Below are 72,089 nucleotides of genomic sequence, written 5' to 3' on the forward strand. Positions count from 1 at the left end.
CTATTTCTGTGTGTGTGTGTGGGTGGGTGGGTGGATGGGTGTAGTTGTAGGTGGGCAGGGGGTTGTTCTGGATGGAATTAACATTTAAATCAGTAAATCTAGTGGGGCGCCTGGGTGGCTCAGTGGGTTAAGCCTCTGCCTTCAGCTCAGATCATGATCTCAGGGTCCTGGGATCAAGCCCCACATCTGGCTCTCTGCTCAGTAGGGAGCCTGCTTCCCCCTCTCTCTCTGCCTGTCTCTCTTCCTACTTATGATCTCTGTGCCAAATAAATAAATAAAATCTTTAAAAAATAAAATAAAATACAAAATAAACCAGTAGACCCAGCAAAGCAGAGTACCTTCCCCAATGTGGATGAGCCATATCCAATCCATTGAAGGCCTGAGTAGAAAAAAAAGTGGAGTAAAAAAGAATTCTCTCTGCCTGACTGTTCTTGAGCTGGGACATGGATCTTCTCCTGCACTGGGACTCATACTTGGACTCATACTGAACTTACACTGTTAGCTCTCCAAGGGCTGGATTCTGAGCCTCCATAATCAAATTAGCCAATTCCTTAAAAAAGGAAAAAATTCACACACACACACACACACACACACGGTTCTGTTTCTGTGGAGAACGTGACAAATACAATCTATTTTAATTTCCAGTGAAATTTAATAAATTCCTCACTGACTTATAATCTTTTATAGTTCTGGTTTCATTTCGTAAACAACAACAACCCGAGGGGACTCTAAGTAACTCTGTTTGTACCAAAAGAAGAAAAGAGACTCCTTTGATTTTGTATTCTTCTTCCCCCTCAAAATAGCCCATCCAAAATAAATAGAGTGTTAGGGTTGCTTTTATACATTGCCTTAAACTCCCAGCTCACAACTTTATTTCTTTAAATAAATAAATACCTGGGGGACCTTTAGCAGGCAGATGTAGAATGTGTTCCTTCTTTTAATATTCTCATAGCACAACAGTTTTTTTTAAAGATCTTATTTATTTGAGAGAGAGAGGGAGAGAGAGAGAGAGAGAGCTAGAGAATGAATGAGGGGTAGGAGCAGAGGGTAGGAGAGAGGCAGACAGCCCACTAAGCAGGGAGCCTGATCCCAGGACGCTGGGATCATGACCTGAGCTGAAGGCAGAAGCTTAACTGACTGAGTGACCCAGGTGCCCCGCACAATAGTCTATTTAAAAGGCATGATAAAAAAATTTTTTTTTCAAACAAATAGTCTAAATTTTTAAAACTCATACTGTAAGTATGGATAGAATTAAAATTTGAAAAATTACTAAATAAAATACGGTTATTGGTTGAAACTATTAACAGACATCTAAATAAAAGTAGGGGTACTAATTCATGTATTCATAAAAATGAAATTCCTAGATGGCGATTAAAGTGAGTTGAAGGAGAATTACGGATGATCAATGTCTTCTTTGTCTAATTTCAATATTTGTATTATATATTTCAGAGTATTACAGAGAGGTATCATATGTTAGGACCAAAATTATAAATATATTCCTGGAAATTAAATATCAGTTTCTCTTAAACAACAAATGTCATATTTTAAAAGGATCTTCAAGACACATGTTAATGATGAAGATCACAATATTAGCTGCACCCAGTCAATAATTTTTCCTTTGAAAAACTGTCAGATATTTTAGAAAGTTTCATCATCAAAACAGTAAAAAAAATTCATCATCAAAATATAGCTAAAGGTAGAGCATGTTTTTAACAGTTTTTTTTTTTTTTAAGATTTTATTTACTTATTTGACAGACAAGGAGGCAGAGAGCAGGCAGAGACAGAGGAGAAAGCAGGCTCCCTGCTGAGCGGAGAGCCCGATGCAGGGCTCGATCCCAGGACCCTGGGATTGTGACCTGAGCTGAAGGCAGAGGCTTTAACCCACTGAGCCACCCAGGCGCCCCAGTAGAGCATGTTTTTAAGCTATCTTATCCTCCAACAGTTATGCAAAGTTTATAAACACTATAGAGTCTAGATTATTCTTATCTTACTATAAACTATGATAATTTTAATAATTTTAAGCATATAAACATGAGTGAAAAGATGGATTAAAAACCACTAAAATAGGGGTGCCTGCGTGGCTCAGTGGTTTAAAGCCTCTGCCTTCAGCTCAGGTCATGATCCCAGGATCCTGGGATCGAGCCCCACATCGGGCTCTCTGCTCAGCAGGGAGTCTGCTTCCCCTCTCTCTCTTCCTGCCTCTCTGCCTACTTGCGATCTATCTCTCTCTCTCTGTCAAATAAATAAATAAATAAATAAAAATTTTTTAAAAACCACTAAAATACTATTATCATGGATGGTGAGGCAAGTAGAATAACATCTCCACAAAGATGTCTATGGCCTAATTCCCCAAACCTGTGAATATGCTCTTTTACACGGCAAACAGACTTTTCAGATATGATTATGATTTCAGATATGATTAAGCAAAGGATCTTGAGATGAGTGAACTATTCTGATTATCTGACTGGCCACAATGTGATCACAAGGGTCGGTGCCTGGCTGGCTCAGTCAGTAGAACATGCCACTCTTCCGATGATCTCAGAATTGTGAGTTCAAGTCCCTTGTTGGGCATGGAGCCTACTGAAAAAAGAGAGAGAGAGATAGAAAGAAAGAGAGAAACAGAAGAGTCAGAGTTGAAGAGGAGGGTATGATGATGGGAGGAGAGACTGAAATGATACTGCCAAGACCTAGGAATGCAGGCAGGCTCCTGAAGCTGGGAGAGGCAAGGGAGAGGGTCTCCCCTAGGGTCTTTATAAGCAATAAGTCCTGCTGCCACCCTAATCTTAGCCCCATGAGACCCATTTTGACTTCTGACCTCCTGAGTAAAAGAATCAATTTTTTTAAAATTAACATATAATATTATTTGTTTCAGGGGTACAGGTCTGTGATTCATCAGTCTCACACAATTCACAGTGTTCACCATAGCACATACCCTCCCCAATGTCCATCCCCTAGGCACCTCATCCCTCCCACCCACTTCCACAATTTCTATTGTTTTAAGTAACAAAATACGTGATCCTTTGTTACAGCAGCAACATGAAACTAACACAGATGGATAAATTAGACCTCCTGTGTTATAGTAGTACTTTTGCATACTTCTACAGATATCTTGCTTAGCTTAATTCAGATGCTGTGCGGATATGAAATATATAATTGGTATAATTCTAAGTAGCAACACATGGTTCTAAGAAACAGAAACTCACTCAAACTAGTTCAAGTAAGTAGAGAATTTATTTTACTCTCTAGTAGGAGGAGAATCTGACAGGGCCCAGTATTCGGAAGTGTAGGTGAATCCTACAGAAACTAGAAAACCATCAGGCATATGGTCTCCCGATTTCAATCTTTCACTCTCTCTGGCTCTTGTTCTTGCTCTTATGCTCTCCTCACCCTCCCTCTCTCATTCACAGGGTGCCCTACATTTGTTTTTATTCTGCAAACCTACCCCAGCCTCCTTTCTGAATTTAATGTTCTCTGAAGATACTTAGGAGTTACTAACCCATAACTTTGATTTGTATAGAGCTTTAAACTTCTGGAGTGCCAAGTATAGCATTGATACATTAGGTATCAGGTCAGCTATCTGCAAATACAGCCTAACATGTCCTTACTCCAAATTTCCAAGAGAGGTGCTCTGACTGTCGAGTATCCACTCTTGATCCAGTCAGCCATAGCGCAGGGAATAAAATCATCTGCCCCAGTATGGCCGCCAGGCCCAAAGCAGAATCTCTTATAAAAGAGAATGAAAGTGGAGCCAATGGCAGAAATTTGGCCTATAGACATTTTATAAATATATTTACACGGCAACTATATTTTTATATGTCAGTGTGTTCTATGTTTTACTCAGTTACAGCTAATTCATTGAATCTTAATTATGTGAATTGATACTAAGTTCTTATGAAGAGCACCATGCACTGGACTGCCAAAAATAAAACAGCAGGGCTATAAATCTTTTACTACAGAAGCTAAACATGAAAACAATGGAGCAATTTTAATTGCTTATCACAATACAAGCCATTCTAATTAGATGATCTTGTCAAAATGTCTTCAATGGTAGGTAGTATGACATAAAGCTGTTTTCTGGGACAGAGTTAAAAGAATTATTTGATAGCTTATAGAAAGCAAATCTTTGTTTCTACCTGGAAGTAGAGACATCCCTGCTCTACAGATAGAGAGTAATTATAAAATGACTCAGTAATTTTCCTCAATGGAAAGGATCTCTGGTAATAATCACACCCAGAATTCACTACTTCACTGCCCATCACAGCTAGGAGCCAAATATTGGAATCATCTATAAAATCTCTTTTAAAATTCTCAACCATTCATCAAGATAGCTATTTTTAATCCTCATTTTATAGAGAAGGAAACAAAGGTTCAGAGATAGAACATTTGCTCAGAGTCAACTAAGGAAGAGGAAGAACCAGAGTTTGAACCAGATCTGTCTGATCCAATGCTAATATTCTATCCTCTATATTAAACTACACCACGTTTGTCACTGTAGTGATGACAGCACAATAGATTCTCCTTGTCAGTTATAAACAATATACACAGCTTAAAATGTATACAGTGTCACTCAATGCTACTATAAACATATTATAAAACGGATAAAAGAAAAGAGCAAGGTCAATATTTTTACAAGCTTTATTACAGTATATTTACATTCTTCACAAGTCACTTACTTGAATTGGAGACTTAACTACACCATTCTTCATTGCTTTCAGCCTAGGTCCATCTGTGTACCAGCAGTGTTGACAAAATAGCTATCTAATGAAAAAGCACAGTATGTCTCTGGATACATTGTCAGTTCTGTTGAAGAGGCTTCTGGTATGCAGCAGATGTTACACCAAAGGCAAGACGGTTCTTCGACTTGTGATATGAGGCACTTGTTCTGGAGTATGGGGGTCTTGAAGGTTACCTGATTTATACAGCCTCATTAAGAGAAGAGAATATTAAATTAAAATTTAAAAATTAAAGGGGTGCCTGGGTCGCTCAACCAGTTGAGCATCTGCCTCTTGATTTCAGCTCAGGTCATGATCTCAGAGTCCTGTGATGGAGCCCTGCTTCAGGATCCCTGCTGATGGGGGAGTCTGCTTGTCTTCCCTCTGCCCCTCCCTTTGCTCGTGAGCACACACACTCTCTCTCTAAAATAAATAAATAAGTAAATCTTTAAAAATAAGTAAGTAAATAAATAATAAAATTTAAAAATTAGGTTTGAAAAGGACTATTTATTGGGGGTTCTGGCTGGCTCAGTTAGTGGGACATGTGACTTTTGATCTCAGCCTCACAGTGGGCATAGAGCCTATTTTTTAAAAAAGATTAAATGAAAGAAAAGGACTATTTATTGAAAATGGGAAAAGAAATAACAACAAATTATAAATTTTGAAAGCTGATATATACTGTAAGCACCCAAAGCTGGCATATTTTTTTTTTTTTTTGGGAAATACAAAAAGTTTATTTGGCATTAATCAACTAATTAGCTTTAAAAACAAGGAAACAGATACTTTTCTTGGCAAAACATTCTATCCAGAGCACTTTCCTTACATGGATATTATGATGTGAACAAGTCCCATGTTCAGGAGCTGATCTGCATTATGTAGATGGCAAAATCACAGCCCAAGAACACATGTCATTCACACCACATACAAGTAAATTATGGCACTTTTAATTGCTAATTCTACGGCTACGTTATGGAGAAGATAATGCATTGAAAATGTTGAACATTGACTATAGTTTCTGAAAAGATTTCTTTTTTACTGTTTTCTTTTTCACTAATTAGGCATTTGGCATTCTGTGAAGTTTTTTTTTTTTTCCCTTTTTATTAATTTTTTCAGCGTAACAGTATTCATTCTTTTTGCACAACACCCAGTGCTCCATGCAAAACGTGCCCTCCCCATCACCCACCACCTGTTCCCCCAACCTCCCACCCCTGACCCTTCAAAACCCTCAGGTTGTTTTTCAGAGTCCATAGTCTCTTATGGTTCGCCTCCCCTCCCCAATGTCCATAGCCCGCTCCCCCTCTCCCAATCCCACCTCCCCCCAGCAACCCCCAGTTTGTTTTGTGAGATTAAGAGTCATTTATGGTTTGTCTCCCTCCCAATCCCATCTTGTTTCATTTATTCTTCTCCTATCCCCCTACCCCGCCATGTTGCTTCTCCATGTCCTCACATCAGGGAGATCATATGATAGTTGTCTTTCTCCGATTGACTTATTTCACTAAGCATGATACGCTCTAGTTCCATCCACGTCGTCGCAAATGGCAAGATTTCATTTCTTTTGATGGCTGCATAGTATTCCATTGTGTATATATACCACATCTTCTTTATCCATTCATCTGTTGATGGACATCTAGGTTCTTTCCATAGTCTGGCTATTGTAGACATTGCTGCTATAAACATTCGGGTACACGTACCCCTTCGGATCACTATGTTTGTATCTTTAGGGTAAATACCCAGTAGTGCAATTGCTGGGTCATAGGGTAGTTCTATTTTCAACATTTTGAGGAACCTCCATGCTGTTTTCCAGAGTGGTTGGACCAGCTTGCATTCCCACCAACAGTGGAGGAGGGTTCCCCTTTCTCCACATCCTCTCCAGCATCTGTCATTTCCTGACTTGTTAATTTTAGCCATTCTGACTGGTGTGAGGTGATATCTCATTGTGGTTTTGATTTGTATTTCCCTGATGCCGAGTGACGTGGAGCACTTTTTCATGTGTCTGTTGGCCATCTGGATGTCTTCTTTGCAGAAATGTCTGTTCATGTCCTCTGCCCATTTCTTGATTGGATTGTTTGTTCTTTGGATGTTGAGTTTGCTAAGTTCCTTATAGATTTTGGATACTAGCCCTTTATCTGATATGTCGTTTGCAAATATCTTCTCCCATTCTGTCAGTTTTCTTTTGGTTTTGTTAACTGTTTCCTTTGCTGTGCAAAAGCTTTTGATCTTGATGAAATCCCAATAGTTCATTTTTGCCCTTGCTTCCCTTGCCTTTGCCGTTGTTCCTAGGAAGATGTTGCTGCGGCTGAGGTCGAAGAGGTTGCTGCCTGCGTTCTCCTCAAGGATTTTGATGGATTCCTTTCTCACATTGAGGTCCTTCATCCATTTGGAGTCTATTTTCGTGTGTGGTGTAAGGAAGTGGTCCAATTTCATTTTTCTGCATGTGGCTGTCCAATTTTCCCAGCACCATTTATTGAAGAGGCTGTCTTTTTTCCATTGGACATTCTTTCCTGCAAAGCTGGCATATTGAAAGGTATTTTGAAATCTGGTATATACTGAAAGGTATATACTGTAAGCTCAAAAAAATCCAGGAAAAATATATAACTTAATTACTTGCTTGAGACATCTGTGAAACATTTTTATCCCTGATATTTCTTGTCTGTATACTTTTCTATTCCCTTTACATATTGCAACAATTTTATAGTACCATTTTCTATACATAATTCACTTTATGATGGACTAAGGGATGCCCAGATAGCTGGTGAAATACTATTTCTGGATGTGTCTGTAAAGGTATTTCCAGAAGATTAAAATTTGAATCGGTAAAATGAATGAAAGAAATCTCTTTCACCAGTCTGGGTGGCCATGATCCAATCCACTGAGGGCATGCAGAGAACTAAAAAGTGAAGAAAGAAATGGGCTCAGAAAGAAATGGGAGAAAGAAATGGTCAGTCAGTTAAGCATCTGACTTTTGATTTAAGCTCAGGTCATGATCTCAGGGTCATGATCTCAGGATTGTGAGCTCGAGCATGGTGTCAGGCTCTGTTCTGAGCATGAAGCCTGCTTAAGAGTCACTCCCCCCCATCCCCCCGCCAAAAGATTCTCTCTCCCTCTCCCTCTGCGCCACCTCCCCCCATTCTGCTCTCTTTCTTCTTTCTCTCTCTCTCTAAAAAAATTGAAAGAAAGAAAGAAAGAAAGAAAGAAAGAAAGAAAGAAAGGCAGGCAGAGGAAGAATGGATTTGCTCTGTACTTGAACTGGGATGTTTTTCTTTCCTGCTCTCCAGTATCAGTGTGCCTGGTTCTCTGGCCTTCCTCCAACTAGGGCTTACACCTTTGGCTCCTCTAGTTCTCAGGCATTTGGGTTTGGACTGAAACTCATCACCAGCTTTCCTGGGTCTCCATCCTGCAAATAGCAGGCCGTAGGATTTCTCAGCCTCCATAACTGCATGAGCCAATTCTTCATACTAAATTTCTTTCTACAGGCACCTGGGTGGCTCAGTTAAGTGTCTGCCTTTGGCTCAGATCATAATCCCAGAGTCCTGGGACTGAGCTCCACATTGGGCTCCCTGCTCAGCAGGGAGCCTACTTTTCCCTCTCCTTCTGCTGCTCCCCCTGCTTGTGCTCCCTGTCTCTCTGTCTCTCTCTCTGTCAAATAAATAAATAAAATCTTTTTTAAAAATAAAAATACATAAATTTCTTTCTATAAATCTACATATATCCTATTGATTTTGTTTCTCTAGAGAACCGTGACTAACACATCAAGTATGTTTCACAAGTGTCAAATGCAATTGTACTCATCTATTTGGATCCACTGCACTGTGATAGTGGATTTCTAAGCTTCCATATAAAGCCTCTAGTTTTACAGTTTCAGAATTGCTCAAGAATCTTCTCATCCTACTAATTCCAATAGGTTAGTTTAATTACTCACATATTAGGAAAGCAGTTGTGAAGGGTGGTTTGAACTTGAAATCGAGTTTCTAAAAAAATGCATGATGTATAAATAGCGTATGATAAACTCCTATATCTGAGATTCTTACATAAATGCCTTACATGAGAAAAGCTTGTCAAATCACCTTTTCATTTGAATATAAATAACCACTGACAACATACACAGATTCTTTCTGATTGGCCAAATAGGACACACACAGACACACAGACACACACATGCACATGCACACGTGCATGCATATACACAACGAATTTTATCTTCTCAATATAAATGCAAAATATATTCCAGTTATTCAAAATTCAGATATAAAGACTTTAAACAAAATGTCAAGAGTGGTTTTATCAGCCACTAGAGCCTTCTTCCTAAAGCAACCTGAATTTATATTCAGTAGAGCATCTACAGCCTGTCTTACACCGCCAGGAAGAACTATGTCTCTAACACATACTCAAGAATGCAAATTAATGTTGTGCCAATTAAATGTGGACTTAATGGCAAACGGTGTAGTTGCGAAAGCATCTTTTCCTCGGCCTGACAGGGTAGATACAGTTGTCAAATTTATGCTTTCCTTCAGTTGGTATACCTTCCTTGATAGTGTTCTTATATTTAATTGCACTCCTATTATTATATCACTGAATACATCCTTTAATATTTAGAAACAAGTTTGTTTTTGAAAGGTATTTCTTCCTCCACTCACTACTGACAGGATTTCTGCTGTTGTATGCCAGGTATTGGTCTGGAAGCCAGTGCTGCCTGGGTAGGTAAAGGACAGACCGTCTTATGTAAAAACAGAAAATACAGAATACATCATCACTCACTGTTTCACTAACATGAATGAATTTATCTCTAGCCAATCATCTGGGGCTACAATTAGAACATATCTTGGTGTATCTGGGTGGCTCAGATGGTTAAGCATCTGCCTTCAGCTCAGGTCATGATGTCAGAGTCCTGGGATCGAGCCCCACTTTGTGCTCCCAGCTCAGTGGATAATCTGCTTTTCCCTTTTCCTCTTCCTCTCCCCCTTCTTGTGCTCTCTCTGTCCCTCTCTTTCAAATGAATAAATAAAATCTTTTTAAAAAATGAACTTGATTTGAAAGATGGGAGCAGGAAGAAAAGGTCAAGCAGTCACCAACCCTGGAGGGTAACACCATGAAGGTGGCTGGAATTATCATGAAACATCAGAGCCACCTGGGGAAGTGGAGGCGGAAAAAGCAAAAGCTAAGAGGAGAGTCCAAAGGGCCATGACAAGACCCAAGCAAAACTACTCTCCTTTCTCGAAGTATCTCAAAGCCCTGATTTTGCAATTAATTCCTCTCCTCTAAAAGAGCAATGAAATGGTTTGTAACAACCATTTGAGAAACTGAAAAACCTGGGGCCAGGACACATGGGTGGCTCAGTCAGTTAAGTGTCTGCCTTTGGGTCAGGTGATCATCCCAGGGTCCGTTTTCAAGCCCCATGTCAGGCCCTCTGCTCAGCGGGGAACTTGCTTCTGCCTCTCCCCCTGCTGCTCCCCCTGCTTGTGCTCTCTCACTCTCTCTCTCTGTCAAATAAATAAATGAAATCTTGAAAAAAAAAGAGAAAGAAAAACCAGGGACACCTGATTGGTTTTTATGCTTCTACATCTATGCAGCAGACCACACTGGTGATTGGAACAGGACAACAAAATACAAATGCTATCTCAGACAAACTTTTACATTGTGCTTCCTGGCTTTCTCAGTGAGACAAACTAGGAGAAGGTGGAAGACAGATGGAGTCCAAAATCCACCATATACGCATATCATGTTAGAGAGTTTTCAAAAAAGGGATGTATAACCATCTGGCTATAACCATATGTATAACCATTAGGCATTTGCCTGCCAAACTAAGAAGAGAATAGTGAGAAGAAAGAGAAGACAGAAAAAGCAAAAGCTTACATTAGAGAATACCTTAGCATTTTCTGTGGTGCTATGGTCACAAAGAAACTTAGTTTTCTTTCTTTCTCTCTTCCTCCCTCCCTCCCTTCCTCTTTCTTTCTTTTATTCTAATGGTAGCACTAAGATTTTTTTTTTAAAGATTTTATTTATTCATTTGAGAGAGAGACAGAGAGAGCACAAACAGGGGGAGAGGCAGAGGGAGAGGGAGAAGCAGACTCCCCGCTGAGCTGGGAGCTCCACATGGTGCTGGATCCTAGGACCTGGAGGTCATGACCTTAGTCAAAGGTAGACGCCCAGGCATCTGAGCCACCCAGGCACCCCAGCACTACAATTTATTAAGCTGTGTCTTAGTACAGGCACTGGGGCTTGCCCCTGGTGCTCTTAATGTATAAAGCCCAGCCATTTTTCCAATTCTTCTTGAGAAATGACACCAGAAAATTGACAGCTAAGTGGATGTACACAAGCTCATCACCTATCATTTTATGTGGCCATTGGCCACTGCCAGACACAGCACCTTCTTCATCTAGAATTTGATCATGGACTTCATTTCATCCACTTTGGCCACTATGTTCTTATTGTGGGTCAGCAAGGAAGGGAAATTGCCAGCCTTATTCAGGCCTGAGCCTACGATTCATGGGATCTGCTTGATCAGAGATTCTGAAGCCAAAAAAGGCATCACAGCTTCTTGACTAATTTTTTATTCTTGGTGAGTTTCTTCAGCCGTTGATGTCCATGTGGGGACTATCCACAGCCTTGCCCTCATCACAGTGCTGCCGGTCCCCCAAAACACATATAGACAACTTGGGGCCAGGACTTAAGCCTGACAGTGCGTGAGAAGAGTTGGTCCTTCTGAGGGACCAACCTGCAGCTCCACTGTCTCCAAAAACTTCTGGCACTTGCACTGGTCCCAGTGTAGGACTTCCCAAACAGTCTAACACAGGGTGTCAGGGGACACTCAGCCCTTCTGGTTGCCATGCCGCAATACCCACAAAAGAGCATCACTAGGTTTCTTTCAACATTGAAGAGAGACAGTATGGCACAGAAATACAAAGTTTTTCCAAAATGTGAGGGTCAGAGATGGGTGGAGATGGGAGTTAGCATATTAAATAAGAGGGACAAATATTAATTGAGCCCCTGTTAGATAAGCACATTTCATTTATTCTTAGTTACTGCCCATACCTATCCCAAAAAGTTAAATATTATCTATCTTGCAAATAAGAAACCTGATATTCAGTGAGGTTAACTAAATAACTCAAGGTCACACAACTGGACAATAATATAATTGGGAACTGAGGTCACATTTATCCAATTGCATAGCATAATGGGGAGACCTAATATTTATTTAGTACCTCTGCATGTTCCGTGTTAGGAGCTTCACGCACTATCAACCACTGATGGCCCAACAGCCGATTATGTAGGGACTATTTATATTATCATTCCATGGGTGAGGAAATTGAGGATGGGAGGGGTAGAATAACCTGACCCAGATCTCAGAGACAAGAAGTGGTAGGTAGGAGATTCAGAGTCTGTTTTTCACATAACATGAGATTATAGAAATCAATCATATTTTGATGATGAGCTTTGATTTTTAAAAACCATTTTTGAGAAAATATTACATATTCTTATGATACAGAAAATAAACTAAAACTAGAGCTTATGTAAAATGATTCTTAGTTATTACAATATTGTTGGAAGCCCTGAAATACTTGCACATCATTTAAGTGACAAAAATTAAAGGATGGATTGCTCAGTATGTAACATTTAGTTTGGCTTATATTCAAGAAGGAAGAGAAATCTCCAAGATGCCTCATTAAAAAGAAAGAGAAGGGGGTGCCTGGGGGCTCAGACGGTTAAGCAGCAGACTTTTGATTTTGGCTCAGGTCATGACCTCAGGGTTCTGGAATTGAGCCCCGCATCTGGGTTATGCTCAGCTGGGAGTCTGCTTCAGGATTCTCTCCCCCCACCGCCTGTCCCTCCCCCCCATCCCCACTTCTCTCTCTCTTTCTCTCCAAAATAAGTAAATAAATCTTTAAAAAGAAAGGAAAGGATTTCTTCATTTATTAATATGTTAGAAAATAATATTTAAAATATATTTTATAGAAGTAAAAATGGAATAAGCTTGTTATAAAAGCTTTATGTTTTAAAAAAATGTTTTTCCCAGGGGCACCTAGATAGCTCAGTCAGTTGAGCTTCCAACTCTTGATTTTGGCTCAGGTCATGATTCCAAGGTGGTGGGATTGAGCCCTGCCTCTGTTTCCCTGCTCAGTGGTGAGTTTGCTTGTCCCTCTCCCTGTGCTTCTCCTCCCTCTCATGCTCTCTCTTGTTCTCTCTCTCTAAAATCAATAAACAAATGAAATCTTTTTAAAAAATGTTTTTCTCAGGTCAACTATTATGATTATAGGATATTGTCTTAAGAACAAGGATAATGCTAAAAATCAAGTGAAATACGTAACTTTGCTTTACCTTGAAATGTTTTCAAAGGGTTACTTTAACAAAGCATTGAAAACCAAATTGTTTGGCTTCCGAATATGTTCTTTTTTCAATAGTAGTTAAATAGGAAATTGTAAAGTATGAGGCATGCCATTTTGCCATTACGATGTGGTGGATAACATAAATATCCTTCCCAAAGTTAAATGAAAACACAAAATCAAATGGTAATACTTTTGTTTGGCATCACTTTTTAAAAATGTACAGGGCAAGTGGCGTTTCTCATTACACATAGTATTAGAAATCAAATTTTGAACTGAATTTGTCATTTTAAAGATGGCAACTGGTAATAAATATCTTTCTGGAAAGTATGTCATTTCAGAGAATGGCAGAATGTTGACTATAAAAACTATTTCTATCTTGCTTTAATGTAGGCCTAACATAAGAACAACTTTATTGTGCTCACATTAAACATTTTATTTAGACATTAAACAGAAGTTTTCTGATGTCAAGTCTTTACCAAAGCTGAATAAAAGCTTGTTTGCAATTGTTTGGATGAGGCTTTCTTGTGCCAATGTCATAATAGATCTCTTTCCAGTGTGCTAACTTCTGAATTGCAAATTTTTAGAAATGTGTTGTAGCTATAATTCACACTTGCGAGAACTAAATGAATACAATCACTTTTCAGCAAGTAAAAAACCACTTACAGCTCCTATTGAACAAAAATATAAGGTATTTGTTGATTATGTTAAAATTGATCATTGTTACTTATTTTCTGGAGCTACAAGCTTAACTGACTGTTACTATCAAAGGTCATGAGTAATGGGATTGAATGTCAGACTACTGTTATTAAGGATGTTCAGGGTAGGGGCCCCTGGGTGGCTCAGTTGGTTAAGTGTCTCCCTTCAACACAGGTCGTGATCCCAGAACCCTGGGATGGAGTCCCACATCGGGCTCCCTTCGGGGATAGTCTGCTTCTGCCTCAGCCCTTCCCCTCCCTTCACCTCCCCTCAGCTGGTGCTCTCTCTCTGACTCTCTCTCTCTCAAATAAATAAATAAAATCTTTTAAAAAAATGTTCAGGGTAGGGATTAAACTTACTAATATAACTGGAAATCACCTTAATTTGAGTGCTCAGGATCTAGCTTTTGTAATGTGGCATAAATAGAGTTAAAGCAGCTGGAATTGTGTCCATGTAGTGTCCTAGAACATTTAAAGAGTTACCACTGTAAGTAAATGCTGTACGAAAATATTCTCGTTGTTTAATGTTTGAAAATAATTTGGTCCATCAGCCAAGGTCAACATATTAAATTTTCAACAGCATAATTTTCCAAATAATCTATAGATTCAGTACAATCCCAATCAACTCAATCAAGTTATTTTGTGGGTATTGATGAACTGATTCCATTTTATGCAGAAAAGCGAAAGAGGGATGCCTGGCTGGCTCAGTGGGTAGAACATTCAACTCTTGATCCTGGGGTCATGAGTTCAAGTTCAAGTTGGGCCTAGAGTTTACTTAAAAAAGTAAAAAAAAAGTGAAAGATACAGAATAGCCAATACACTATTGAAGGAGTAGAACAAATTTGAAAGACTGATACTATCCAACTTCAAGACTTACTATCAAGCTATAGTAATTAAGACAGTGTGGCTTTGGTGAAAGAAAAGATAAATAGGTGGATCAGACAGAATGTAGAGCTCAGAAATAGACCCACATGAGTATCAACTGATCTCTGACAAAGGAGCAAAGGAAATATAATGCAGCAAAGATAGTCTTTTCCAAAAAAAAGTGTGGGAACAACTGGAAATCCACATGGGAAAAATGAATCTAGACACAGAACTTAACACTCTTCGCAAACATGAACTCAAAATGGATCACAAACCAAAATGTAAAACTCAAAACAACAGTGAGAGATCACTACACACATATTAGAATGGCCCAAATTTGAAACACTGACAACACCAAAATACTGACAAGGATATGGAGCATTGGGAGCTCTCATTCATAGCTGGTGGAACAGCAAAATGTTACAGTCACTTTGGAAGACACTTCGGCAAATTCTTTCTCTTTTTTTCCAGCTTTATGGAGACATCATTGACATATAACATCGTATAAGTTTGAGGTGCACAGCGTGATGATTTGATATATGTGTATATTGCAGAACAATCACCACAACAAGGTTAGTTAATACATCAGTCTCCTCCCATAATTATTATTATTTATTTTTGTGGTAAGAATCTTTGAGATTGGGCCCCTGGGTGGCTGAGTCAGTTAAGCGTCTGCCTTGGGCCCAGGTCATGATCCCAGGGTCCTGGGATTGAGTTCCTCATTGGGGTCCCCACTAAGTGGGAGTCTGCTTCTCTCTCTGCCCCTCTCCCTGCTTATGCTCTCTCCTTGTCTCTCAAATACATACAATCTTCAAAAGGAAAAATATCTTTGAGATTTACTCTCTAGTGACCTCCACATATGTCACACAGTATTGGTAACTGTAGTCGCCATATGCTCTGCATTCTGCCCCAGAACTTGTTCATCTTAGAACTGCTTACCTTATGCAACACTATACTATTACTTTGTCCTCTGTGTTTAGGGGTCTTCTTTCACAAATTCTCTACTCCTCCTCCATGTAGCATTCCCCCAAAGGTTTGTTTTACCTCTCTGCTCTTCTCTGATGGTGTACATCAGTATCTCACCGTACTCAGAACTCCATATAGCATCTTGTTACATATCATTCCCAACCTAGATCTCCAGCTCAATCTCCCACCTTCAGTTCAAAATGAACAAGTGTCCCTTGGACATTGCCTCAACCACTAAATCAAAGAAATAATGTCTTCCTCGGGCATATCTGAACTTCTCATTTCTTTGCTTTTGTTTGTATTGCAACAACTTTCCTATTTACCTCGCCAGGAAATATTATCAGTGAGAGCTTTGACACTTTATCCAAATTCCACATTAATCAAGTCCTGGTAATTCATCACACTGCCTCTTAATTCATTCTTCATTCTTAAGATCAGGACAGAGCCAGTGATAACTCATATTTCCTCCTTATGTTCACCCAACCCTGGCCTCTGTTGCAAGCCATCTTGTTTACCACTAAGGGAGTTTTAAGGATAAACCCCTGCTTGGATCACACTGGCATATTATAAGAAGAGTATTGGAGGCTGAAAAATGTCTGTGGATTCAAGTTTAAACTTCTTGTTCTAAAATTTACATTCCTTCACCTTCTAGCCTCATTTACGTCAAAGGAATGCCCTCAAGGGGAGGATTTCATTGAAATAGATGGTGCAGAGGGACCACTAGACTGACCTGTCAACACCAAATCCACCATAAGATGTGGCCCTGGCAGAAGGCAATACAACAGGGTCTGCCATTGCTTTCCAACCCAGCATTCACAGTCTGCACCCCTGAGATGCCCAGGTATAGGACTCAGAGGATCTGAAAGGAAAAAAATAACATTTATCTTTTCACTAACATCTCACTGAAATGTATCATTTTCTTCAAGTATGAATGTGGGCAACCTAACAAGGAAGAAGTATCTATGACTAGGTCACCAGTAAACATCCTGGGTATTCTGAAATCATGTAACAGTTACGTCACACATCTTGAAATGACAAAAATTATGGGACCACTCTCTATATCATGTTGTTCATTGTGTTAAGGCGGACATATACTACACCACAAATGCATTTCATTTTTATTTTGACAGCACTGTTTCCAAATTATTGCTTTCCTTTGCTATTTATACATTTGTGTTTATATACAAACAGTATTCTGAGTCTGTATTTTTTAGACTGCCAAAGGGATCTGTGTCCAAAAATAGGCTCAAAACAGCTACACTGTACACAGCAGGTTCCGGAAGTAGGGAACTGATAACACAGAAACGTGGTCCTGAAGGTGGCCCTATAAGTTTAAGCACTTACCTGCTTATTGTTATAAAACTTTTCCTTTCCAACATAGATTATTGCCCTGATACTCACAAGCTGAGGGCATCGAGCTGATAGGAGTAACATCCTCATAAGAAATTCAGAACTTTCATGCCAGAGACACACATCTCAGACTTATGATCTACATAGAATATTAAAGAATAACTGGAGAAAATTATCAGGAAAATGATGTACAGGTTATACCACATTGTACAACCTCTAACTGGTTATTTTTCATAATACTGCATTAGGAGTGAACTCTCTCTGTCTTATGAACATGCATCTTTTATAACCATCTTTAAATTACGTTTATGAATCATATTATGTCATTGCAATCAAAATAAATTTAAGGATTGCTGTTACCAAAGCACAAGTTAACCACTTAGGCCCAATCATATTCACTTAAATTTCTGTCTTGTGCAAAACAAACTTCTTCCTGACAAAAACGGAAATCTACTTGCATATTTCACTACTTCAAGTGAGTAACGGGCCATAGTACTACATTTTTACAGTTTGTTCTGTATCAATTATGTAATAATGGACAGGAAAATAAGCTTTTCAAATTATAATTCATATCCACACCAATGAGGTCACTTTATTGTTATTCAAAAGAGAATCTTAACTTTCATCCTGTCTTAAAGTGTGATATCATTACCATCATATCTGCCATGGCCTTAAGAAAAATGAACTTTACACAGTGTTTGCTTGCTTGCTTTGTTTTGCTTCTTTTTCTCTCATTGAGATAATGTGGTATTTGTGAAATTACTTTCATATTTTCATGTTGAGAACAACTTATTTAACATATTTTCATTTCCTGAAATGTGTTGGCAAAGAAAAAGTAATGTTGACCTTTGAATTTTATCCTCTGAATATTTTATTCAGAGGGGATTTAATCCTCTGAATTTTTTTTCCCTCTTTAAGTTAATGGTGTCACCTTCCTTAGGGTCTCTCAGCACCATTACTATATTTGCCTCTTTTTTCTCCCTCATCTTTCCCTATCCAATCATCATCAAATGTACCTGTCTGTGGTGGAAATTGTCAAGTAACAACCAGGGATTATTCCCCCAGCTGCTGGGGTTTTATGGGGTCCTTTTGGCTATAAACCTTCTCTCGGGTTTTCCTCAGCTGAAGAAAATGGCTTCTTCCAATATCATGCCTCCTTCCAAAGCAAACCAACTTCCAGTGACTGACCAACACAGGGCTATAAAGACCTGACCCATTTGCCCTGACTGGGAGCAATTCTGGAGGGTGACCTCGGCTGTAGTGTTCCCCATGAGACTGAATGAGGCCTTTGTTGGGATTGTATCACAGCTCAACATGTAACTTTCCCACTTTTCTTTCATACGCTGTTTGCACCCACACACACACACACACACACACTTGATGATACCAACAGCAGTTCCTAATAAGCATCTTGCATGATAAACCCCATCTTCAAAATTGCCTTCTCTGGAACCCAGCCTGTGACAGACCATTTTACCTTTTATTTCTTTTAAAACTGTCTTCCTGTTCCTCACAGACCTAGTCCCATCTACCATTAACTTTCATTTTGAGTGGCCATTCTACTTCTATTCTATACCAAGTCAGCTTTAAAATAAATGTTCCTCCCACAGACGTGTGGATCTTAATTTGAGGTCAGTGAAGGAACACATTTCACCTTCACCTTCTCTTAAAAAATGTTCCCTACTCTCCTATACGCTATGATACCCACTGAAGCACATAGTGTTCCTAGCCCACCTGCTCTCCACAACGGTTCCCATACATAATGTTTTCCTGCATCTCTCTGTTTGAAGACATTCTTTGTCATGGGAGCATACGTAGCCTGTTTATGGCAGAAATATCTAGGGGATAACATCTCAAGAGTGACCCTCAGATAATGAAGCATGAGATATAGTGAATACATATCCAGCTTCTTGACTCCACAGGGTGACAGTTCTGAGAGGTATTCTACATAGTCTCTGATAAAGCCCCTAGTGAGGTACTCCAGATTTCAGGAGTAATCTGTTTCTAATTCTACCTTTTATTGGCTTTCACTCTTCAGGGTCTTACTTGCCCACTTCAGAGTGTTTCCTAAGATCAGCTTCCAAATAAATTATATGTATTCAAATCCCTATCTCCGAGTTTGCTTTGTGGGAAACTGAAAATAAGGTACTTACATTATAACTGATGATCTAGAACAGGAGTCAACAGGCCTGTGTGCCAAAACTGACTTGCCACCTATTTTTGTAAATAAAGTTTTAGTGGAACACAGTCACTCACATTCATTTAGATATTGTCTCTGGCTGCTTTCACGCTATATAATAGGGGAGTTCAGCAGCTATAACAGAGACCAGAGGGGCGCCTGGGTGGCTCAGTGGGTTAAAGCCTCTGCCTTCAGCTCAGGTCATGGTCCCAGGGTCCTGGGATCGAGCCCCGCATCGGGCTCTCTGCTTGGCAGGGAGCCTGCTTCCTCCTCTCTCTCTGCGTGCCTCTCTGCCTAGTTGTGATTTCTCTCTGTCAAAGAAATAAAAAAAAAAATTAAAAAAAAAAAACAAACAAAAACAAACAAAAAAAAAAAACAGAGACCAGATGACCTGCAGGCCCAAAACATTCACTCTCTGGACCTTTACAGGAAAGATTTTTGTTCCATGATCTAAATCGATACCAAAAGCCTGTAGATGATCTCCCAGATTTAACTGCTCTATCTCTCCCTGACCATTTGTTTTACATATTACCTCCAGATTTCTAAATTTATTGACTCATGCCTCTTGACTTCTGAATCTTCAATGGCTCCCACTGCATTGAGAAGCTAAACAAAAACTCTGCCCTACAAATTCTGCCTGTATGTTATCCTACATTCCCTCCACACACCCTCCAAACATTCCTCTCTATTCATTATTTACAGAAATTGTCTCTTCTGTGTTTAAATTAAGGTTGTTTCACTGCTGGAATGCCCTCCTGCACCCATATTGGCTGATAAATCCCAGCTCATCCTTCAAGGTTTGAATAAAACCCTATATCTCCTAAGACCTCTCAGATCCACACCGCTGTGATTAATCTCTTTCCACCATGCTCCCCAGCACTTTGTTTAAATTTTCCACATATCAGAGTGTACCTTGTGCTGAGATGATTTATGGATATCTATTTCTACCACCAGATATGAATTTCTGGGAGGCAGGAGCCATATCATATCCATCTTTCTGCCCAGTAATAATATTGAATATAATTAAGAAGCATAGATAAGAATTTTTTTTTTACAAGATCTTATTTATCTATTTGAGAGAGAGCGCAAGAGAGAGCATGAGAGACAGAGAGCACAAACCGGGGGAGGGGTAGAGGGGAGAAGCAGACTCCCTACCCAGCAGGAAGCATGACACAGAGCTCGATCCCAGGACCCCAGGATCATGACCTGAGCCGAAAGTAGACACTTAACCAACTGAGCCACCCAGGCCCATAGATAAAAGTTCTTATCAATCTGAAAGGATGCCTGAGCAAGGTTCTGAGGCCCCCTAATGTACTAGGTATTAACTCCTTAGTTGTTAACAGATTGCTGGGGGATCCAGAGGGTTCTGTGGAAGGGCCTGTGGTGCTTAGAGTGGGAAGGGTTATGCTATAGCAAAAGCAACTATTACAATAATTTAACAAGCAGAGCTTGGTTGAAGGTCAGCTTTATTCAGAACTACTGTGCTTATCAAGGTTTTTGTAATTATAGAACCTCAGTAAATAACTGTTTTATACTTACGAACAATTGAAAATGACCACAACATTTTTTTTAAAGACTGTTGGTACGTGCAGACACATACACACACTCGTTAATGCACATCTTTGATGAGAATAGGGAGATTTTCGTGTATTTGTCAAAAATTTATTGTCTAGCTTTCTTATGTCATATTAGTTAACAGCTGTTCAAAAAACAATTATACTTAGTGTTTAAAAATGAGTACAAGTCTTCCAATGGTAATATCAATAAAAACAGAATTAGTCTTTCCTTGACTAGCTCAATTTTTCCAAAGCATAATGACAACATTAATTCAACTGTAAAGGAAAATTCTGGGCAAAGCTATCATAATCATGTTTTGCAAATATTTTTCAAAATAATGAGACAGGCAAAGCCTCTTCTGTAACCAGCAACATTTACGGTATTCCACCCTCACTCCCCACTACACCCTGACTTGCCTTTACTCCCCTAAATTCCTTCTGAAATTTTCTACACAAATATGTCAAAAGAGCTTTTATTTGATTATTAGCATGTCTTGAAATGTACAGCCTTACAAATGCTAATGAGATGAATACAAAAAAGGCTGTACAAAGGAAAAGCATATCAAGTGTAATTATTTAATTATTCTGTTCCTTTCAATAGCTACTGGCCCAGGAGCTTCTTTCAAGGTTGTCATAAACATTCTTAATCAACAATGCACAGTTCATGGTGCCTCTTGTATTCCTTCTCATAAGTAGCAGACTTTGCTGCCTTGTATACAGCAGGACACTGAGGTTCATTACGTTTTGTCTAAAAATAGTCATGCCAATTCTGAAGGACTTGGTGCTCTTCACAAAAAGAATAGTTCAATTGTAGAGCTGTCATTTGGTGATTAAAATTGAAATCCAGGGACTCCTGTGTAGTTCAGTCGTTAAGCATCTGCCTTCAGCCTGGGTCATGGTCCCAGGGTCCTGGGATTGAGCCCTGCGTTGGGTTCCCTGCTCAGCAGGAAGCCTGCTTCTCCCTCTCCCACTCCCCCTGCTTGTGTTCCCTCTCTTGCTATGTCTTTCTCTGTTAAATAAATAAATAATATCTTTTAAAAAAATAAAATTGAAATTCATTTAATAAAATTACATCCCAGATTACATGCAAAACGGTGACTGAAAGCTTTAGAATAGATTTATAATACTCTCTTGTGAATCCTCCCCCCTTAATGTTATAAAGTCAAAGAAAAGGAAAGCAATAGGTTACAAGTAGAACAAATAAGCCAGAATTCCAGATGAGGACACATTAAAGTGAGACTCAGGTAGTATTCATGAAACACTCCTGCCAGCCGCTGTTGTTACTTTACCTCATAGAAGCCATACACGAATTTTTGAGATGAATATTTTCTATTCTCTTTTAGGATATGGAAACTAGAAATGAAAAATTTAAACATCTTGTCCCCAGAATGGGTATGAAACCTTAACTCAGGTTTTCCAAGACAAAGGGTTTTGATGGAGGCCGGGGGGGGGGATTGTGGGAGGATTTTTTTCATGTAATTTTTTTAAAAGACTTTTTTATTTACTTGAGAGAGACAGCACGAGCAGGAGGGACAGAGGGAGAGGGAGAGAGAATCCAAGCAGACTCCGTGCCAAGAGCAGAGCCCACTACAGGGCTCGATGCCACATCCCTAAGATCATGACCTGAGCTGAAATCAAGAATTAGACGCTTCACCGATTATGCCACCAAGCACCCTTTTTTTTTTTTCCCATAAATTCTTAATGGACTGTGTAAAACAAAATTCTTAACAGTTATGGGAAGTTCAGAAGATGTTAATGACTACTGTGGTGGTGACATTTGATGGAAAGCACACCAGAAGCTGAGGAGTGAGCCAGTGGACATTATAGTGTGTTCTGTTACAGTGGCAAAGGGTGATGGAGTGAAGCAGAACTCCAACTTTATACCATGTTTAGACCTTTTTAAAATTTCCCTCCCGCTCACTCATAATATTTGAATTAAGTCTATTATCTTTGCACTTCCTTCTATGCTCTAGTTTTCTACACCTTCTGTGTTAGGTATGGACCTTCCCATCGAACAATCTTTTGTTCTACCATTCTTACCCAGGCTAGTTCTTAATTCTCTGATGTCTTCCTGCCCATCCTACCCACTCTACCCCTCACTGGTTTCAAATTCACCCATATCGTCCTACCTAAGCTTGAACTGCTATTTCCTTTAACATTTTCTCAGTCATCTCCAAAAAAATGATCTGTTGTCTAGTCCTCCAGACTCAGAAGAAGGCAAACAGGACATGGATAGAACATCAGAGATAATTTCAGAGCAGTATTCTTCTACTGTCATTCATCATAACTTCATAACCTGAACTTGTCTCTCTGTATCATCTATTTATTTCTCTATCATCATTTTTAAAATACAATATCCAATCCCAGAATCAAGGTTTTCTTTTACTTGTCTCTTGCCTTTATCCTTGGAAATTTAAGGTGATGTCTTAAAAATGTCTGACAGTCACCTTGGTGGTAATTAGGCTAGAGCTTATGGACGGTTATTCCCTTGACTCTCTTACTTATTTGACTTCCCAACCGTCAGAAGTTATATATCCTAGGTTAACCTTACCCCTACTATATATTTTTCATAATTCCAGCAAAAAGGTAAGGAAAGCACAAATATGGGTTAGCCCTAAAATTTTGTGTGCTCTCACTGTCTTTTTTACCCTTGCTTTGCTGTGCTTTCATCAGTTTCATGTTTTCCTAACATGGCAGTTTCCAAAGAACTCTTCAGATCTTTCCCTAAGTACTTTAATTCCCAAGCCTCATCTCTTCTCCTTATGCTGAGTAGATGGCCTCCTTTCCTAGTCTCTGTGGTAATCAAAGATACGCAAGATTTTATATGTGAATGTTTACCTGGCCCCAGCTCTGGACGATTAATTTAAAGAACAGAACATACATACATACACATTTCCACTGGCTACACCTGACCTCTAAGGTGATGGAATCCTGAGAAACTATGGAAACCTTGAGGAACTCTTTGCCTTCATATTTATATCCTCAATCCAGTCAATGCCATTTGGACTATTTAACTTATGTAACAGCAAAATGAACTGGGTTTGAGTAATCATTTTGAGAGTCTTCGTAATTGGAGTAGTAGTGTTTGTAGGCTGGCCTGGCATACAAGTCTTACCAAATACACTTTGATTTTTCTTTTGCCTCTGCCCCTATCTGTCCATATCCATTCTTATCACTCTAGTTCATAGCTTTGTCACTTAATGGCTAGACTATTGCAAATATCTACCAAATTGATTTCATAAACCTAAAATATTTTCTTTCATCTTAGACTGCCATAGTATTTTTCCAAAACTATCTTTATGTCATACTTTCACATAAAAATTTCCCACGACTCCCCACTATTCAGTGAATGATGCAAGAAATTACTGACATGAATAAACCTTTACAGCCTCAAGGCCCCAGATTTCCCAAAGGCTCAGTGTCCGAGTCAATTTGAAAATTCCCTATTCCGAGAATTTGCTCTTGTCATCCACTTTCCCTGGATTATAACCACCTCCAAGATTACTTATAAATGTACTAGTCATTCTCCAAGCCTCAGTTATAATGCTAGCTCCTATAGATTGCCTTTCCTTAATACCCTAGCTTAAAGGAATCCATCATTTTATGGATTCTTAACATTCATCAGTCTTATGGCACTTGCTTCCCTCTAGGGAGCAGCTTCCTGAGCTTGGAGAGAACAATGCTCCAAAGGACTTTGGCCATTTATACTGGTGCATAAAAACAGTATTTGGACTTTAACAGACATACAGGCAAGTGGGAATGAAGAGAAAGCACTCAGTGGGTCCCAGAATTGCTGCTAGTTGTATGCTTCTCACATGGCAAGTTTGACTCTATTAACTTTTACCAGCCTTCGATCCCTAAGGCTCTTTCTAGATTATATGTTTGTTTATTGCATTACTCAGTTCAGCTAACCAACATGCTTTCCTCTGAAGCCATCACTGGTTTAAATCCAAAGGACAGATGGACATTTTAAAATCTATATAAGCCTGGTGGAAAAATGGATTTGTGCAAAGACATTTTGGCACCATTGATGTCACACCATATAAGCAGATACCTACCTAAAACCAGCTGTACTGAGGTTGGTGGGAAGGAAAAAACTCAGTAAAGTTTGGCACTTGAACTTTCTGTTTAGAAATTTAGTGATATCTATTTACTGGAGCATTAACATCCCTGAGAGACTTGTTATATAGTTCTTCATTTAACATAGATAAAAATTTGCACCTACTATTGAAATAGTCTGAGTCAACTCAACTACTGAAGCCTGGGGGGAAAGCCAGCTATGAAACTGAGGCTAAGAGTGCTTAAGTAGATTGTTTCAAATTATATAATTAGTATTCAACTCCAGAGTCAGTTCTTTGTAGTTTTTGTGATGAGTCAAATACAGCGCAGCATGTAGGTTTTCCCTTTCTTTTCCTTCCTTCCTTCCTTCCTTCCTTCCTTCCTTCCTTCCTTCCTTCCCTTCCCTTCTCTTCCCTTCCTTTCCTTCCCTTCCTTCCTTCCCTTTCCTTCCTTCCTTCCCTTTTCTTCCTTCCTTCCTTTCCTTCTTTCTTTCTTTTAAAGATTTTTATTTTGGGGTGCCTGGGTGGCCCAGTCGTTTAAGCATCCAACTCTTGTTTTTTGCTCAGATCATGATCTCATGGTTCCTGAGATCCAGCCCTTGTTGGGCTCCATGCTCAGTGCAGAGTCGGCTTGAGTTTCCTCTCTTCCTCTGCCTCTGCTCCTGCCCTCCATGTTCTCTAAATAAATAAATAAATCCTTAAGAAAATTTTATTTTATTTTTATTTTTAAGTAATCTCTACACTCAATGTGGAGCTCAAACTCAGAAACCCGAGATCACGAGTTGTATGCTCCACTGACTAAGACAGCCAGGTGCCGCCCCACATCAGGCTCTCTGCTCAGCAGGGAGCCTGCTTCCTCCTCTCTCTCTGCCTGCCTCTCTGCCCACTTGTGATCTGTCTGTCAAATCAATAAATAAAATCTTAAAAAAAAAAAAAAGACAGCCAGGTGCCGCTGGGTCATTTCTTTTTACTCTGATGAATTAATAATACAGTAATAACATTTAATTAGCATCTATCATGTTCCAGATACTGGCTTAAGTGCATTAAATATATCATCATACATTCTTCATTGAACAATCTCTGTCCCAAAATGAGAAAACTGAGTTATAGAGTATTTTGGTGACTTGTCCCAGGGTTAGTAAGAGCAGGTCCTTGGGTCTGAAACTTTGCCTAGTTACACTGTACTATCTGTCAAGTAAAAGGACACTTCCTGCTCTTTGTTTTTATGAAGTTAATGTTCTCCTTGTTTGCTCTCTCATTACATTATAAGCTTGACCCAAATTTTAAATGAGAACAATTACATTACTAATATTGCAACTTTATTAGGTTTCACATATTAGGTTCAATTATCTTTGAAATAAATTACTTTGTTCTTTCATAAGGTCAAGATTAACGACCTGTTAATTTGAGAGTTATTATTTTCTCTGTTTTTTTTTTTATTGAGCAAAATGTTACACCTACTGGGGAATATTATTGTAAGTATGTCTTTTTTTGCATATAATTAATCTTAATTAAACAATTTACCTTTAACCAAAATTCATGAGTATATTTTCAGTATACTTGCCTGTATTCAATTTCATCCAACTAGAGAAATACAGGAAACACTGAATATGAGCACTATGCTCAAATTCTGCCTTAATATGTGCATTTTATTTTAAAGAATATATTTATGACATTATGAGATTCACCATGATATGATATTACTCTGTGTTTAAAAATAAGCATAAAATTAAATGTAGTCAAATAAGATTAAAAAAAAACAACATGTTTCAATAGAAGAGGAAAAAATAGAAAATATCATTAAGTAGGTACAATGCAAGGGATTTTTGAAAACCCCAAATGACATTTCCTTCCTCTCCAAATATGAGCTTTCTTCTTCATAGTCACACTCTTGACTTTCTCGGTATTCTTCTACCTAAATGCAGGAGGCCCATCTCTCACCTGGCCATCCTCAGTCTTCAGTTCCTCCTTTCCCTCAAGAGAATATCTCTTCTCAAACTACCAAGAATGATTTCCTATCCTTTACTGCTCCTGGATTAAGCTCAAAGTTACATAATTTAGTTTCTTGAAAATGCCTGAATTTTAATGTTTAATTTTTTTCAAGATTGATTGATTGATTGATTGATTTATGGGGGGTGGGGCAGAGGGAAAGGAAGAGAGAGGATCTCCAACAGGGTCCCTGCTGAGCACAGAGCTGAATTTGACAACCCTGAGATCATGACCTGAGCCAAAATCAACTTAATTAACTGAGCCATCCAGGTGCCCCATCTAATTTATTTTTTTTTTATCTCCCATGTACTGAAAATTAGTTATTTCCCTAACACAATTTCTGACTCCCATTATTAGTCTTCATTGTTCATTTTGTCACATCTACTGCCAAACACAGACTCTGGCACATATAAGGGCTCTCCAACATTAATTGAATGAATGAATAAGTACTTGATTTTCAGTATTTTAGCATGAAATTCAGAGATTTCTACCCTCTGGTCTGATCTTCATGATATAATTTTCTTTCTTTCTTTTTTTTTTTCATTATACAATTTTCTAATTTGGACTTTGGCCCCAGGGGATCCTTTAGCACCTATCAGGTAAAAGCTTCCTATTATGTCCTCGTAACTTCAGCACTGATTTCCCCTTTACTGTCCTGTTGTATCCTCACCATAATATCTTTTTGTTTTTAAATGTTTTTTGTTGTTCTTTTTTTTTTAAAGATTTTATTTATTTACTTGACAGACAGAGATCCCAAGTAGGCAGAGAGGCACGCAGGGGGACCGGGGGAAGTAGGCTCCCTGCTAAGCAGAGAGCCTGATGCAGGGCTCGATCCCAGGACTCTGGGATCATGACCTGAGCCAAAGGCAGAGGCTTTAACCCACTGAGCCACCCAGGCAGCCCCTCATCATAATATCTTAGGAGATTTTACTTTTTTTGCCTCGAGACCCCTTTTCTCCCTCTTAAATCTGTGCAAATTATTTTTTTGAGGCTGGCACATAAATAATTTAAGATGCTGGTTTATCCAACTGAGAGGAGGAGACAAGAACAATTTAATTTTTTTTTAATTATTAAAATGTGCTATTAATTGGGGGGCCCGGGTGGCTCAGTTGGTTAAGATTTCAACTCTTGATTTCAGCTCAGATCATGATATGAGGGTTGTGAGGTCAAACCCTATGTCAGGCTTCATGCTGGGCATGCAGCCTGCCTAAAATTCTCTTTCTCCCTCTTTTTCTGCCCCTCCCCCAGCTCTCAATCTCTAAAATAAATAAATAAAAATATGAAGCGTGCTCTTAATTTTTTAAAGGAGAAACTGTATCTTTAAATCTCATTTCTAGACCACGCACAGGATATCCACTTTTTGCAAGAAATAAGTATATGTATTCTCTCCTGCAAATATATTTAAACAAATGCATAACTTATATTTAGTATATATCCAGAGATACCCATATAAACTTATTTCTTCCTCAATAGTTTTTGTATTTTGTGTTATCTAACTCCACAATAAGTAAAGAAACTTTCCAAAAGTTTATAACAAGAAGCCAATTAGCTTCCTCCATTGGAGTAACTGTTATTTACCATCCTGAAGCACTGAGTAACATGCCTATTTGTTAAACTCAGCTAAGCTCCTGAGCTGAAATATGTAAAATATAAAATTCTCAAAAGAGAATGGAGCCTATAAATTTTGTCATAAAAAGTATCTTGCTCACTTTCCAGTTTTCTTGAAGTCTAGAATCTCTATTGTGGACTATCTGTCTGTCAGAGATTATTGAATAACAATCCCATTCCTTTAAACATGGGAGTTACTACAGGGAGCAGGGCATGTTGCTCAAGAAGAGTAGAAGGCACTGGGTACCTGGGTGGCTCAGTCTGCTAAGCATCCAACTCTAGATTTCACCTCAGGTCAGGATCTCAGAGTCAGAGTCGTGAGATCAAGCCCCTCATTGGGCTCACACAGAGCGTGGACTCTGCTTGGGATTCTCTCACTCTCTCCGCCTCTCCCCCAGCTTGTGTGGGCATGCTTTCTCTCTCAAAAAAAAAAAAAAGAAAAAAAAAAAAAAGGATGAGGGACAACAGCTAGATAACATAACCATAAAAAATTACCCTTGCTTTATTGAATACTTTTGTTACCTCGCTGTTTAGTCAGGGAAAGCTTTGCTATTTCTTCAAGGCCTCCCACTGGCTGGGCAGGCTATCCTTTGTTTCACTGATCTATACTGGTCTTCCTTTGGAGCAATGTCACTTTTTCTCAAAGGTTATCATTTTCATAATCCTAACGAGATCAGAGCATTGTTTTTTTTTTTTTTAAGATTTTATTTACTTATTTGACAGAGAGAGAGAGATCACAAGTAGGCAGAGAGGCCGCAGAGATAGAGGAAGGGAAGCAGGCTCCCTGCTGAGCAGAGAGCCCGATGCGGAGCTCGATCCCAGGTCCCTGAGATCATGACCGGAGCCAAAGGCAGAGGCCCAACCCACTGACCCACCCAGGCACCCCAGAGCATTGTTTTAAATATCTTTTCAACCCAAAGGTAGGATACAGTATAAAAAACAGTACAAATGTCTGAAATTGTTGAATCACTGGGATGCCTGGGTGGCTTAGTCAGTTGAGTGTCTGCCTTTGGCTTGGGTCATGATTTCAGGTTCCTGGGATCAAGTTCCACGTCAGAGAGCCTGCTTCTCCCTCTGCCTGCTTCTCCCTCTGCATGTGCTCTCTCTCTGACAAATAAATAAATCTTTAAAAAAAATGAAATTGTCGGATCGTTACATTGTACACCTGAAACTTTGGATGTCAACTGTACTTAAATAATAAATTAAAAATAATAATACAAATTTAACCATTTTACTCTTCTTTCCATTTATTGCCAATATATGTACATAATAAACAAAAAATTATTTAAAAAAAAGTGTCCTAAGGCCCAACTCCATATAAGGAAAATCTCTGGAAAACTAGAAAAATAGTCAAGCACACTGATCAGACAAGTATCCATGACAATGAGACTGACTGGCTAGAATTTTAATTCACTCAGAGAAACATTTAACACATAAAATATTAAAGATGGCAATTTCGTTTTCAAATACACTGAAATCTAATCTATGAAAATCATTTCCTCCTGCAGGAGTATTAGCTGCTTCAAATCCTTTGTAAAATAAATCGAGCTTTTGTATATGTTTATATTATGTGCATGTACTATATTTTAAATAAAAATTATATTATACATATTAATTGTATATTATATAGCATATATTATGTTATATGCTGCTATATGCATATACCATATTATAATTTAATATTACATATTAACACAAACTGGCAATGAACCACTGTTGGAATCTTTACTATGTCTAACCAAAGCCCCAGCATTCTCAGCTGGTCCATGGGGGAAACAAATAGTTACTCTCAAATGCTGTCAAATATTGCTATTTTTATTCCATCCTACTCAAGTACAAATATAATTTCAGAATATAATTTTCTCTTGGCAAAAAAGGACTCCAGGCACATTTTATCATCTTTGTTCATTGATTACTTTCATTCTGAGAGAAGTATTTGGGTTGTGGCAATCTCATTAGAGCAAATCAGGAGAATTATTTGATCAAAGTGTGTTGTTTTATTAACAGATATCCAGAAAAAACATGCCTGCTTTTGCTCGCACATAAACAGATTGAAGTGAAAATCTTTAGAATAGGAAATTTATGTAAAATGAAATGTTTAGAATAGAAAATTTAAACATCTCAATAGTAATTATTAATGTTATTGAAGATAAAGAATATCTAGCTATTTTATAGTCAACAAAAGTGGGAAGACACAAGTTAAAGTATAAAGCTTCTGTCCAAAGCTTTATGCTATACACCATTCACTTTTCCCTAAAACTATTTACCTCCTGATGATACTGAGTCTGAAAGTGAAAGCCAAGGACATTCTTTTTTTTTTTTTTTTAACGAGGTATGCCTCTAATTTATTTTTCAGATTCCTCTGCGGGATTAAAAAGTCTTTTTCTCATCGCATTGCCATGCTCCCTGCTCTTGGTCCTCTTTTCCATGTACTCATTCTTCAAGCATTTTCTCATCTCCCGATCGAGATCATTGCAATGACCAAAAAATTTCAGAATGCTGTGCGGACTCGCGGCCACAACAGGAGGGCTGAAGCGACAGTCACCAGCGAAGACCCCCCATTCAAGAGGCGGCAGTCAGGACGCCGGAGCTGAGCCACCTGAGGGTGGCGAAGGCTCTCATGCCCTACACAGCTGACCTCGCACGGCTTGACCAGCCCCTGCCTGCCAAGGACATTCTTAAGTGTACATTTTCCAATTCATGAAATGTTCATGAGTAAAGACCCTAAGGAATGCCCGGTGCCAGCCCCTCTCCTTTACCAGTCCCAAAAGGAATCCACCATAACAGTGGAATTCATGGTAAGATAGTTTTATTTTTGAAGATGTACTGGTAAAATAATATGTATCTTTTCTTAAACATCTCAAATCATTCCATCTGAGTAACAAACATAAATACTCCTATTATCATATATTATAGATAAGAAGCCACTTGTGGATTAAGAGATTCATCCGTCTGTATCCACATCCCTTCAGATGTAAAATAGCAGAGGCAGAAACCATTTTTATTTTTAGGAACTGGGAAATTTTACTGGCCACATTATGCCATCATACCATCATTCTCTTCTAGGGACATGTTTTCTTAGTCCTTTTCTATTCTATATAGGCGCAGATGCCATCCATGCCCTGCCAGTTCCCCTGGGCATTTAAATACTCCCTGTAGGTCAATGGCTTTGTTGGAAAACTTCTTTCTCCTTGAGGGATTTCTCATAGGAGAGTGCTCAGCCCTTGCAGGGATCAGGCCAGAAGTGGCAGTTAAAGCCTGCAGGAGCAGTTCTCAACTAATGATGGATGGGAATTAGTAAAGAAATCACCCGGCTTCCTTGCCTTTGGTTAGAATAATTCTGAGCTGAATTCTTCCAGAGGTCCTCAGCAGGATTAAGTCCCAATTGCCCACAGTGATACCCTGCTCTTTTAAAAAAATGTTTCTTTAAAAATTTTAAATTTTTTATTGAAGTATAGTTGACATATAATATTAGTTTCAGGTGTATAATATAGTGATTCAACGATTATACACTACACAATGCTTACCACGATAAGGGTATTACAGTATTTTTGACTGTATTCTCTATGCTGTACTTTTTAAACCTGATGACACACTTATTTCCTAACTGGACTTTTGCACTTCTTTGAAATCCCGTGAATTGGTCTCCTCTCTTCACTGTCTCCCACTCCCCTATCTATACTTTGTGAGATCACTTACTAAATAAACTATTTGTGGGGGTGCCTAGGTGGCTCAGTCAGTTAAGCAACTGACTTCAGCTCAAGTCATGATCTCGGGGTCCTGGGATCTAGGCCTGTAGCGGGCTTCCTACTCAACGGGGAGTCTGTTTGTCCTTCTGCCTCATCCTCTGCCCTCTCTTTCTCAAATAAATAAATAAAATCTTACTAAATAAATAAATAAACTATTTGTTCTCAATGCATAGTCTCAATATCTGCTTCTGAGGATATACAACCTAATACATCCTTTCAAAACAATCAGGTGAGATCCTCGTCCTAGGTCTCAGGATTGCCAGGGCCTCTGTCTACCCTTCTGTCTTTACCACTCCCCACAGGGCAAGAAGTCCAAGGATCCAATGGAACATGTCCTTTCCCACCCACATTTCAGGCACCTGTAATACAAAGATTCCTTACTAAATGGCCTGACCCTGCTTGCAGAACTTGCACAGGACTCCTCCTGATGGTAGACTCTTAGACCCAAGAGCAAATGAAGGGAGGCCTGCTAGAGGGAACATGAAACTGAGTTAGAGCATGCTGACTAAGATACCCATATAATTCAACATCAGGTCCCCCACAAAATGGGTTAGACTCCATAGTATCCCTCAGGTCTCTGAATGTCTCTTTTGTAGTTTTCACTTATGTCTTCTCATGCTGAATTCTGGATACTTTACTCAAATCTTTGTTACAATTCTCCATTTCTGTCACCATCTGCAAATATTTGCAACTTATTACATCCATTGAATACTTTAAAAAAAATCAGTGCCTATATTTTTCACTCAGAAATTTCCAATTCTTCCTGTTATTTTTTTTTAAAGACTTTATTTGTTTACTTGAGAGAGAGAGAGTGAGAGAGCATGAGAGGGGAGAGGGTCAGGGGGAGAAGCAGACTCCCTGCTGAGCAGGGACCCAGATGCGTGACTCGATCCAGGGACTCCAGGATCATGACCTGAACTGAAGGCAGTCGCTTAACCAACTGAGCCACACAGGTGCCCTTCTTGTTATTTTTTTTTAAGTCTTATTGTTCTAAAGATTTTATTTATTTATTTTATTTTGAGAGAGAGAGAGAGAAAGCATGCATGCACATGCATGTGAGCAGTGGGATGAGCAGAAGGGGAGTGGGTAGGAGAAGGAGAGAGATCACCAAGCATGGAGCCCTTCACGGAGCTCCATCTTATGACCCTGAGATCATGATCTAAGCTGAAACCAAGAGTCAGACACTCAACCAACTGAACCACCTAGGTGCCCATTTCCTGTTATTTTTAATAGGGTCATTTTTCATTATTATTTTTTTCTTTTTTTAATTATCATTTCAATTTCATTTTTTCATCTCTTCACCATTTTAAAAATGCTTATATTTTATCTAACATTTGTGTAATATTTGCTCATGTTATTTGGGCTCTACTCCTTCTGACAATTGGATCCATGATTCTTTCTTTTGATAGACTGTTTCTTTATGTGCTTTTGTGTTCGTTTTTCCCCCTCTGTACAGCCTGGATTGTATGAGTGCATCTCTTGAATTATTTTATGTTTGTTTTTACCAGTAATCCTAGGGGATATAGCAGTCCCTAGACTAATTTCTATGTAAAGTCCTTGGCTTGGGGTTCCTGATCCATTCAAGTGGAATAATACAAACCATGTTACCTCTTGGGAAATGCTTTTTCTCATCTAGTGGTCAAATAAAGATGCACAAAACAGAGTGTTTATAAACTGTTGTTGGATTTTATCTAATCACTTATTTCACAAAGGTACATCTATTTTAAAGTTCCAATTTTATGCAGAGTTTTCAGTTACAACTTTCATTTTCCCATGAAACCCAAGACCTTATCTCATGTTCTCTCTGGTCATGATGTAAGCCATTTGACTGTCAAAACAAACGCCACCTTTTCCTGAATCTCTGCCCTGCCTTAGACATGCTTCTCTTGTTTCTATCATCTCTATTTTATAAATTTTGTTTCAAATCCATTCAAATATGCACGATGACAATTTTAATTATTTCATGTGAATAGTGCAGTATCATTATAGCAATACATGTTCTATTTATCCAGTGCTACAACAGTGCCTCAAATATTCCAAGAATGTTAGCAACTTGTTGTCATTATTGTGGAGCGATTTTCAAGTATTGCTTTCCTCACCACTGCCTGTAATATAGCCAACATAATTATTTTCTCCATTTTATAGATAGTGAATATAAGGCCTACATATATTTTGTTTCAATTTTCAGATCAATAAAGCACATTAGGATTGTTAAAGATGGTAGGAAGGTTTCTATTAACCTTGTAATATTGTAACCACACTAATGTGAGTTTGTTCCTTGGTGACTTACAGATAGAAACTACACTTGGTGTGCACTTGGTGGTGGAGTTATCGTACAAGAAAAACTTTATTTGCAGCAAATAAGGAGAACATGGGGAATAAATTCCAAAGCCTGACTCCCCAAGCAAGGGTGAATGGGTTCCTTTTATTTAAGGTTAGGATGAATATTTAGAAAAGGAAGACTTGTCGTCATATATAGACGCAGGCAGAAGGTCACTCATGTGCTTTAAGGAAACATGCCTAGACATACATTGTATGTTATATAAATGTGGCTGAGTCTCCTCCTTGGGTGGAGATTTTACTATTATAGTGAGGTAAAGGTAATGGTAGGTCATTGCACAGGTTACTCTATGGTCTGTCTGCGCATGAATGAGCTGGGTGTTAAGTTCAACTTGGCCTGGGTGGTCTGGACCCAATGGAGCTCCTCCTCTGGGCACTTACTGCCTGAGGGTCAGTTTCAGTTTCATCAAGGGATGCTATGCCCAGGAGACCTTTTGCCCTAGTTAAAAGATAAGCTGGACAGAAAAGTTTAAGGAAAAACGTGGGACAAAGATTGGTGAGTATAAGCAGGTGGGCAGTAAAGTCAGGTCTTGGGGTCTAATGACAATTATTTTAAAATCTGATGTGGCATCTATCCATTCCTTCATTATGCTTTGTGTGTGTGTGTGTGTGTGTGTGTGTGTGTGTGTGTGAGAGAGAGAGAGAGAGAGAGAGAGATTATTCTCTGACTTGCTTTCATATGAACTTTAAAACTTGTAAAAGAAAACAAAAGTAGTATTTTTAGGAAAATCTATAGACTTTTTTATATGTAATGCTGAAAATAGATAAGAAGTATTCCACTCAAAAAGCTAGAAAAGGACTAATGTCACCAAGACAGTGAAGTAAGACACCACCCCTGTCCCCCAACAAAGATCATTGGGCAGCTAACCACAAACAAAAACAGCTCAGCTCCAGGAGAGCTCAGGAGTCAACTTAAGAATCTTCAGCACATAGTAGAACAAAAGACCTGAGAATAACTGCATGAAAAAGGAAAAAAGGAAAGTGCTTGTTTTGTCTGCCTAACCCCATCCCCCAGCCCAGTACAGCTCAGTCCCTAGAGGGAACTTCCTAGCTAGAAAGGGAGAGCTGGGTGAGTGACCAGCTTCCCCAGCTTTCCCAGTGCTACACAAAGGACCCCACTGAGCTTACCTGCAGCTAGCTTCTCCAACTGTGTACCCAGCCTGATCCCATCACCACCCTCCTCTGGGGCGCATGTGCCCAAGGCTAGAGCTTGCAGTCACAAGTCAGGAGAAAGACAAATAGTGCATGTTCTCACTTATATGTGTAATCTAAAAAAGCTGAACTTAAAGAAACAGAGAGTAGAATAGGGATTGCCAGGGGCTGGGGGGTGGGTGGGGAAAATGAGGAGATGTTGACTAAAGGGTACAAATCCCGGCATAAGATGAATAAGATCTGGGGAGCTAATGTAGAGCATGGTGACTGTAGTATATACTTGAACATTGCTAAGAGAGTATATCTTACTGTTTTGTTTTTTTTTTTAAGATATTTATTTATTTATTTATTTATTTATTTATTTGACAGAGAGAGAGAGAGAGAGTGAGCACCAACAGGGGGGCACGGCAGACAGAAGGAGAGGGAGAAGCAGGCTCCCCACTGAGCAGGGAGCCCAATGTGGGATGTGGGGCTTGATCCCATCCTGGGATCATGATGTGAGCCCAAGGCAGATGCTTAACTGACTGAGTCACCCAGGGTCCCCAAGACGGTAGATGTTAAATGTTATCAGCACACACACAAACACACACACACACACACACACATTGGTAATTACATGAGGGGATGGAGGTGTTAGCCAAACTTCTTGTGGTAATGAGATTTTATAATATATACAGGTATCTAATCATCACACTGTACAACTTAAACTTACATATATCAAGTCAGTAACATCTCAATAAAGCTGAAAAAACATTTAAAAATGAAAAGGAGGGTATCAGTAAGAAATAGACGTTGGGATAAGGCATGGGGAAGACTGAGGTTTTCAATCAGTTATGTCTCAGTGTCACTCTCATGTCTGTCGTTAGCTCTTTTAAACATAACTGAGCCACGTAGGGACAATCAAGGCTAGACTGCTAACTTTTTGACTCTTGTGACTCCTGGAAATGGAAATGCCTACATATTGTTTGGATTTAGGCTCTCATCTGTGGACTTTTAGAGCGGCTTCTAGAAAGGGATGCTCTTGGTCACAGGGTATAATCCCTACTTTCCAGGACCTCCCGCTGCCTTTAAGTCACCTGTACGGGTTATTCCAGTTAAGATTGCAGTCCATGCTGAATGTAGAGACCAAAATTCTGTTCTCACCTCTTTCCTTTCACCACAGGAGCACATGTAATGTGAGAGGGAGGAAAGTAGAGATCTGGGCTTGAGGTCCCTTCCACTCCCAGGTAAAGAGTATACACAGAACAAATGAGCTCTCTGATCAAATTGGACTTAACTTCTGCCAAAATATGAAACAGAGCTTGTTTGCATATCATTTCCTAAGTGCTGTTTAAATAAAGCAGCTGTTTCAATTAGTGATGAACATTTTGGGATCAATAAAACTGCTCAAAGAATTAGCACACAAAATTAGAAGATGATACATTTGCTAATGAAAGTATGGGTGACTCCAGCTCAACCTCGATATTAAAAAATACATAAATGCTACCCTCTATTAAAGAATTTCATTACAAAGGGAACTTCACTACTGTTAGAAATTAACCTGTGTATACACAGCAAAGGAGTCACCCATGAATCTTCAATTTGCTTTTTATGGACTATGTAACAGTTCACACTACCAGGTATAATGGAAAATTTGAACTGGGAAATAAAGGACTGTTTTATGTACTCATAAACTCCTCTTTCTGGTGGCTTGAAAACATGGCCACAAATCTTTTGATGTTGCCTGGAAAGTGGTGACATGGTGGGCTGGGTTTAGTGATTTCATCTAATGTAGTATGTTAACATGCAGCAGAAGGGAAATGATGTAATTTCTGACACTAGATCAAGAAGTTTTACAAAATTTCTTGCTTCTTTCTCTGTCTTTTTGACTCATTTTCCTTTAGAACTAAACTGCCATCCTGTGAAATAGGCTGGACCACATGCAGAGGCCATCTGTAGGTGTCCAGGTCAACAATCCCATTGTCCTGTCCATCATTCTATCCATCTTTTCTAAATCTTCAGTGATTTCATAAAGTAAAATAAAGCTGTGTTCTCCTTACAATTTTAAACATGGTGATATTTGTCTCCTAAATAGGTTTAAACAGTTTAGAACAGGCCAAAAGTAATATAAAAGTAACATGAAAGTTCAATGAATATATTCATTGAACAGGTAAGGAAACTAGGACTCGCAGTGAGAAGAAAGATGTGGGCAGAGTCCTCCAAAGTTTCATGAACAGGACAGGCTGAGGACCAGCCTTTGGGCCTCCCACTCTGCCACTAATCCCCAGGGCTTGGCATTCTGTCTACTGTCATAACCATCCTTTGAGTATTTCATTTACTAGTATACTATACACAAAAGTCAGAGATGAAGGGGTGCCTGGGTGGCTCAGTGAGTTAAGCAGCTGACCCTTGATTTTGGCACAGGTCATGATTTCAGGGTTGTGAGATAGAGCACTGCATCGGGTACCCTCTGCCCCTTCCCCTGCTCTCTTCTCTCTCTCTAAATAAATAAATAAATATATTAATTAATTAAAATAAAATCTTTAAAATACATGAAGACAAATAAAAGCTTTTGCTTGAGGTACTAACAGGTTCTTAAGGCATTTGGGGAATGGCAACAACCCTCAGCATTATCATACTCAGGGCTACTCCCAGCATCACTGTCATAAGTAAAAAGGTAAATAACTGATGACACAAAACTCAAAACACTTCTTTGTCTTCACTAAATCTTACAGATTCTTAAAAATTATGGCTACCTACTTGATATACAAAGACCACAGATGTATTTCATATATCATTTGATCTTTTATATTGTTTTAAACATTTAAAACATGAGAAAAATCCAAAAAGGAAATTCACAATCATTCATATTTCAACCACTCACTTTTTCAGTAAAATGATACATTTTCACTTTCAAACAATGACGAGAAGAATAAATTTGATAATGTAATAATGATAATGGTAATAATAATAATAAACCTAATCGAAAGACTCAAAAGTAGGTAGTCAAAAGTTAGGACTGAATGGATACTCTCTCCAAAAATGATGCTTTCTTTTCTTTTAATTAATTAATTAATTAATTTTCTATTAACATATAATGTATTATTTGTTTCAGGGGTACAGGTCTGTGATTCATCAATCTTCACAGCACTCACCATGGCACATGCCCTCCCCAGTGTCCATAGCCCAGCCTCCCCATCTCTCCCACCCTTCTTCCCTCCAGAAACCCTCAGTTTATTTCCTGAGATTGAGTCTGTTATGGTTTGTCTCCCTCTCTGGGTTCATCTTGTTTCATTTTTTCCCTCCCTTCCCCTATGATCCTCTTGTCTTGTTTCTCAAATTCCTCATTATCAGTGAGATCATATGATAATTGTCTTTCTCTGATTGACTGAAAGTAATCTCTAAGCCCAATGTGGGGCTTGAACTCACAACCCCAGGATCGAGTCATATGCTCTTCTGACTAAGCCAGATGGTGCCCCCCAAAATGATACTTTCTTGAAAAGTTCTCTTCTATTAGCTTATGTTTTCCACATTTTTCTCCTCATAAATTTATAAGGAGTATTCAGCAGCTGTAAACTCTGGTTGCATTTCTGAAAATTAATTAACAGATAACAACCTTAATAGAAGCAGCTATGTCCCTTAAAAGATTCTTTGGTTTTAGAATCCATCAACTCTAGCCAAATCACTCTTCTCTTAGTATTTGTGATTGCTTTGCTCAACAAGTTGTCAATTAATATTTGGCTGCAGAGGCACTGTTTACCTGATCTATTTTCTGAAAAAAGAAAAATAAAGAGAAAAAATTTGCTTACTCAGACATCTACTTTTGCCTGAATTTGGTTTTGTATAAATATATTGGCTATTTCTGGGGCGCCTGGGTGGCTCAGTGGATTAAGCCGCTGCCTTCGGCTCAGGTCATGATCTCAGGGTCCTAGGATCGAGCCCCGCATCGGGCTCTCTGCTCCGCAGGGAGCCTGCTTCCTCCTCTCTCTGCCTGCCTCTCTGCCTACTTGTGATCTCTTTCTCTGTCAAATAAATAAAATAAAATCTTTAAAAAATATATATATATATAGGCTATTTCTAAGAAAAATTCTTTCCACAACATCTTCTCGTTTTCTCCATTTGATTTTTATGAATAACACCATCTTTTTGTACAACCTTCTTAATGAGATTATATACCCCAAGTCATATATTATACAGTGCTTTACTTCTACTTGCTGAGATTTAGGTTGGCAGTTTAAACCTTAAAAAAAAAAGTAAAGAATAACACCTGCTATACGTCATGCCCCCACACATACTTAAATGTATTTTGAGGGTTTGATGTACACTTTACACCAAGGCTTTCATAAACATAATAGTAGGATGTTTTCGCATTTGTAAAGAAAGATCATACACAAAGCAGACAGAAAAAAAAAGGATAGAGATATTTTCATATACACACCCAAGTGGCTATCTAGAGGGTAATAAAAATGGGATATTTGCTACATTTTGTGCCACTTTGCCTCTGGGAAATTGAGTTATCTTAAGCAAGGGGCTCTAACCTGGGGTCCAAGAACAGAGTGGGTATGTGAAATCCCCCCAGTGAAATCTTTGTTTTCACTGACTCTTAACTGCAATATAGCATTCCCAAACCACAGTGGTATTAGTTCTGCCTATAACTTGGTCACCCAGAACTATAGACATGTTTATACCACATTTCAGTTGTTAAAGTATCTTGAAATATTGTCTGTATTTATCACTATTTTTAAAGTATGACAGTTATATTAGCCTCACCATAAGATCTTATTATGCATTGTGTTAACAAAGTAGTACACATTTTAACGTATTATAACATTTTTACTTTTTGATAACCTACTGGAATATTATTAGTTTTTTCTATAATCCTTGCATTCCCCCCCCCTTTATTTTAATTAAGTAGACTCCACTCCCAGCATGAAGCCCAATGCGGGGCTTGAGCTCATGACCCCGAGTTCAGGACCTGAGCTGAGATTGAAATGGACACTTAACTGACTGAACCACCCAGGCACCCCTATAATTCTTATATCTTACCTTATTTATGTATGAACAACTTATTCTGTGAAGAAGCATAGACTTCACCAAATTGCCAAAGAGGCTGATGGCATAAAAAAAGAAACTCCGAACTAGAGGAAGAGGATCAAAGCAAATTATTACAACTCCCTCTTTAAAAAAATAAAAAGGAAAAGGAAAGAAAAATGTTGACTTATTTGAGAGAGGGAGGGAGCACGCACGTGCGCACTCAGGGCTCAGCGCCTGTAGCAAGCGGCGGTGTGGGGTGTTAGGGTCCGTGATCAAAGGAACGAGACCGACACAAAGTTAAAGTCAAGCAAAGCTTTATTTCACGCCAAGCATCAGAAATCAAACCAACCAGTCGGGGCCATCTCTTACAAAGAGGCGATGACCACCAGGACACTGACCCCGACCACTCCCCCTACCCAACGACGGCCGCTACCCCATGGCTCCCCTACCCGACGACGACACTCCTGGCGGCACTGCTTGCCAATAGAGGCCGCTTCCTGATGATGACGCTCCGGCAGCGCCGCTCCCCGGCTGGCGAGGCCACTGCCCAGCGACGCTCATGACTCTTCGGCAGCCCTGCTCCCCAGCGAGGCCGCTGCCTGGCTGGCGAGGCTGCGGCCAGGCGACGCTCCCAACAAGGCCACGCCCAGTGACTATGCTTCCCCTGTGACACTGCTCCCAACGATCCCGAAGCAATCCCTCCTACACTACCTCACAGACTAACCTTTATAGAGGTGGCCGAGCCCGGCCCACACACAGGTAGCCAATAGGACTGCAACACACAGGGAAAACTGCACAGTCACGCTCGGTCAGCAATATGGGTGGACAATCGAATTTCAATCCACCATAGCAAATATGTGTGCGCCCCACTGATTGGACGTCTCCAGCTGGCTGGCCCGCCTCTACATCCGGGGCCTGCAAGCAAGTTCCTCCTGGAGGGGCAGGGTCAATCCAAGCCCACAACAAAAGGGCTCCCTCTGACTAACCAGGCCCCTACATGGGGGAGGGGTGAGCAGAGGAAGAGTGTCAAGGAGACTTCCTGCTAAGCACAGGGCTCAACCCCCACAACCCTGAAATCATGGGCCTGAGATCAGGACCCTGAACTCACCACATCAAGTGAAACCGAGAGGCAGAGACTTAACCCTTTGAGCCACCCAAGTGCTACTATGATCCCCTTTTATCTGCAGTTTTGTTTTACACAGTTTTGCTTCCCCATTTTCGGTTACCTGCATCTACTGGGAAGCAGATGATCCTCTTTCTGACGAATCATCAGAAGTCAATAGTAGCCTACTGCTACGTTCGCCACTTTCCTCAGGTCGCCTCATCAAGGGTGAGTACATATAATAAGGTATTTTGAGAGAAAAAGACCACATTCACATCACTTTTATTATAGCATTTTAACGTGGTTTGATTTTATTACTAGTTTTTGTTGTTAACCTCTTACTGTGCCTAATTTATAAATGAAACTTTATCCCGGGCATGTATGTATAGGAAAAACATAGTAATGGGGGTGGCGGAATACGTGAAAGAGACGAAGGGGATCAGAAGAAGTACAAACTTCCAGCTATAAAATAATGAAGTCACAGGAATGAAAAGCATCCGGAATATAGTCAATATTGTAATAACCTTGTATAGGGACAGATGTTAACTACCCTTACTATGGTGAGCATTTTGTAGTGTACATAATTGTCAAACCACTATGTGCTACACCAAAAACTAATATAATATGTCAACCATTCTTCAATTAAAAAATGAAGCAAAACATACTATATATAGGTTTCAATACTATCCGTGGTCCCAGGCATCCACTAGAGGGGTCTTGGAACTTATCCCTGGCGGATAAGAGGAGACTCCTGTACTTAGTATGTGCACTTGGCCTGTGATCTGCTCTAGTTCCTAAGAGACTTGCCTAATTCTAATTGCTAATTCAGTGCAGTAAATGAAATATTTTAAAACCGTGGCCCTGCAGAATCCAGCTTTTAGTGAGTTTTTAGTAAGGGTCAGGACCCACATAAAAATCTTCACTGTAGCATTCTTTCACTTGGCTGACTATTCTGGGCCAAGCTACTCTGGGACATAGGATGAATGATGAAGCCCCTAAGCTCATGTGCCATTTCTTCCGTAAAATGAAGGCCTGCAAGAAATAATTACAATGCAGAATGATAAACACTTCAATACCTTTTCAGCCTTCATTCATACTATCCTCTGCCAACCCTGTGGTCCATATGCACAAACATATGGCTTGTGCTATGGCTTTGTTGTGTTCCCGTTGCTTCTGTTACTCTTTATGTGTTACCTTTCCTTGAAGGGAACATATTTCCCTTCTTCTCCCTGGCCATTAAGATCTTACTCATTTTTCAAAGCCCCATTTGTATATGACAAAAGCAAAAGAGTACAGTATATGCATGAAGAAAAGGTTTAGTACCTCATAACTCTCCTTAAATATTTTTTCCTCTCCCATTAAGTTCTCTATAATATCTAGTGATATTCTTCTTTTATCAACTCATAGATCACTTCTTTTTCAACTAACATATAATAGTGCAAGCATCCTGCCTTGTGCAACTGCAAACATTTCTGTATTTTTTTTTTCTGCTTGATGGTGGGCTCCTTGAGGACCAGATATAACTGACTCATCACTGTATTCTTCAGTACAAAAAAATGCTTGAGATACCACCTAATACGGATTTGTTGAATGAGTACATAAGTCAATATTGCTGGAAAGAAAAGCAAATCATATTAGTGTAGAAAATTATTTTCAGGGAGATCATATGATAGTTGTCTTTCTCCTATTGACTTATTTCGCTAAGCATGATACCCTCTAGTTCCATCCACGTCATCACAAATGGCAAGATATGATATGAGGAAGTGGAGATGCAACATGGGGGGTTAAGGGGGTAGGAGAAGAATAAATGAAACAAGATGGGATTGGGAGGGAGACAAACCATAAGTGACTCTTAATCTCACAAAACAAAGTGAGGGTTGCTGGGGGGAGGGGGGTTGGGAGAGGGGGGTGGGGTTATGGACATTGGGGAGGGTATGTGCTATGGTGAGTGCTGTGAAGTGTGTAAACCTGGCGATTCACAGACCTGTACCCCTGGGGATAAAAATACATTATATGTTTATAAAAAAATAAAAGATTTAAAAAAAAATTTTTTTAAAAAGCAAAAAAAAAAAAATTATTTTCAAAAGAGTCATTTCTGAGCATAGCTGATCCATTGATCAGTTTTAAATTGTGTCTGAAACTAGTCCTTGCCAGCCAATTCTTTTGGGATTAATTAGAATAAGAACTTGTTAACTGTTCTTGCTTATGTGAATGCTTCATGTTCTCATAAAGTAAAATGTGTGATGAATATAAAGTCTGCTTCCAACACTATTTAAATTTTTTAAAGTTTATTTATTTTTTAGTAATCTCTACACCCAACTTGGGTCTCAAACCCACAACTGGAGACTTAAGAGTTGTATGCTCTTCTGACTGCATCAGCCAAGTGCTCTTAAAGTTTTAAAATATTTGTCTATCACTTATAAAGAACAGTTTATAGAGATGTTTTAATTTTTTTAATAATATTTTCTATTATATTTTTAACAATACCTCAAAGATAATATCAGTACCATTAAGCTCATTTGAGAAGAGAAAATATATCCTTTGGGACATATCATGTTTCAACAACAAATAACATACAAAATTAGTGGGCTCACTTAATAGTTTAATTCTTGCTCATAGTACATGTTCATCATAGATGGAGAGTGTACACTCAGAAGGTACATCCATGCTGAACAAGGATCAGTTGTATATGTGGTAGAGAAGGAAAATCTGAAAAAGCACCCAATGATACTTAATTTGGAAATAATGTACAGCATATTTTCTCACAAATTTTTGGCCAAAGAAGTTACAGATTCACATATAACCTCAACATTGCTAAGAAAATACAGTATTACCATGTGCCTCAAAAGAGAAGAACATGAATTTTTAAAGAAAAGTTCTAATAGCAATCCAGTCATTTTTATGAGGATTTTTTTTTTAACCTTTTCTTATTTCTCAGTGTTACCTTGTCAGTTAAACCTAGAAACCAGAACAGGGGTTTTTGTTGAGACAATGTAATGTTATTACATTTTAGATTACATATAAAAGTTAAGCGTAGAGATACCATACAGAACTTCCATTCTAGTTTTGATTTTACATATGGATTCTTACCTCTATTTGTGCCTGGAATTTTCTTCAAAGGCAAATAATAATAAGAGCTTTAAGAAAACTGTGATCTTGTAACATTACTATTATTTTATTAAGAAATATTTAAAGATCGAAAGGCCTCATTATGCCAATGCAAGTGGATTGATGAAATATTAGATAACTTTGTGCTGTTTGTGATAAAAACTCTTTTTGTGTGCCCTTGTGAAGGAGACTGTTGATTGCTTACCCCAATAACCATTTGTCCTTTCCTCCTCACTGACAAAACTTTGATTTTATTTAGTCATGTGGGGAGGAGAGAGAGATTTCCCAGTCTTCATTCTAGCTAGGTGGTTTAGTCATCCGATTAAGATTTGGACCCTGAAAAAAAGAAAAAAAAAAAAAAGATTTGGGCCCTGGACTATAAGCAGAAGTGCTGTGTTGAATCTTTGGGAAGCTTTTCAAAATGAAGAGGGCACACTCTTTCCACTGTCCTTTCTCTTTTTCTTCTGCTGTCTGGAGTATGGTTGTGATGGTTGGAGTTGTGGAAATTCTCAGTAAGTGAGTAGGGATTTCCCTGCTGCCATGATTCAGAGCCTGGAGGTGTCATAAAGCAAATAGACAGGATCCCAGAAAATGAAGAAACTCGACCATTTCAGAGAAATCAACCTTTTAGTGAACTTGTGATTATTCTGTCTTAATTATTTAATAGGATTTGGGGCTCAGCCATCTATGTCAGTCATAAGATGACACACCAAGGACTTTTATGAACTAATCAGTCCCTTTCCCTTGAGAAATTTTGTGGCTTTGCCTTTGTAAGTCCCACCTTTGCATTTGATCTGGGTGATAGTCTTCACAGAGGTATATGGAGTAAATCCTTAATCCTTTAAATGAATGGCTCGGAGTTATTCTTTGGGGGTCAGTCAGCAGGAGATTGACTTCACTGTGTTGGATCATATTCTTCCTGACTTAATGCTGGATCACGACTCCCTCACTCGATGTTTCACCAACTTTATGTTTATTTTATCACAGGGAGGGTTGAGAGAACTGAGAAAGTTCAGTAATATAAATATAAATGGAAGAGACTATATGAGAAAAAATAATTCATCTTGAGACCATGGTAGACACACTTCTTAAGCTTTACTTCATGCTGACTTGGCAATTATTTTAGATGAGTACATCTAAGGTTTCCTTTCCTGCCCAAATGAAATTATAAATATTTTTAAACTCGTGAATTCTATTTTATTTTGGGCTTGGCAAATGTAACTTAACAAGAAAAATACCTTTATTGTAACTTTAGTGTCTATGGCTTCAGTAACATGGGAACTTTGGATCTAGTCAAATACATTCCAGAACATTATATAAAGAAGTAAACATGGTAAAGTCTGAGAGACCAAATTCTTTTTTTTTTTTTAAACTACTCTGCTACAGCTTTATTAAGGATATACCACTTTCAGCGGTGCCTAGGTAGCCCAGTGGGTTAAGCCTCTGCCTTCAGCTCAGGTCCCGATTCCAGGATCCCGGGATCAAGCCCCCCATTGCATGGGGCTCTCTGCTCAGCAGGGAGCCCACTCCACACCCCCCAGCCTACTTGTGATCACTCTCTGTCAAATAAATAAAATCCTCCCCCCAAGAAAAAGGATATGCCACTTTCAGTGTTGAGACAGAAGTCTTATATTGCATCCCAAATTGTGAAAGTAGACTTAATTTTGCTGTTCATTAAACTGAGTCAATATTTTGTTACTTATGCTTAAAGATACCTACAGCACTGCTTTGAAGTTTGATTCTAGTTTAATATGTGATACTATAAATTGTTCAAAATTACAAGTGAAGAAAATATTTTTAAATGATTCAGGTGAAACTACATCACAAAGCAACCATTTAGTCAAGAAGATGCAGGACTGAAAAGTTAAGAGTTTTAGATGAACTGTGTACTAGAGTGGCAATAATAATATTTGATATCTACAAATAAGTTAGCATAAGCTATCTAAAATCTCCTGGTATGATATGTTAGAGTGTGATATATACTGTGGTATGGTATGGTATAGTATTAAAGCTAAACATTAATTAATGTTTTACTATTTATTAAAGCCAAATGAGAAAGCAAGGCTTTGAATACCCTAGTTAAACGTAACATGAGCATTCAATAAAGCAAATGCACTGAGAACAAATGGTATCTTCTTTAACAACTTTTCTCACAGAACCGATTGAAAAATCAAACATTTATACAATCAATCTTTAGAAATACTTAAAAAATTTGCTTAAGTACAATTTACTTTTGCAAATTAAAATACACTAATTTTAATCTTAGCAAGATTGGCCCAAGCTTTGTAATGATTTCAGGTGACTTTAACATTGGGAAGTCCCATGTAATCAAAATTACCCCAACTTTTACCTATTGAGCCATTTTTACATCCAAAAGCATCACACAGACAGAAACGAAAGATGTAAAATATACTAACTGCATAGTGATAAAGGCTAATTATCAGTCCATTTCATTAATATAAATCTACATTATTTTCTTTTGCCTTGCCATTCCATAATAGTCATATCAACACTTCTTAATCTATTTCACCCTGGATAGTTTTCTGTAGTTTAAAAGATACTAGAATTATGGAGCACCTGAGTGGCTCAACTGGTTAAGCATCTGCCTTGTGCTCAGGTCATAAACCCAGTGTCCTGGGATTGAGCCCCACATTGGGCTCCCTGCTCAGGGGGGAGGCTGCTTCCTCTGCCCCCCTCACCCCTGCTCATGCTCACTCACACTTTCTTTCTCTCAAATAAATAAAATCTTTAAAAAAAAAAAGGTAATAGAATTATAAAGCAATTTAAGTTTTTAAAACTCTACTTCCATATTCAGAATTCAGTGACTCTTTCTAAACTATGAACACCGACTTCACAAATCAGAAGAAGTTTAAATATTAATGTTATCCAGTGCATAGTTATTCAGTTACCATGAACATGAACCTAGTAACACATAAACAGATATATTTGAATAAAAGTGTGACTAATATAAATTATTTGAATAAATTAAACTTGTACATTTAGATTAAATTTATTTGATGCAAATTATACTGAATTCGCCCTGATAATTAACAGTTTATAAAATAAAAATATTTACCAGTGGTTCATGTGGTTAACTGTCCCGATTCAGTTCATTGTTATGATAAAGATACAAATGTTCAGGGGGCACCTGGGTGGCTCAGTGGGTTAAGCCTCTGCTTTTGGCTCAGGTCATGATCTCAGGGTCCTGGGATTGAGCCCCACATTAGGCTCTCTGCTCGGTGGGGAGCCTGCTTTCCCCTCTCTCTCTGCCTGCCTCTCTGCCTACTTGTGATCTCTGTCAAATAAATAAATAAAATCTTAAAAAAAAAGATACAAATGTTCAGAATTCCACCAAAATGACACTGAAATAAATGAAACAAGAATTACTTAGAATTATGCTGCACCAAAATCAACATGACCACAAAAAAATTCTTCCTCTTTTCCCACTATTCCTGAAAAACCATTCTAATCAGAATTATACAATTTAAAAAGTCTAAGTCTTCTCCTTCTGCCATTCAGAATATATATGTTTGAAGAGAAAGCACAGACTCCCAGGCCCCTCCTTGTGGAGAGTCTGATTCAGTTGATGCTAAATTGGTCCCAGAAGTCCATGTATTAAAATAAATATCCCAAGATAGTCTGATCACAGAAGTTGAGAAGAAATGAGCTAGCCTAAGGAGGAGATTTTGGGAAAGCCCATAATCTACCAAAGGCCACTTCTGTGCTTCTGTCAATCACTCCTCATATTGCCTTGCCCACTCATACCAGAAAAAGATCTTAGGGTAAGTGGAGAGATTTCTTCTTCCAGCCAACTTTTTCATAATCATTTTGGTGTTCCTCAAAACAATATTCAAAGAAAAAGAAAGGAAAAAGGAGGCGGGGAACCATAACATGTATATTCATGATGCTGTGTTATATATATCTTCTCTTTTGTCATCTTTATGCCAAAGCTTAATTTAAATATTTTATTCCTTATATCAACATTTTGATTGGGCATTCTTTAATAGCTGTACTAGGAAAAATTCAAAATAAGCAATATAGAACAACTTCTGAATGTAGAAAATTTTAATCAATAAAAAGCAGGTCAGTAATAAGATTAAAGGTTTTTTTTAACTTTTTTTTTTTAAAGATTTTATTCATTTATTTGACAGAGAGAGAGAGAGATCACAAGGAGGCAGAGAGGCAGGCAGAGAGAGAGGGGGAAGCAGCCTTGCTGCCGAGCAGAAAGCCCGATGCAGGTCTCCATCCCAGGACCCTGAGATCATGACCTGAGCGGAAGGCAGAGGCTTAACCCACTGAGCCACCCAGGCACCCTGAGTTGTTTTTTTTTTTTTTAACTTTTTAAACAGAATTTATTTATTTATTTGACACAGAGAGAGAGAGAGAGAGAGAGAGAGAGCACAAGCAGTGGGAGTAGCAGGCTTTCTGCTGAACAGGGAGCCTGATGTGGAACTCGATCCCAGGGCCCTGGGATCATGACCTGAGCTGAAGGCAGATGCTAAACCGGCTGAGCCACCCAGGCATACCAATTGAAGGTTGTTTTTGTTTTTGTTTTTTTTTATACTTTTTGCACAAATAGGTGCACACCTACCCACACACACCCACATTCACACACTTACAATATTCTGACACTTGAAAACTAGTATCAGATTTTCTCCTCTTTTTAAAAACTTTTTATATATTTATTTTATTATTATTATTATTATTATTATTTTTAGAGAGGCAGACTGGTGGGGAGAGTCAGAAGGAGAGAGAGAGAGAAATCTTAAGCAGGCTCCAAGCCCAGTGTGGGGCTTGATCTCACAATTCTGAGATCATGATCTGAGCTGAAATCAAGACTCAGATGCTTAGCTACTTCATCCAGATGCCCCTTCAGTTTTTATTTAAATCACCCAGTGCTTGTAATGAAAAGTGCCCTCCTTAATCCCCATCACCTATTTCACCCATCCCCTCCCCTCCCCTCTAGTAACCATCAGTTTGTTCTCTAATGTTAAGGGTCTGTTTTTTTGGCATCTCTCTCTTTCTCCCTTTGCTCATTTGTTTTATTTCTTAAATTCCACATATGAATGAAATGGTACTTATCTTTCTCTGACTGACTTATTTTGCTTAGTATTATACTCTCTAGCTGTATCCATGTCATTGCAAATGGCAAAATTTCATTCTTTTATATGGCTAATTAATATTCCACTGTATACTTACACCACTTCTTCTTTATCCATTCATCAGTCAATGGACACTTGGGCTACTTCCATATCTTGGCTATTGTAAATAAAGCTGCTCTAAACATAGGAGTGTGTGTATTTCTTTGAATTCGTGTTTTTGTCATCTTTGGGTAAATACATAGTAAATAGCCATTGCAAGATCCCAAGGTAGTTCTATTTTTAACTTTTTGAGGAACCTCCCTACTGATTTCCACAGTGGCTGCACCAGTTTGAATTCCCACCAATAGTGCAAGAAGGTTCCTCTTTCTCCACATCCTCACCCACACACATTACTTCTTGTGTTGTTGATTTCAGCTATTCTGACAGGTGTGAGGTGATATCTCATTGTGGTTTTGATTTGCATCTCTCTGGATAGTGAGCATCTTTTCATGTGTGTCTTGGCCATCTGGATGTTTTCTTTGAAGAAATGTCTATTCATGTGTTCTATGCATTGTTTTATTTTAATTTTTTTTCTTCTGCCCATTTTTATAATTGGACTATTTGTTTTTTGGGTGTTGAGTTGTAGAGTGCTTTATATATTTTAGATACTAACATTTTATTGGATATGTCATTTGCAGATATCTTCTCCCATTCCAAAGGTTGCCTCTTAGATCTATTGATTGTTTCCTTCACTGTGCAGAAGCTTTTTATTTTGATGTACTCCCAATAGTTTATTTGCTTTTGTTCTCCTTGACTCAGGGGACCTATGTAGAAAAAAGTTGCTGTAACTGATGTCAGAAAAGTTACTGTTTGTGTTCTGTTCTAGGATTTTTATGGTTTCAGATCTCACATTTAGGTTAGAGAAGAATTTGGTTTTTTCCCAATTTATAACTGAAACTTTATCAAGCATCGCTCACACTCTTCTGTAGGTTGCACAGTTATTTTTTCCAGGAGATTACAGTTATAAGTTAAAGATCACTGGAACACACTTTTGAAGATAAGTATGGACACATTTTCAACATAAGAATGAATTTTTTTTATCCGAATAAAAGTATGAATAACAATACATAGAACGGTTCGAAGAAAAGGAATGAACATGAATCAGAGGAAAGGTGTAAAATACTTATACAAAATAAGGTTATATCAGCTTATAGTGTGCTGAGAAAAAAAGCATGGGGAGACAGATCTGGTTAATGACTTTATGAAAACTAGTAGAAGGGATAATCTTAGATAAATATAAACAATTTAAAATTGTATGCTAGAAAATATTTCCTAGGTGCTAATAAAGAGCAAATAATTTGAAGAAAAATGAGTTTAATGTAGCCTGACAAGATGTAGATAAGAATAGAGACAATATTTCCCCACCGAAGATGATAGTTGCAAACATTGATGTAATTCTGTATGTGTTAGCAGCAGCAGACTCAAATTTCATTTTCAATTTCTTCTGCAAATTGATAAATATGCAATTATACTTTCAGCAATTCCACTGTATATAAAAACATTTACTGGGAATTAGGTGATCCTGGTCAGGAGAATTATTAATTTTACTCCCATTTCTGTATTCTCATTTGAAAAAAATCTAATTGTGTAAATGACTAAAGAAAAGCTGAACATATTCAGATCACTAGATTCTCTTAATGTGTCAGTTCTTTCATGCATGAAATGAGTCTCAAGTAGCCTGAAGGGGTAGGATTTTAAAAAGTACTTAACTCTCATTTTCTACCTCCTCAAACTCAATTAATTTCATAAATAAGAAAGGACTATGACTCATTGAAAGTGGTTATTATTATTAAATATAAAATGTTTCTTTTGTGCATAAATTTTGGGCCTAAAAGGGGCACATTTGCTAAGTCACTCAATTTTAATAAAATTATACAGATAATTGCTGTTATTTTGGGCTTATAAAGGAAGTATCAAAAACTTAAGATAGGTGATTAACTCACATTTATTTTGGTCCCAGAGGTATTCATGGCTGTCTTAGCACAGTGTCATATATAGTACAATGAAAAGACATCACTGTCTTGGAGACATTCTTTAGGAAGAATTCATAGACACAGTCAGAAAGCATGAGCATTGGAATTGGATTTGGGTCACAAATGTCAGTGACCCACTTTCAAGGGAGAGAAATATATATTAGAAAATATACAGATTATTAGAATGTAAAAAATGAGTTAAAACTGTACATTTTTAAAAGAAGTTATTGTCAATAGCACTGACATGTAAAAAGAGAAAATAGGAAAATAAAAGCAAATCAGAAGAGTGTGCCCTATGTGCTAAAAGATTACTTAGAATTACCAAAAGATAAATGAGTGGTGTTCTAAGTAAAACATAGAACTCATAACTTCAAAACTCTATAACAACCAATCAGAGCCCAAAAGAATACTAGAGGCTGGAAATGACTAAAGTGATTAAGACATCATCCCTCTGTTACAGAATCATAAAATGCAGGAGAATTTAAATTCACAAGTAGACAAATGAAAAAACGATAGCTCGAGCTTTGAATGAAAAACGCTTTGGGGGAGGTTGCATTTGAGATGGGCCTTTAAGAGTGCTATGATAAAAAAAAAACAACAGTGCTATGATATTGAATAGATTGTGTTGGGGCAAGGAAGATGGTGTATTCTATCAGAAAGGAAGAGCTGTATAAGATACTACATAAAGATGTATGAAACTGTACAAGCTATATAAAGCACTTTATGTAAGGAGATAAGTAACAAAATGACATTCAAGAAAGAAGAAGAAGTACAACTTGGATCATGCCTGAGATAAGAGGGGACAAGTAGTGGGTGAAAAGACCAAGTCGTGTCAGGGCCACATTGTGGAGATATTGGATATCAGAGTAAAGGACTTGGTGTGCAAGCAAGAAATGACACAACAGTCAGGTAGATCAATCAGAAGTGGTTGAAAAAAGTACTTTTTTCAGGAAAGACATAGTGTATTAAGGTAAGAAAGATAATTATATTGATTAACAAGATAACTTAAAGATGGGGGTAAGAATTAATTTGAGATAAAATCCAGAACTGCAGAGGAATAACAAACAGCATGGTCAATAAATGTTGCCAGAATATAAGTTGGAGTCAAAAGTAGGCTATAACCTAGGGAGGACCATGTTCAGAAAAAGGACGGGTTCTTTCTGTCAGTTTATTTATTTATTTGATGGGGAGAGAGAGCAAGAGATCACAAATGGGCAGAGAGGCAGGCTCACCGCTGAGCAGAGAGCCCAACACCAGGCTCAATCCCAGGACCTTGAGATCATGACCTGAGCTGAAGGCAGAGGCTTAACCCACTGAGCCACCCAGGCGCCCCTTCTTTCTGTCAGTTTATATAGTGACTAAGATCTCCTAGAAAAGGGTGGAGGTAGTGGGGGAGAAATATTCATAGCAAAGGAGTATTGAGGTTAGTGTGAGGCAGAGATTAAAAGACACACTGACACCAAGTGAGCCATCTTTTTTCTGTACTTCCAGGAAATGAAAATTTGCTGTGTCTTAATGGCACATACTCAAGTTAGCAACTGAAAATGACCTGGGGGGGCGCCTGGGTGGCTCAGTGGGTTAAGCCACTGCCTTTGGCTCAGGTCATGATCTCAGGGTCCTGATCTCAAGTCCCGCATAGGGCTCTCTGCTCAGTGGGGAGCCTGCTTCCCTCTCTCTCTCTCTGCCTGCCTCTCTGCCTACTTGTGATCTCTCTCTCTCTGTCAAATAAATAAATAAAATCTTAAAAAAAAAAAAGAAAGAAAGAAAATGACCTGGGCCTGGCCTAGAAATGCAGCTGGTAAAATGTTAGAAGAGACTTAAGGTGTCATGTGGAAGTAGGTGATGATATTTGGTAGCATTTATTGGAGAATAACACTATCCCCTCTGATAATCCAAAATCCACACTTCCTTATAAACTCCTCTCCTTCTTGGGAAGAAGGAAAGGGTTTTTTGTTGTTGTGGTTGTTTTGGATTTTGTCAATAAGCAGTAAGGTTTACCAATAAAAGTGCCTTGGAAGAGGATTGTTAGTAAAAAAAAATAGGATAGCTGGTTTGCCTCTGCAGGAAATTTGCCTATGATTATTATTTGAGGAAAATTAAGAAATATATCATTACCCCAAAGTTTCTCATCAATATCTGTGATCTCACATTTTTTTAATAGAGAAAACATTAGACAACAGATACAGGGAAATGATTTCAGAGATAAAAAGATTAAAAACAAAATTAAAGAATTTGATTCTCATTTATCCCCTAAGGGGATAAATTTCAAAATGAAAAATACATCCCTATTTGACCCTGTGTGTGATGGACCAGCTTATGGGTGTGATCCAAAAAGTGCTATCTAGGGTACCGGAAATGTGGTTGTTGTTGTGGTTTGGGTGTTTTTCGTTTTTTGTTTTTTTGGTTTTTTTTTTGAGAATGGGGAAAACTAGTAGCAGAATGCTCTAGGCTCAAGTCTGGGGTTAATACAATTTTTTGAACCCTTTTCTAGCAGACATGATTTAAAATAGGAAACAGTATAAAAGTTATTTCAAGAACTAGTCTTTGAAAACATATATAATAGTATAAGTATTAATAATCTATTTGGCAAATGAAAAAATGTTTATCTCAAAGGAAAAATATACTTCATAATTAAAACAATACAGTGGGAAAGCAGATAAAAATAAATGAAAGAATTTTCATGACTGTTCCTTATAATACATTTAAATGAAAAAAGCAAAGCAAATTATGCTTTGCCACTCTTACATTTAAAAAGTGTTCAAATAAATCAGATTCACTTAAAACAAGATTCATATGTTAAATGTATTTCAAAACATAATGATTCCTCTATATCTGTCTAACCAAAAGAACTTCAGTTGTTTAGATCTTTGATTTCTTTCTTCTGAGGATCATTTTGGACTACTGGACTATGAAAAGAGAATTAAACCAACAAATGGGGGGAAACTTTTAATAGAAAGGATGTTGGCGCAGAAATCAGATAAACAAGCTGCAAGTCCTGCTGCTACACAGTACTCTGACCTCGGATTGGATGGTATTGAATTAGATTACCTGGGTCTCATTTTCCTCATTATTAACTAGAAGAGGGGAGATGATCATGAATTTAATGGTGGATTTAATTTCACGATTTCCCCAACTTTCACACTAGACTAGCAGTACCATTGATACACTGTAACCCTAGAGAGCACTTTGTTGATTGCCTTCTGAAGAGTCATTTTTCCTTTTGTCTTCACTGCTTATCCCACTTTTTGTGAATGTATCATTCCTTTTACCAAAGCCTGGTTTATCCACAAGCATGGTATACCATTTCTGTTATCCAAAATATAGAAAGAATTCTTAAAGCTCAACAAGTAAATAAAAAACTCGGCTAAAAATGGGCTAAAGTCCTAAATAGATACCTTACCAAAAATGATAGGCAGACAGGAGATACAGATATGAAAAAATGCTCCATATCCTGTCATTAGAGAAATAAAAATTAAAACAACAGTGAGATTCCACCACACACCTGTCAGAATGGCCAAAATCCTAAACACTGCCAACATCAAATGCTGATGAAGATGTGGAATTACAGTAACTTTCATACATCACTGATGGGAATGCTAAATGTTATAACCACTTTGGAAGACAGTTTGTCAATTTCTTACAAAACTAAACATGCTCTTATACACTGTATGATACCACAGTCATGCTTTTTGGTATCGACTCAAGTGAGTTGAAAATTTATTTTTTTTAAAGCCTTTTTGTTTGTTTTTTTTGTTTGTTTTTTTAAGTAAGCTCTGCACCCAACATGGAGCTTGAACTCACAAACCTGACATCAAGAGTCGCATGCTCTGGGTGCCTGGGTGGCTCTTTTCAGGTCATGATCTCAGGGTCCTGGGACTGAGCTTCATGTTGAGCTACCTGCTCAGTCGGGAGCCTGCTTCTCCCAGTCCCTCTGCTCCTCCCTGTTCATGCTCTCTCTCTCTCAAATAAATAAATAAAATCTTTTAAAAAAAGAAATAAAGTATATTTTATTGGGGAAAAATGACATGAAAAGAATATATAATAACTATATATTCCTGCTGGCAGTGTTCTGCAACAGGACAGAACGTTGGCAGAGCAACTCATCCAGCTGCCCTTCCATTTGCCAAAGAGAACATAAGAAAAAAATTAAATATCAATAAATGAGCATAGTGCTGTATTGCACAGTATCTTACTGTGGTTCAGTGCTAAACATTAGTAATAATTACCAGTGGAGACACCAATTTAGTATTTACATTTTAAAATTTAACTCTTTACCATGTAATGCAGTCTATAAATTCTGCTGATAAAATACTAGGGTACTGGGACTGACTGGTAGAAGCCTGATTATTATCCACTAAGTTAACTATTTCTCCATTCAGCAAATCTTAGACATATGTATGTTTCTACCAAAAATATGCTCAAATTTTCAAATTTCAATTTCTGGCTATGCAATAAAATAAACTTGAGTCAACATGTCTGTGGAAATTTTATAAAAAAAAGAAAAAGTGAATCACATTATATGATACTTGTAATGAGTTTTATATTCCTCTAAGGGATAGCTTATTATATCACTGCATTAAACCAAACTTTAAAAAAGGTTTAAAATACAGTTAGTATACAAAATATTTTGGATGATTGCAGTTGTGGACTCGATGTGGAAGCCCAAATGGAATTATAACTCAGAGGTCCAAATTAAATGAAATATAGTATTACTATAGACATCCTCACACATTTAACTTACTTAAAAGTAAGAAAAATGATATCTTAACTTTTGCTACCAAATTAGAAAATGATAAAGGAAAAAAACCTGTATGCATACAACTCTGCTCCTTTTTTAAAAAATTATTTTATTTTTTTATAAAACATATAATGTATTTTTATCCCCAGGGGTACAGGTCTGTGAATCACCAGGTTTACACACTTCATAGCCCTCACCATAGCACATACCCTGCCCAATGTCCATAACCCCCCTCCCCCTCTCCCAACCCCACCTCCCCCCAGCAACCCTTAGTTTGTTTTGTGAAATTAAGAGTCACTTACGGTTTGTCTCCCTCCCAATCCCATCTTGTTTCATTTATTCTTCTCCTATCCCCCAACCCCCTATGTTGCATCTCCACGTCCTCATATCAGGGAGATCATATGATAGTTGTCTTTCTCTGATTGACTTATTTCACTAAGCATGATACCCTCTAGTTCCATCCACGTCATCGCAAGTGGCAAGATTTCATTTCTTTTGATGGCTACATAGTATTCCATTGTGTATATATACCACTTCTTCTTTATCCATTCATCTGTTGATGGACATCTAGGTTCTTTCCATAGTTTGGCTATTGTAGACATTGCTGCTATAAACATTCGGGTGCACGTGCCCTTTTGGATCACTACATTTGTATCTTTAGGGTAAATAGCCAGTAGTGCAATTGCTGGGGTCATAGGGTAGTTCTATTTTCAACTTTTTGAGGACCGTCCATGCTGTTTTCCAGAATAGCTGCACCAGCTTGCATTCCCACCAACAGTGTAGGAGGGTCCCCCTTTCTCCTCATCCTCGCCAGCATCTGTCATTTCCTGACTTGTTAATTTTAGCCGTTCTGACTGGTGTGAGGTGGTATCTCATTGTGGTTTTGATTTGTATTTCTCTGATGCTGAGTGATGTGGAGCACTTTTTCATGTGTCTGTTGGGCCCTCTGGATGTCGTCTTTGCAGAAATGTATGTCTGTTCATGTCCTCTGCCCATTTCTTTATTGGATTATTTGTTCTTTGGGTGTTCAGTTTGCTAAGTTCCTTATAGATTTTGGATACTAGCCCTTTATCTGATTATGTCATTTGCAAATATCTTCTCCCATTCTGTCAGTTGTCTTTTGGTTTTGTTAACTGTTTCCTTTGCTGTGCAAAAGGTTTTGATCTTGATGAAATCCCAGTAGTTCATTTTTGCCCTTGCTTCCCTTGCCTTTGGCGATGTTCCCAGGAAGAAGTTCCTGCGGCTGAGGTCGAAGAGGTTGTTGCCTGTGTTCTCCTCAAGGATTTTGATGGATTCCTTTCTCACATTGAGGTCCTTCATCCATTTCGAGTCTATATTCATGTGTGGTGTAAGGAAATGGTCCAATTTCATTTTTCTGCATGTGGCTGTCCAATTTTCCCAACACCATTTTTTGAAGACACTGTCTTTTTTCCATTGGACGTTCTTTCCTGCTTTGTCGAAGATTAGTTGACCATAGAGTTGAGGGTCTGTTTCTGGGCTCTCTATTCTGTTCCATTGATTTATGTGTCTGTTTTTGTGCCAGTACCATGCTGTCTTGATGATGACAGCTTTGTAATGGAGCTTGAAGTCCGGAATTGTGATGCCACCAACTTTGGCTTTCTTTTTCAATATTCCTTTGGCTATTCGAGGTCTTTTCCGGTTCCAAATAAATTTTAGGATTATTTGTTCCACTTCTTTGAAAAAAATGGATGGGATTTTGATAGGGATTGCATTAAATGTGTAGATTGCTTTAGGTAGCATAGACATTTTCACAATATTTATTCTTCCAATCCAGGAGCATGGAACATTTTTCCCTTTTCTTGTGTTTTCCTCAATTACTTTCATGAGTACTTTATAGTTTTCTGAGTATAGATTATTTGCCTCTTTGGTTAGGTTTATTCCTAGGTATCTTATGGTTTTAGGTGCAATTGTAAATGGGATTGACTCCTTAATTTCTCTTTCTTCTGTCTTATTGTTGGTGTAGAGAAATGCAACTGATTTCTGTGCATTGATTTTATATCCTGACACTTTACTGAATTCCTGTGCAAGTTCTAGCAGTTCTGGTGTGGAGCCTTTGGGTTTTCCACAGATAGTATCATATCATCTGCGAAGAGTGATAGTTTGACTTCTTCTTTGCCGATTTGGATGCCTTTAATTTCTTTTTGTTGTCTGATTGCTGAGGCTAGGACTTCTAGTACTATATTGAACAGCAGTGGTGATAATGGACATCCCTGCCATGTTCCTGACCTTAGCGGAAAAGCTTTCAGTTTTTCTCCATTGAGAATGATATTTGCGGTGGGTTTTTCATAGATGGCTTTGATAATATTGAGGTATGTGCCCTCTATCCCTACACTTTGAAGAGTTTTGATCAGGAGGGGATGCTGTACTTTGTCAAATGCTTTGTCAGCATATATTGAGAGTATCATATGGTTCTTGTTCTTTCTTTTATTAATGTATTGTATCACATTGATTGACTTGCAGATGTTGAACGAACCTTGCAGCCCAGGAATAAATCCCACTTGGTCGTGGTGAATAATCCTTTTAATGTACTGTTGGGTCTTACTGGCCAGTATTTGGTGAGAATTTTTGCATCCAAGTTCATCAAGGATATTGGTCTGTAATTCTCCTTTTTGATGTGGCCTTTTCTGGTTTTGGGATAACGGTAATGCTGGCCTCATAAAATGAGATTGGAAGTTTTCCTTCCATTTCTATTTTTTGGAACAGTTTCAGGAGAATAGGAATTAATTCATCTTTAAATGTTTTGTAGAATTCCCCTGGGAAGCCTTCTGGCCCTGGGCTTTTGTTTGTTTGGAGATGTTTGATGACTGTTTCAATCTCCTTACTGGTTATAGGTCTGTTCAGGTTTTCTGTTAATTCCTGGTTCCGTTATGGTAGTTTGTATGTCTCTAAGAATGCATCCATTTCTTCCAGATTGTCAAATTTGTTGGCATAGTGTTGTTCATAATATGTTCTTATAATTGTTTGTATTTCTTTGGTGTTGGTTGTGCTCTCTCTTCTTTCATTCATGATTTTATTTATTTGGGTCCTTTCTCTTTTCTTCTTGATAAATCTGGCCAGTAGTTTATCAATCTTATTAATTCGTTCAAAGAAACAGCTCCTAGTTTCATTGATTTGTTCTACTGTTTTTTGGTTTCTATTTCATTGATTTCTGCTCTGATCTTAATGATTTCTCTTCTCCTGCTGGGTTTAGGGTTTCTCTCTTGTTCTTTCTCCAGCTCCTTTAGATGTAGGGTTAGGTTGTGTACTTGAGACATTTCTTTTTTTTTTTTTTTTTTTAATTATTCGTTTATTTGTTTATTTACAGCATAACAGTGTTCATTGTTTTGGCATCACACCCAGTGCTCCATGCAGTACGTGCCCTCCCTATTACCCACCACCTGGTTCCTCAACCTCCTACCGCCCCCCCCCCCCGCCCCTTCAAAACCCTCTGGTTGTTTTTCAGAGTCCATAGTCTCTCATGGTTCATCTCCCTTTCCAGTTTCCCTCAACTCCCTCTCCTCTCTTGAGAAAGGCTTGTACCTCTATATATTTTCCTCTCAGGACTGCCTTTGCTGTGTCCCACAGATTTTGAACCATTGTGTTTTCATTATCATTTGTTTCCATGAATTTTTTTGAATTCTTCTTTAATTTCTTGGTTGACCCATTCATTCTTTAGAAGGATGCTGTTTAGTCTCCATGTATTTGGGTTCTTTCCAAATTTCCTCTTGTGATTGAGTTCTAGCTTCAGAGCATTGTGGTCTGAAAATATGCAGGGAATGATACCTAGAGGAAACTATCTCCCAAAATCTTAAAGAATGAACAACATATATAAGGGTAAACATGATGAAGGGATGGAATATGCCTATAAAGATGAAAAAACAATTTTTTTACATTTGTAAAAAAAGAGTTGATAAATTAAGTTGGTTGGGAGAATAATGAAAATGAAAGTGGAGAGATTTTGCTTGGACTGGAGACTAGAACAAGCCCGGAGCTAGATTTAGGGTATATTTTGATCTATTAGAAGTTGTACCCCACATTTTTTAGAAGGAAAAACCCTATGCGTATACAAAAAATAAAGTTAGATACAATGAAGGATAAAATATGACTATAATAATGAAGGTTCAAAAAAGATTATTATTATTTTTTTTTAATGAAAAGTATTGTTAAGCTAAACTAGTTAAAAAACATTAAAAGAGGAGAGGGTAAAAGTTAAAAAAATTAGGAGAAGAAAAAAATTAAATTAAAAAAAATTAAATTAACTGCAAGAATAAAGAATCATGGGGAGAAAGCCATGAATTCCATGCTTTGCTTTCTTCTCCTCTGGAATTTTGCTGTTCTCCTGGTAAGTGAACTTGGTCCTGGCTGAATTTCTTGTTGATCTTCTGGGAGAGGGGCCTGTTGTAGTGATTCTCAAGTGTTTTTGCCGGAGGCAGAATTGCACAGCCCTTACCTGGGGCCGGGCTAAGTAATCCACTCAGGATCGCTTTTGGGAGCTTTTGTTCCCTGAACGCTTTCCATAGAGTTCTGGATGTCGGGAATAAAAATGGCAACCTCCCAATCTCCGGCCCTGAGGAGCCAAGAGCTCGGGGCCCCACTCCTCAGTGCGCCCTCGGAGAAAAGTGCTCAATCGCTTCCATGTCCCTGGCTCTGGCTGCGCTCTGAGCTCACCCAGCCTGTGACCAGTTCAAGGTAACCCCTAGCTGAGAGCTCACTCCTTGGCTCTATCTCTGTAGCCGGCTTCCCCATTCTAATACCTGCGAGAGCTCTGTGACACTCAAACACCCCTCATCCTTCTGTGATCCTGCAGGACCTGGGGCCACGCTGACCCCGCGTGGGCTTCACCCCAGTTTAGCCTCTGGAGCGATGTCCCTCAGTGGAGCAGACTTTTAAAAGTCCTGATTTAGTGCTCCATTGCTCCGCCGCTTGCCAGGAGCTGGCCCCTCCCCCCGTGGTCTATCTTCCTGTTCCTTTGGGTTCACTTCTCCACCATCCTACCTTTCAGAAAGTGGTCGATTTTCTGTTCCTAGAATTGTTGCTCTTCTTGTCTTTGGTCTCCTGTTGGATTTGTAGATGTTCACAATGGATTGATAAGCTATCTAGCTGATCTCCTGCTGCATGATGTCGTCTCAGCCTACTACTTCTCTGCCATCTTGACTCCTCCTCCCAATTCTGCTCCTTAAATTCATTCATAGCGTTCTGGTAATGAGTTGTTGCTGTTGTTATTGTTTTAACAAGATGTGCTCTGAGGACTAAGATGAAACTGAGATACAAAGCATGACCAAGGCAGGAAGCTTTTGTACATTTCAGACAAAGAGCACAAATCTGTAAAGAGTGTGCAGGACAATTATGTTATTATATTTAGGAGCTATAATTAGTATGGGGTTTTAAACAGGATTTGTATATGTGCTACCGAAGTGAGCACTAAACAGGATTTGAACTGGGTAGTAAATTAGTGAAAGTAGCAAGGTTTGTTTATACAGAATTCTTGGCCCTGAATTCCCTATCAATGACAATGAGGTGGTCTCTCTACCTTCTGGAGTGTGAGCAGGTAATATTCATGCATGGAATTTATTTCCTCCTTTCTGGAGACAAAGGAAAGTCTTAGTGTTCTTGCACTGGCCATTTCTTAAGTAACTTTAATTCAAAATAATCAGTATGCCACTATGGAGCATTTTGTGGTGGACAGTCCTAAGCCCCTACAGTTCCCTCCTCTGAAACTTCCTTGGAAGCTTCACATACTAAGAGCTGATTATTTGTTTTATCTCATAGAAGGAATCATAGTCCTGACAATGGATTAGTTCTGTGTAAGCTAATTTCAGGAGGTGGTGATGCAGGTGCGTTTCCAAAGGTAGGCCTCTGGTTCACATTATCAGATATTAAACAAGAGGCGTTTCTCTGGAAATAAAAGCAATGGTTAATGAGTGGAGAAATGATAAACCATTTTCTGAATTGCGAAGGTAGCCAGTTGAGATTTCTTAAGTCAGGGTCAAAGCATCTTTAGATAGAGTGAAAGCAAGCAGTGGCAATTGGAGATATTTTCTGGTTTGCATTTGGAATCTTTGGTGATCTTTTTGAGTGACCCACACAGCAATAGGCTCAGACATTGTCTGTATATAAGCTTTGTGGTGATTTCCCTGAAGCTTATGTCACATCATTCACATTTGGTTTGCAAGTCCTCAGGAAAAAGTAGTTTCAGCAGTTCTGGTAATATTAATAATGCACTCAAACTTCGTTCATGTGTTTTATGACACTTGGAACTTTCAACAGAATGACTTCGCTGTTATTTACAGTTGGGTTACATATGTATATATATAATGTAGTAGATTTCTATGGAATCATATTTTAATATGTACACCATAGCAACATCCAATAAAGTCTGTTTCAATTCAGACTTTTAGAATTTATGTGCAGTGTATTACCACAAAGAAATAAAGTAGCAGAGGATACTCATAAAAAGTTTATAGGCTACATGATATAAAGACATACACCTATGTACCTATGTCAAAGTAAAGTTCACACTGGGCATTCACAGGGATCAGACAATTGCACAGATACTGTTTAGGACAGTCCAAGTTTGTGCATATATCTATAATATGAAAGTTGGGGAAGCATAATATTGAATCCTTTCATAATAGAAGGAAATCGTTGCTCCATTAGCTTTATTTGTAGTTTAACAAAAAAATATTTAAATGTTAACACTTAGGTCATGTTAGTATATTAAGGGCAAAATGCAACATAAATAAAGCATTGTTAGCAAATCAAATTCTGATGTTTGATTAAAATTAATAAATTGAGAATTAATTTATAGAAATATTATTTCAAATTTCAACAATAAAGTGATTTGCAATAGAAATTCTGTATAAAAATGGCTCTTACCAAACATGTGAACTGTGCTATAAAAGCTAAGCCCTTAAAAAGGACTTTGCCAAAATTTGTTATCCACATGTTGTAGAAAATACACATATTCCGAAAAGAAGTGAGATAAAACAAGAATCAGTTTTATTTTCTAAACATCAATCTTTCAGAAACTTAAAAAATAATTAGAGAGAAAATTTACATCCTATTAAGAAATTACATACACATATGCATGTCCATATATGAAAATAATAAATTGTGAATAGAACAAATGCAGTGTAATTTCTGCAACTGTAAAATCACAGAAGCTTAATATCATGAAAGATATCTGTAAGATTTTATAAGTAACTCTGAGCAATAACCTTTATTTTTATCTGAACCACTTTAAGCAGTACACTATCATATGGCAGTGGAAGGGAAATCCAATATTTCAAAATTACTTTCTGGTGAGTACTATAGAGTACAATGATTCATCAATAATCATCAAAATGAGTAAGAACTCTCAGAAAGGACAAATTACTTGTAACTTTAAAGTTTCAGTATTGACTTCCCTCGTTGAGCAAATTTTCACATATGTAGAGCCTGTATATGGAAGGCTTCAAATAAATAAAATAATTTTTTTCAGATTTATTTATTTATTTTAGAGAAAGAAGGAGAGAGAGAGATCAAGCATTGAGCGAGTGTGGGGGTGGGCGGAGGGCAGAGGGAGAGAGAGAATCCTGAAGTGGACTCCTCACTGAACCAGACACCAGACTCAACATGGGGCTGATCCCAGGACCCTGAGATTATGACCTGAGCCCAAATCAAGAGACAGCCACTTAAGCGACTGACCCACTCAGGTTCCCCTAAATAAGAAAAATATTATGGCTTAAGGAAGACAGAATTATTTAACTTATAAAATAAAAGGCAAGGTGAAGTAATCATAAAAGGAATTCTCAATTACTGCATGTATCACTACATAGATTGGAATTTAAAAAATGAAACCACTGAATACTAAATAAATATCTGAAAGATTATCTTATTTTGGGGGAAGTGGGAGTGATTTAAATAGTGGAAATTACTGCTGAGTTGAATGGATGCATCACAGTAATTAGAGTTTCCAAATTAGCCTAGATTCTCAATGGGATGAGATGATTTCTTTTATGAATGTGATGGAGACAAATAGGTGATCTTAATAAATCCACACAAATCCTGTGAATCCCATTTGCTTTGAGGAAAAACAATGACTGAATATACCCATTCCATGTTGTGACACTTTGATTTATAATAAGAAATATATATTTGGTCTTCGTCCACAGTTATGTTCCGGGCTCACAGCTTGGAACTTCCTGAGCAATAAGAGCAATGAGAGCATTTTTGTTAGGCTATTTGACCACTTGTCTTCAGTTTCTGAAAATGCTTCAGAGCCATGAAGATGAAATGAGAGTCTTATTCATATGAAGCCCCTTTCTGGGGCACATGGGTGCCTCAGTTCATTGAGTGTCTGCCTTCAGCTCAGGTCATGATCCCAGGGTCTTAGGATCAAGCCCCACATTGGGCTCTCTGCTCAGCGGGGAGTCTGCTTCTCCCCTCTCCCTCTGCAGCTGTCTCTCTCTCTCTTTCTGTCAAATATATAAACAAAATCTTAAACAAAAAAAAGAAGAAGAAGAAGAAGAAGAAGAAGAAGCCCTTTCCCCCACAACTGGCTTTATGTTAATGAGGTGACTTTTAGAAAGCACCTAAGAATGGGGCCTGGTGTCTAGGGGAACCAACCAAGAATAGAGGGTGGGAACACTCAGTTCCACCTCCCTAACCTCAGGGAAAGGGGAGATGGACTGGAGGCTGAATCAATCACCAATGAATGGCCAATGATTTAATCAATCACAACAATGTTATGAAGCCTCCATTAAAACCCAAAAGGACAGGGTTTAGAGAACTTCCAGACTGGGGAAACAGAAGGCTTCCACGTGTAACCGTGCTGGGTCCCCAGCTCCACAAGAACAGAAGTCCTTCAACCAGGACCTCACCCAGGTCTTTTTCTGGCTGTTGATTCATACCCTCTAATATTTTTTGTAACAAATTGAAAATCTGTTGGGTAAATGGGTTTCTTTGACTTCTCTGAGCCCCTCTAACAAATTAGTCAAACGTGAGTAGAGGATCATGAGAAATTCCAATTTGTAGCCAGTGAGTCAGAAGCGTAGGTAACAGCGCAGGCTTGCCATGTCATCTGAAGCAGAAGGCAGTCTTGTGGGACTAAGGCCATAATGTCAACTGAGTAGAACTGTAGGACACCCAGCTGGTGTCTGAGAATTGTTGGTGTGAGGAGACATCCCCCACACACTGGAAATTGGATGATCAGAGCCCTTACATGTATATTCACTTCACAAACCAGGATTGTTTTACACCTGAAATTCAAAGACTTAGATTTCTCTAGAACCACAACTGTCTCAGATGCTTCACAGAAACAGTGCCTGGTACTTTTTCATCTGAGGTACCACACCCTTGAATATATTCATAACATGTCATTATAGAATCAGTCTATCAAAATAGCACTAGAAGTTTGTAGCTAATATAAAATTAGTTGAAAGTCTACAGTTTCTGTATTTTTAAAATATTTTTTCCTGCTGGAAACCCATTAATATTTTTTAAGTCTAAAATGCAATTCAACCAAAGAGATGAATTTTTTGAAAAGATTTTATGTATGGGGCACCTGGATGGCTCAGTGGGTTAAGCCTCTGCCTTTGGCTCAGGTCATGATATCAGGGTCCTGGGATCTAGCCGCACATCGGGCTCTCTGCTCAGCGGGGAGTCTGCTTTCCCCTCTCTCTCTGCCTGCCTCTCTGACTACTTGTGACCGCTCTCTGTCAAATAAATACATAAAATCTTAAAAAAAAAAAAAAAGATTTTATGTATTTATATGACAGAGAGAGTGAGCACAAACAGTGAGAAAGAAGCAGGCTGAGTGAGAGGAAGAAGCAGGCTCCCCGCAAAGCAGGGATTCCCAGTGTGGGGCTCCATCCCAGGACCCTAAGATCATGACCTGAGCTGAAGGTAGATGCTTAACCAACTGAGCGACACAGGTGCCCCATGATAGATGAATTTTAACATCCTTATTTCTTTTTGGCCTAATAACTAAAAACTAAGTTTGTTTTTTTAAACATGCAATCAACATCCATGGTTATTTTTTTATTTTTTTTATTTTTTCAGCATAACAGTATTCATTGTTTTTGCACCACACCCAGTGCTCCACGCAATACATGCCCTCCCTATTACCCACCACCTGGTTCCCCCAACAACCTCCCACCCCCGCCCCTTCAAAACCCTCAGGTTGTTTTTCAGAGTCCATAGTCTCTTATGGTTCACCTCCCCTTCCAATTTCCCTCAACTTCCTTCTCCTCTCCATCTCCGCATGTCCTCCATGTTCTTTGTTATGCTCCACAAATAAGTGAAACCATATGATACTTGACTCTCTCTGTTTGACTTATTTCATTCAAGAATCACTTCCAGTCCCGTCCATGTTGTTACAAAAGTTGGGTATTCATCCCTTTTTTTTTTTATAAACATATAATGTATTTTTATCCCCAGGGGTACAGGTCTGTGAATCGCCAGGTTTACACACTTCACAGCTCTCACTGTAGCACATACCCTCCCCAATGTCCATAACCCCTTCCCCCTCTCCCAACCCCACCTCCCCCCAGCAACCCCCAGTGTGTTTTGTGAGATTAAGAGTCATTTATGGTTTGTCTCCCTCCCAATCCCATCTTGTTTCATTTATTCTTCTCCTATCCCCCTAACCCCCCATGTTGCATCTCCACATCCTCATATCAGGGAGATCATATGATAGTTGTCTTTCTCCGAATGACTTATTTCACTAAGCATGATACCCTCTAGTTCCATCCACGTTGTCGCAAATGGCAAGATTTCATTTCTTTTGATGGCTGCATAGTATTCCATTGTGTATATATACCACTTCTTCTTTATCCATTCATCTGTTGATGGACATCTAGGTTCTTTTCCATAGTGTGGCTATTGTAGACATTGCTGCTATAAACATTCAGGTACACGTGCCCCTTCGGATCACTGCGTTTGTATCTTTAGGGTAAATACCCAGTAGTGCAATTGCTGGGTCATAGGGTAGCTCTGTTTTCAACATTTTGAGGAACCTCCATGCTGTTTTCCAGAGTGGTTGCACCAGCTTGCATTCCCACCAACAGTGTAGGAGGGTCCCCCTTTCTCTGCATCCTCACCAGCATCTGTCATTTCCTGGCTTGTTAATTTTAGCCATTCTGACTGGAGTGAGGTGATACCTCATTGTGGTTTTGATTTGTATTTCCCTAATGCCGAGTGATGTGGAGCACTTTTTCATGTGTCTGTTGGCCCCTCTGAATGTCTTCTTTGCAGAAATGTCTGTTCATGTCCTCTGCCCATTTCTTGATTGGATTGTTTGTTCTTTGGGTGTTCGGTTTGCTAAGTTCCTTATAGATTTTGGATACTAGCCCTTTTTCTGACATGTCGTTTGCAAATATCTTCTCCCATTCTGTCAGTTGTCTTTTGGTTTTGTTAACTGTTTCCTTTGCTGTGCAAAAGCTTTTGATCTTGATGAAATCACAATAGTTCATTTTTGCCCTTGCTTCCCTTGCCTTTGCCAATGTTCCTAGGAAGATGTTGCTGCGGCTGAGGTCAAAGAGGTTGCTGCTTGAGTTCTCCTCAAGGATTTTGATGGATTCCTTTCTCACATTGAGGTCCTTCATCCATTTGGAGTCTATTTTCGTGTGTGGTGTAAGGAAGTGGTCCAATTTCATTTTTCTGCATGTGGCTGTCCAATTTTCCCAGCACCATTTATTGAAGAGGCTGTCTTTTTTCCATTGGACATTCTTTCCTGCTTTGTTGAAGATTAGTTGACCATAGAGTTGAGGGTCTATTTCTGGGCTCTCTATTCTGTTCCATTGATTTATGTGTCTGTTTTTGTGCCAGTACCATGCTGTCTTGATGATGACAGCTTTGTAATGGAGCTTGAAGTCCGGAATTGTGATGCCACCAACTTTGGCTTTCTTTTTCAATATTCCTTTGGCTATTCGAGGTCATTTCTGGTTCCATATAAATTTTAGGATTATTTGTTCCATTTCTTTGAAAAGAATGGATGGGATTTTGATAGGGATTGCATTAAATGTATAGATTACTTTAGGTGCAGAGACATTTTCACAATATTTATTCTTCCAGTCCAGGAGCATGGAACGTTTTTCCATCTTTGTGTCTTCCTCAGTTTCTTTCATGAGTACTTTATAGTTTTCTGCATATAGATTCTTAGCCTCTTTGGTTAGGTTTATTCCCAGGTATCTTATAGTTTTGGGTGCAATTGTAAATGGGATTGACTCCTTAATTTCTCTTTCTTCTGTCTTGTTGTTGGTGTACAGAAATGCAACTGATTTCTGTGCATTGATTTTATATCCTGACATGTTACTGAATTCCTGTACAAGTTCTAGCTGTTTTGGAGTGGAGTCTTTTGGGTTTTCCGCATATAGTATCATATCATCTGCGAAGAGTCATGGTTTGACTTCTTCTTTGCTGATTTGGATGCCTTTAATTTCTTTTTGTTGTCTGATTGCTGAGGCTAGGACTTCTAGTACTATGTTGAATAGCAGTGGTGATAATGGACATCCATGGGTTTATGTTTTTTTTTTAATTATTTGTCAGGGAGGGAGAGAGCACAAGCAGGGGGAGTGACAGGCAGAGGGAGAAGCAGGCTCCCAGCTGAGCAGGGAGCCCAGTGCTCCATCCCAGGACTCTGGGATCATGACCTGAGCTGAAGACGACACTCAGTGAACTGAGTCACCCAGGCACCCAACGTCAATAGTTTTTAATAACAGTTAAGGTTCTCGCTGTGTACCCAACATTCATCTTCTATGTACTGAAAACCAAAATGCCCTTTGATTTGAAAACAGTTTACTAGCTCTACACCCCTTTCACAGTACCCTCTTCTTTAAGAGGAGTAATAGCAATTAGTCAATTAGCAGTGAATATAGTGTGTTCTGAAAATATATCATCCCTGTTTGCTGTCATCATTTTGTGAACCTAAATAATACTGAACCCAGTTTTGTTAAGATGAGATGTAGGTCTGTAGATATTAAGCAGTTTATCTTCTCTCTTTTTCTCTCTGTGTTATCTTTCTCTTTTCTGAAAAATTGTTCTGTAGTCCCATGCAGTTGTTCTCATAGTATATTGTGAAGAGATACATATATATTTATTTGCCTCCACTATTCTCACTTCAGAGGAATACTGGAAACTTGATTATAAAGCAATGAAATTAATTTTCAGTTATTATGTAGTTACAGTTATTGTTTTTTCTTTTTTCTTTTATTTTTTATATATATTACATATATATATTTTTAAGATTATTTCTTTCTTTATTTGAGAGAGAGAAAGTAAGAGAGAGCACAAGTGGGGTGAGAGGGAGAAGCAGGATCCCTGCTCAGCAGGGAGCCCCATGTGGGTCTCAAGCCCAGATGCTGAGATCATGACCTGCGTGGAAGGCTGCTGCTTAACCAACGGAGACACCCAGGCATCCCATGTTACTCTTATTGTTTTGAAGTCACATGTAGTGTATTAATGTTGGTTTCTTTCAACCTGTGAATCCCAGATTTCAAGGTTAGGAACTTGTGATTTAACCATTCTTTCCAGAACCAAATCTTATCCTTTTGGTACGGTTTTTCCTAGCACCTTCCTATGACATCACTGTCATGATGACCTCATTAATATTCCTAATTTACCCCACCATAGTGATTAATACCCGACAAACATTTTTGAGTGCCTACTATATGTCAGGCAGTGTATGAGGCTCTAGAATTATACATAACAATCTCAGTCACTGAGTTGCATATAGACTAGTGAGGAAGGCAGGTAAGCAAAGAGTTGTGAGTAAATTCTAAATGATTGTATGGAAAGTCCCATGGGAGCAGAGTGGCGACATGCCCGATCTTACCTTGAACTTATTATCTATGTTAGTTATCTATAGCTTTGTAAGAAATTAACACAAATTTAGGATCTTAAAACAATACACATTTATTATCTCACTGTTTTCTGTCAGGAGTCCAGACACCACTTGGATGGGTCATGTGCTTAGGGGCTCATACATTTTCAGTCAAAGCATCGGCCGACTTACCTAGTATACACAGAATGATTTATATATGAACAATAATAGAGCATATTAAATATGTAAAGTACAGTTTAATTTTACACATAAAATTATACATACAATGATGTTGTATACTAATAGTAAATCTTGTTTCTCTTTCCCAATAAGGGGACATTTGATTTAACTGAATTCTCCTATATAAAAATTTCTGAAAAATATAAAATGCAATATGATCAGTGATCTAAGGAAATCCTCTGAGTCCCCTTGTACTAATTCATAATATAGTCTTAGAAAATATTAATTTATTAGTATTAGAAAATGCTAATTTATAATAGCATAGTGACAAAGTCGATTTTATTTTTTGAGTTAGACAATGGGAATATTAATGTTTTACTCCATAATTTTATATTAATTAATCAAAATATAATTGCACTTAATTTGGCATCTCAGCTTACTAAAAACATCACTTTTGATTGCATATACTTTGTCTTCTTAGAGAAAATGTTAGGAAAAACCTACAATCATGAAATTATATTGCCATCAAATAAATATTGCTCTCAGTCTAATAGATTATATTGAATTACAAACACTTATGTAGAAATGGATCTATTAATTCATGCATTCAATTATATTGGTAAGTATATTGAAAAATGGAAGTATACACTTAAATATGTAATCAAATCAATCTCTAAGCCCAACTGGTTGGCTCTTGTTCTAATTAAATGTGCATTAACTGGGGTGCCTGGGTGTCTCCGTTGTTAACCGTCTGCCTTCAGCTCAGGACATGATTCCGGGCTTCTGGAATCGAGCCCCGCATCAGGCTCCCTGCTCCATGAGCAGCCTGCTTCTCCCTCTCGACTTGCCATGCTTATGTTCCTTCTCGCACTGTGTCTCTCTCTGTTATATAAATAAATAAAATCTTTTAAAAAAATAAAAATAAAAAATAAATGTGCATTAACTTCTTTGCCAATAAGAACCACATGTTGAAACCTATGAAGTAATTAGGCCTCTGCTTGATGGCTTTACATTTGTACAACAAAAACATTTCTACTAACATTGCTCAAGGAAAGGCCATTTGTTTCATTTTAGTTACTCAATTTGAAGTTTCATGTAAAAATGAAATGATTTACGTAAAAGCTCTGTGGAAGTAGAAACAGTTCTACAAAACTCCCACTGAGATTTGCAAAGATTCTAAGATTAAGGTAAATCCTACAAAAACCCTGAAAATTCATGCTGTCAAATACTAGAATCAAAGAAATTTCTCCTTTTGTGTAGAAAGGGGCAGATTAAGTCATAACCCAGTACAACAGAAAATGTGTCTCCTGGGAAGAGGAGATAACAGACCCCTACACAAAGCACACAAACAGTGCAAAGTACAAAGCAATGTCTTGTCATAACCCTAGGGCTCTGTCTTCACTGGGATGCCCAGCATGTGAACATCAGGACTTCATGGTCCTGGATTCCCAGGTATGAAACCACCTAGCAATGCTTGGCTTATCTGCATGGGAG

At 38.4% G+C, this 72,089-nt stretch overlaps 1 pseudogene; it reads right to left on the reverse strand.

Annotated features, from left to right (window-relative positions):
- Positions 1 to 10,909: 10,909 nt before the first annotated feature.
- LOC123934588 lies at positions 10,910 to 41,113 on the reverse strand (annotated as a pseudogene).
- Positions 41,114 to 72,089: the final 30,976 nt, after the last annotated feature.

This window comes from Meles meles, chromosome X (genome assembly GCF_922984935.1).
Source record: "Meles meles chromosome X, mMelMel3.1 paternal haplotype, whole genome shotgun sequence".
Lineage (NCBI taxonomy): Eukaryota > Metazoa > Chordata > Mammalia > Carnivora > Mustelidae > Meles > Meles meles.